The sequence below is a fragment of the Brienomyrus brachyistius genome, chromosome 12, assembly GCF_023856365.1.
Source record: "Brienomyrus brachyistius isolate T26 chromosome 12, BBRACH_0.4, whole genome shotgun sequence".
NCBI lineage: Eukaryota > Metazoa > Chordata > Actinopteri > Osteoglossiformes > Mormyridae > Brienomyrus > Brienomyrus brachyistius.
The window spans coordinates 5,020,696-5,092,784 of NC_064544.1; the positions used below are offsets into that span (position 1 = coordinate 5,020,696).

General features: G+C 45.3%; 3 protein-coding genes across 7 annotated transcripts in view; 1 reads left to right on the top strand and 2 right to left on the bottom strand.

The window, feature by feature from the left end:
* Positions 1–911: 911 nt before the first annotated feature.
* Positions 912–19,732, bottom strand: LOC125705301 (relaxin receptor 1-like). The gene is made up of 18 exons (XM_048971783.1): positions 18,881–19,732; positions 15,923–16,072; positions 13,220–13,303; positions 12,254–12,359; positions 12,096–12,167; positions 11,091–11,162; positions 10,623–10,694; positions 8,365–8,436; positions 8,184–8,252; positions 7,767–7,838; positions 7,471–7,542; positions 7,006–7,077; positions 6,746–6,817; positions 6,426–6,497; positions 5,797–6,026; positions 4,258–4,668; positions 2,352–2,570; positions 912–1,664 (listed from the first exon to the last, which is right to left on the bottom strand). The coding sequence occupies exons 1-18, from the start codon at positions 18,921–18,923 to the stop codon at positions 1,324–1,326; spliced, it is 2,301 nt and encodes a 766-aa protein (XP_048827740.1). The 5' UTR covers positions 18,924–19,732; the 3' UTR covers positions 912–1,323.
* Positions 19,733–25,089: 5,357 nt separating this feature from the next.
* On the top strand, positions 25,090–30,933 carry gask1b (golgi associated kinase 1B). 2 transcript variants are annotated; one of them, XM_048971520.1, is made up of 4 exons: positions 25,090–26,274; positions 28,151–28,365; positions 28,649–28,875; positions 29,205–30,178. In XM_048971520.1, exons 1-4 carry the CDS (start codon positions 25,377–25,379, stop codon positions 29,233–29,235), a joined length of 1,371 nt encoding a protein of 456 aa, XP_048827477.1. In that variant the 5' UTR covers positions 25,090–25,376; the 3' UTR covers positions 29,236–30,178. The 2 variants fall into 2 exon arrangements, with proteins under 2 accessions (XP_048827477.1, XP_048827476.1); XM_048971519.1 differs by having other exon boundaries at positions 25,096–26,274; positions 30,036–30,933.
* Positions 30,934–71,911: 40,978 nt separating this feature from the next.
* gria2b (glutamate receptor, ionotropic, AMPA 2b) overlaps positions 71,912–72,089 on the bottom strand; it is a 33,053-nt gene continuing 32,875 nt past the window's right edge. For all 4 annotated transcript variants that reach the window (XM_048971170.1, XM_048971177.1, XM_048971169.1 and 1 more), the window contains one exon: positions 71,912–72,089. This exon is cut by the window's right edge and continues 1,830 nt beyond it. The gene's annotated coding sequence lies outside the window, so the exon portion shown is untranslated.

Sequence of the window (72,089 nt, forward strand, 5' to 3'; positions counted from 1 at the left end):
ATGTTTCCACCACCTACCTCCCAGATCCACCTGCCAGGCCAGGTGTGCTGCATTTCCAAGGCACACTTTCCATCTGCTTTTGCCTGCAGTAAGACTCCATGAGGAATGCAGTTAATGCAAAATGACATGATGACACGGGAGCCGGAAACGCAAACTCAGCCGCAAGCTGGAAATCCTGCAGGTGAAAAAAATGTCAAAAATCTGCACATTTCATTAACACGCAACATGTGACTCACTACTAATCTAAATGCCACCGACGGATATTTGAGATTCATTCATAGCTCAAATATGTGACAAATAAATATCATCTATAGCAAATAATCCTTAATACAGGCATATAATAATTTATAAATAAGGGCCCAGTAGGACCCTGCATTGTCCTAGTATCTCCCGTGAACTTTGTCCTACTTGCAGGAAGCTAAAGTACCACAGGGGGCGCTGTTTACTGTCCATCTCTCCTTCACCTTTCACACGTGAATACATACAGTGAAGAGGCAATCATTTGATTTAATTACGTTGTTTTTTAATATGCTTCTTACCTCATTTCCATAGACTTGATATCATTTGTAATTATTCTCTTTACACATAACATTTAAATCTTTTCCAGTTATAACAACAAATACAATTGTACATCTCTTTGTCACAAAACACAACTTTTTATAATAAGTTTTTCAGCCAAAAAACTGTAAATTCAGTATTTTCCCAAGTAAAGGCTGAAGGTTTTCTTAAAAAAGAAAAAAAATCGGAAAGATCAATATATGAAAATAATCTGCAAGAATGAAAAGGCATCTGATGCCTGTGATGACCTTAGGGCAGCAGTCTTCCCCAACCCAGTCCTCAGGGACCCACAGACAGTCCATGTTTTTGCTCCCTCCCAGCACCTGGAAGGGAGCAAAAATGCAGATTGTCTGTGGGCCCCCGAGGACTGGGCTCGGAAACGGTGTCTGAAGGTCATCACAGCAGACACTTGGTTTGGGGTCTAACGATCATCACAAGGACAGAAAAAAACGGATCAGGAGAAACTATTCTATTGTGGAGGAATCTGGGGAGAGACTGAAATGTCGCACAAAAAATGCACCTGTAAACATTTGAAAACACTTTAAAAAAATCAGGTGGTCAGAGTCGGACTATATGACTTTATGAACAGCACCAGTGGATTCTTCACAGATGTTTTTAGCATTTCCATCTCTACACGCCACCAAAAGAAAACGCCAACTCCTACACCCTAGCAATAACCCTTGGGACTGAATAGCTGAAACAATCTACCTGTTTTGTATGTACATCGTCTTTAGGAATGGTAGTTATGGACGAGAGTCATTTCCTTCACATGTCAGCTACACCCTCATGCCACTTGAACATATAGACACATGCTCCATTCCTGCTCTTTTCTGGAAGGTGTCGAGGTGCTTCAAAGCTGTCGGTGGGGTTGGCCAGATCCTCGGGAGGAGATGATTGGATCTGGACACCTGCCTGCAGGGGACACATCCCCATCCAGGTGGACGTTTGCTGAGGATGCCGGCTGAACAGAGCCCCCCGCTGTCTGTAGCTACGCCACACCTGAAGGATGGTCTCCTTGAACGGACGCGTGGTCAGCGTGTAGAGTATGGGGTTGAGGGCGCTGTTGATCGGCAAGATGAATATCACCACCCAGGAACTGATCGTACCTGTGGAGAGTTCAGCATCTTTGATATCTGTTCAGAAGTTACTCAGAATGAAAAACCTTTCCAATGCATATTAGTTTATTAAGTCGAAACAGGATCAGGATCAGAATAAGAATCAAGCACAAACATGCACGAGGAATGATTATTAAATCATTAATAAAGGACCCATCTGCAGCAGGAACAGCTCTGCCAGTCTGATACCCGTCTCTGCCAGTCCGATACCTGTCTCTGCCAATCCGATACCTGTCTCTGCCAATCCGATACCCGTCTCTGTCAGTCCGATACCCGTCTCTGCCAGTCCGATACCCGTCTCTGCCAGTCCGATACCCGTCTCTGCCAGTCCGACACCCGTCTCTGCCAGTCCGACACCCGTCCCTGCCAATCCGATACCTGTCTCTGCCAGTCCGACACCCGTCTCTGCCAGTCTGACACCTGTCCACGATCGCTGATCGCTCTTAATGCTGCACTTTCTCCTGATAGCACAGTTGTATTATTAGGTTTTTGCTTCGTTTCATAGATGGTGTGTAGCTCCTGCTCCAATACAGCTTTACACTTGGGCTTCCACTGGAAGCTCGGCCTAGCACAAGTTTTGCCTATTCAGCTCCTCAACGGCACGTCTGTTTGAAATGTGCGATTTGCCTCACTTGCACGTCGCTTTGCACAAAAGTGTTTGCAGTGTAAATCACTTACCTGGTATTTCTACCTGCATCAGAGACAGAATCTTAAGCACGAAGATGGGGATCCAGCAAAGGGAGTCGGTGATGACGATTGAGAAGAACCTCTTAGCGATGGCCACCTCCTTCTTCATGTGGTTACTGTACACTGTGGCCCGTGTTCCTGTTCTTTGTATGTTGTAGAACATGTTTCCGTAGGACAAGACAATGACAAGAAAGGCTAGCAGGTTCAGTCCTGTGGACAGTGAGACCAAAGCATGTTAGGTTTGCCGAATGAAGCATCAATCAGCAAGCTGCAACAACACACCAAACATTCAGCCATCTGTATCATATAGGGTTGATCTTTCTCCTAGCGTGTAGATGTAGCTCCTGCTAATGTGTCAGAAGAAGTAGATAAAATATGCAAAATGGTTAAAAAATTAGGGATGGCATTTGTCAAAATGTAGATGGAAAATAATCCATTAGAAGGGCCAAGCTTTGCCTTCAGGAGATCTTTTAAGTCCTGAAATATATTCAGTGGGACACTGGACCATTCCGGAAGAATAAAAGCCACCAGATCTTTCAGGGACAACGGGCATGTAAATGTTCTCCAAGCTTCTGAACATCCCTTAAAGGTTCAATGACGTTTAAATCTGGTGGTTAGTGAGGTGATGAAAAGCACTGAAACTTTACCTTGGCGTTAGTGAAACTACACAAATGTATCCAGTGTTTTTGGGAACATGTGAGGAGGCAGCGTTTGCCCCATAGGGTGCATCTGGTTCTGTAGAATGTCTCACTTTCTTTCTTTATTATACATGCAGAGCAATTATCGGGATCTAACGACTCCGGAGGGCTGCTGTCCAAAAGCAAACTGCATCCCCCACAGGGTTTAACACTTGCCAAAGTGCTGATTGCCAGGCTTCTTGCATAGCTGAAATATCCAGATATCTACCATTCAACCTAATACTCAATTCAATATTATTTGTATAGCACATTTTCACAGCATTGAATTATGTTAAAGCGCTTTATCCCCTCCCAAAGTCCCCAGTAAGCAAGCCAGCGGCGACAGTGGCAAGAAAAAACCCCCTAACCAGACCCAAAGGGGGAGTCCGTCCTCCAGGGGGCAGCAGAGGAAGCCCTAACCCTAACCAGGCCCAAAGGGGGAGTCCGTCCTCCAGGGGGCAGCAGAGGAAGCCTTAACCCTAACCAGACCCAAAGGGGGAGCCCATCCTCCAGGGGGCAGCAGAGGAAGCCCTAACCCTAACCAGACCCAAAGGGGGAGTCCGTCCTCCAGGGGGCAGCAGAGGAAGCCCTAACCCTAACCAGGCCCAAAGGGGGAGTCCGTCCTCCAGGGGGCAGCAGAGGAAGCCCTAACCCTAACCAGACCCAAATGGGGAGTCCGTCCTCCAGGGGGCAGCAGAGGAAGCCCTAACCCTAACCAGGCCCAAAGGGGGAGTCCGTCCTCCAGGGGGCAGCAGAGGAAGCCCTAACCCTAACCATACCCAAAGGGGGAGCCCATCCTCCAGGGGGCAGCAGAGGAAGCCCTAACCCTAACCAGACCCAAAGGGGGAGTCCGTCCTCCAGGGGGCAGCAGAGGAAGCCCTAACCCTAACCGGACCCAGAGGGGGAGCCCATCCTCCAGGGGGCAGCAGAGGAGGCCCTAACCCTAACCAGACCCAAAGGGGGAGTCCGTCCTCCAGGGGGCAGCAGAGGAAGCCCTAACCCTAACCAGACCCAAAGGGGGAGCCCATCCTCCAGGGGGCAGCAGAGGAAGCCCTAACCCTAACCAGGCCCAAAGGGGGAGTCCATCCTCCAGGGGGCAGCAGAGGAAGCCCTAACCCTAACCTGACCCAAAGGGGGAGCCCATCCTGCAGGGGGCAGCAGAGGAAGCCCTAACCCTCCGCTATTATGCTCACCTGCAGCCCCCCCACCACGGCACTCACCAAGGAAGATGGCAATGGAGTAGACCCGAGCCTCAGTGCTTTCTGGCTGCTCTGAATGCAGGGGAAAGCACACACCGTTAGTGCCGTAGAAGTTCCGGAAGAAGCGCTTGCCCACCAGCGGCGTGAAGGCGATGGCGAAGCCCAGGATCCAGATGAGGACGAGGATGCTCACCGTCCGCCCCCTGCCCGGGGCGAGGTAACGGAAAGGGTAGACGATGCAGACGTGCTTCTCCAGGGTCAGGTAGGTGAGGAGAAGGACAGAGACCTCGGTGGAAAGCATGGCCAGCGAGCCGACCACCTGGCACTGCAGACTGTCCATCCAGGCCTGGGCGTGCCGGTTGTACTCCCCCCGGAACTTAATATCGTATGCACCAATCACGAAGAGGTACACGCCCATCAAGCCATCAGCACCTAGACGGCAAAGCGGACGCGTTCGCAGGATGGCCAACTCTGCCATAGTCTCTCTGTATCAAAACATTACATGGGATTTGCAACAAAAATTCACTATATCTGCCTCTTATGCCTGATTTTGTAAACCAGCATCTTCTTAATTTATTTCTGTCACTCAAATAAAATCTTATAGCCCAGATGTTCTGAAATTGTAGGTTTATCTGGGCCCAGTCGATAATGCACTTTATGCATCAGTATGGTTAATATAAAAAGGCTTGACGTGGTTTGAACTACAAAAATACAATGCAGAACCACCAACCTTCCATCCGTCCGTCTATCCATCCATTTTCCAACCCACTTATCCTACTGGGTTGTGGGGGGGTCCGGAGCCTAACCCGGAAGCAATGGGCATGAGGCAGGGAACAACCCAGTATGGGGGGCCCGCCCATCGCAGGGCACACTCACACACCATTCACTCACACATGCACACCTACGGGCAACTTAGTAACTCCAATTAGCCTCAGCATGTTTTTGGACTGTGGGGGGGGAAACCGGAGTACCCGGAGGAAACCCCACAATGACATGGGGAGAACATGCAAACTCCACACACATGTGACCCAGGGAGAGACTCGAACCCAGGGCCCAGAGGCGTGAGAGAACAGTGCTAACCACTGCACCACCATGCTGCCCCCCCACCAAACTTTGCACACACATAACTCGTCTTCATGTTGAGTTCCCATTGTTGCTATACAGGCTGATGTCTCTATAGAAAGTTATTAATTCGTTCAAGTTCCAGACCTCTGACTTTGAACAAATATCATATCAAAAAGCTTGAGAACCCTGATACAGACCATTGATGATGCAAATAAATGTTATATTTGGAATCAGGAGCATCAGGAATCTTGTCCGGGATATTTTTATATTTGAGCAGCTTAGAATAAAGCATTTATATTATGTTTTGATTTTCTCACATTTGTATATTTCCTTGAATTTTGCATACAATTCTATAAGAGTCTATGTGCAACCAGAAGAACACAATATTGATGAATATAAATGTTATGTGCGTGACCAGATAAAATACTTCATTTTTAGAAAATACGGCAATAAACAAACCAATGAATAAACAAGCCGATGAGCAGGACTACTTACAGCAAAGGGATATGATACAGAGAGCATGTAGCTTATTCTCGGATCGTATGTACGATCGCATGCAGATGACGAAGACGTTTCCGAAGCAGGTGACGCAAGACACGACCCAGACAAACACCCGCAGCACGATGTTGGCCAGCAGGTCTTCGAAGGAGGAGATGCCGTCCGTGTTGGGCTTGCAGCTTCGCACGTGAGCAGCGTAACCACAGTACTGGAACTTCTTAAAGTATCTGAACCGGGGCGGGGGGAGGCAGAGTTTGAGTTTGACTGTTTAAGACTAGACACTTAAATTTCCTCAGGCTATACAGCGCTCAGTGCCTTAAGCAAAGCACAGTACAGCCCCCGGTAATCACAAAATCCACCGGCTTTTAATAATTAAAACCCTAATCAAATATGGAGCCTGATATATTAGCATATTTGATTTATAATTATGCAAAAAGCTTTTAGCAGACAAATTTTAGAAAATAGGTTGTAGAAAAAAAAGATAAAATCAAACATTTATAAGCAGATTTCGGTTAAATTTAATTATTAGTACATTACGATGATATACTGTAGTACTTTATATCTCTTTTTGCATTAATTATATAATTCTGTCACCAAAAGAAGCCAAATATTAAAGAAATGCTCACATGTGAGTCAGACTTTTCAGAGGTTCAAACATCCTTCTCTGTATGTTCCCAATCTCTATTCCTTCTATGCTCCTAGGAATCACGGCGGTACATTTTATTCTGGACTCAATCCCATTAAAGTCAGAAACATCGATTTCAATCACTTATTCATCTGTACAGGAGTTTGACATAAAACTGCCAATATAAAAAGACATCAGTTTACAAAGGAATTTCTGACCAATCAATAAGGGAACATTCACATTTTTTAAAGTTGTTAATTTGATATTTTACTTTATGATCCACCGACCGTTAAAAGATAAGAACAGAAAAGCATGACTTACAGAGATTTCAGCTGCTTCAGGTTAGCAAAGTGGTCCAGTTGTAACTCGACAATGGGGTTGTATGAAATGTTTCTAAACAATATAAGCGCAAAAACTAACCAACAGTTGTAACTCTGCAGGCCATATAAGGGCGTAGTTAGCTAACAGGCATTGGGGGGCAGAGCTACATTTTGAAATCCAATATCTTTGAAATGCACCAGCCTAACAACTGAATTCAATCATTTAGAACTTCATAGAAACATGTTTCTGGAGAGACTTACAGTTGGAGAAGATCAGTGAGACTGACAAACTGCCTTCTAGGGATATTTTCAATTCCGTTGCTGGACAAATCTCTGAGAAAATATGGGAGACAATAAGAATCTCTCTCAAACAACAACCATATCAACATCCCTTTTAAAGAACACAATAGTGTTACATTACCAGCTCTGATTAATCATGTACATGTATAATTGCATTGTATTTATCAGATGGTTTTATCTAAAGCAATGAATATTTCTTGAGAAAGTAGGTCAGATGGTCCCTGGAGCTATTGGGGGTTAAGGGTCTTACTCAAGGGCTCAATGGTGAAATCACTCTGTCGACTCTGGGATTTAAGCTGGCAACCTTCTGACGACAGGCATAGTATGCTAACCCTCCGCGTCTCACACCAGCCCCTGCAGAACCATACTTGTGATTGTAGTAAATACAACAATGGATATAAAGGCACCAAGGAAATGACGACTCACAGTTCCCCAAGCTTCTGCAGTGGTAGGAAGGCTCCTTCGTCTAAATGGGTGATTCTGTTACGTTGCAGGACGCTATGAAACACATATGTCGTCATTTATGAACTGTTCAGCTATCAATCTCAACATTTTATTTTATGGATAGATAATTGACTTAAGCTCAAACCCTCATTACTGTTGTCTGAATGAAACTAATTACTTATAGATTTTCCCAGGCTGATTATTTGTTCCGTTAACATGAGAATAGAGCGAGTCCGTTTTTGTTCGGATCACACTCAAAGTGAGAAGCGCAGACTTACAGCACGGTCAGCATGTGGCAGGAGCGGAGTGACACGTTCCCAACGCTCTCTATACGATTACCTTCCAAATCACTGAAATGCAGAGATTTCATGTGAATTCACATGCCTTGAAATCATAGGATGGGCTTTGCAATCATTTACGTAGCTACCTTCTAATGACGGACAAAATGAAGCTTCATGAACCATTTGCTGTATTTTTGACTACACTAAATGGTGCATTTTGTTCATATTAAGGGCACAGAGCATGCCCAAAAGTAAACCGAGAGCACCATCTAGTGGAGTCAAGAAATACTACATATGGTTCAAGAAGCTTCATTTTTTTCCATCACTACAACTTTCATTGATGTCATGTTGCGTCTGTCCTCTTATACTAGGATAAGGTTCAGGTGTGCAGTAATTTTCAAAAATTTAACTTACAGCCAGTTCAGTCTGGGCATCCCCTGACAGATGTCATCCAGATGTACTAGGGCATTATTCAGCAACACCCTAAAAACACACGAAAAATCTCAAAAAGCAGAACTCATTCACCCCTACTGTTTGTAAACCCGATTTATTATTGAATAATGTATTGCTTCATAAAAACACTGGCAAAACTTACAAAAGGACCAGGGAGTTTAATCCTGCGAAGGCCATGGGTGAAATCTGACTGATTTCGTTGTTTTCCAGTATCCTGTAATGTCAAACACAATGATGAATGACATCACATGGGTGAATTACTGGCTATTCAGTAATAAAAGCCCCGGTTTTTGGCATGAATTTCAGTGCTGCCTCACCAGAGGAGTCCTTTATCAAAGTAATCAGTAATCATTTTCTCATTAATACTCAGGCAGCCCGTTGGACACAAACCAACAATCACGTCAATGTTTACATCTGGGAATATTCATCATGTGGCGGATGCATACTTAAAATGCACACATGTTCTGATGAACACAAAATGGCTCTGAGATCCCTGCAACCCTGAAACTGGGACAGAAATACCCAAATAGGTATTGTGTCTTTAGTTATTTTAGCATTGCAAAGAACACTCCGTGGTGAAATGTAAAGTATGAACTAGCAGCAAGGCTGCATGAACCAAAGAGGGGCACTGACAATATGGTTGTTGGTAAGACTATCAGTGTACTTATGACCAGACACAGAGCATATTTGTGCAAGACAAACGTTAATCAAAGAATCAGACTGAATTTACACATTTCATGTTTTCTGAAAAGAGATTTCTTGAGAACAGCCACAGTTGTACATGAAAAACTAGCTATTTCTGTCCTTAAGAAACTTTCGCTGACCTTGCAAATAAAAAAAAAACATTTATCTTTTGTATATGTGGTTTTTCAGTGACACAAAAAACACTGGACTTCTCTGACAGCCGTTTTTTACCAAACACAATGTTTGTCATATGACCATTTAGAACAAAACTGTCATTTATTTCTTGAATCCACTGGACAATGATGCCTACAAAGACAACTTGAGGATAACTGGTATGATGAAGTAATTGATTTTCTCTAAGGTTCCTTAAATAGCTACACGTGAAGCTGTTGTCCTTAAATGAAAGTGGAAAAAAACCCAGTTTCCTAAATTCTGAGGCCCTTCGATCATTGGCTAATTCATAAAAAGAGCCTTCTTACCACACGTCTTGGTCATAGTCAGACTTAGACAATTCATGAGCCTTGCACTCTGAAAATCTACAATGAAATCCCATAATGCATCACAATCGATGCTAGACAATTCGAAACTGAAGACTGTGCAGCAGCTCAGTAACTTCAAAGAAGGCAGCAACGTGAAAGACAGCTATGGGGAAAGTCTGCAGCTCACAGCTTAAGGGAATCAGAGAGAGAGCAGAGCAGATCCTGAACTCTGGCATGCAGGTGTCTCCCATGGCAGAGGGCCAGGACAGCCCTACGGTGACTCCTTACTGAAGCAACTCCGGCAGCCGTCAATAGCAGCGAAGTGAAGAAGCTTCATTTTGCAAATCGTTGTTGCCCTTCATCTCACTGAATCTCCTCAACCACAACTCCAGTGACATGGAGTAAAGGAACTGTGATGAAATGGTGGTCCAACGGTCTCATGACAGCTGCGGTTCACAGCTACAGTGCCCTGGAACAAGCGGGCACCAATAAGCTATCACTCATGGTTTAAGACACCTGAAGGAGACTCACAGAGAGGCACATGGTGTTTGGTTTGGATTCCCTCACACTAGCAGCCCGGTGAGTGACAAGTGAGCTAACACTGGCTGAACGCGTCCTGATCCAGAAGAACGGAGCACAGGATCTTAAATTAGCTCCGGCAGTAAGATGCCTCTCGCAAGTTGCTAATGAAAACCTGTAAATACACCGGTGCAGTAGCCAGACATAAACGACAGAGTAATAAAAATCGACAAGTCAAATAAGTCAGCCGGGGTGAGCATCAAAGCAAATCTGCATTTGCAGCGGCTTTCAGACCGAAGGCGACATGCGCTGCAGGGTTTGCGCATCCATTCGGAAATAAAAATAGCATTTGCACTCAATGTGTTGCTGTGATTTTGCTGTTGGCCCGGCTCATACAGCCCTGGGAACTCAGACACGAGAGATTGAAGTTTCCTTTCCATTTCGATTCCTCTGCCCGGTTCAGTGCCTTTTTTCGCGTGACAATGTGTCACACTGCGCGACGGTCAAAGCTCAACCTCTTGAGGTCTCCTCCTGGGATGCTCTTTCAGCCGTCCTGAAGGAGTTTAGGTCAGGCGTCCAGGTAACGTGATGTGACACAATCACTCTCCTTTGTAGGCGGCTTGTTCCTTATTCGCTATCTCCCATACGTTTAATAACTATAAACAAAACAATCAATGAGATTAGCAAATATCCACAAGAAATGCTTTGGAGAACTTACAGCCATTCCAACTTGTGAAGGTCCCTGAAAGTGCCTGGCTTGAGAGTAGATATTTTATTGTAACTCAAATACCTGAAGGAAAAGAAAAAGGAATGGATCAAAAATAAAGATTCTTTGAACCAAGAATCAGGATAAGCTAAAAACAAATATCAAGGAAGCTACAGGACGCACTTAACTAATATTCAAGGAGCTCTGGTCTTAGGAGGTGTGTGGTCACCTTGGTAGTGGGCAGTTAAAGCGGCATCACTGAATCATGGGTGTAATTGAAACTGCACATCCAAATGAAAAGAAATCGCTTCCAAGATCTGATACATAAATGGTCTTTTCAATGCCTATCATAATTACGAACTTCAAAATGCATAAACTAGTCAGCCTGTTCTGAGGAGATACTTATCAATTTCAGTTCAACTAAATTCGTTTTATAATGGCTATATTTGCAAGGAGGTAGAATAATGAATGAAGACTCACAGTCTTGTTAGATAATAAAGTCCTCTGAACGCGTCTGGGTGCACGGCTCGAATTCTGTTGTGCTGCAGGTATCTGTATATATGAATGATAACAATATTTCAGCAATATATGTCTGTTTTAGGCAGCTACAATCAAATTCATTTACGTTCACTATGTGTGAAAATCATTCATGATAAAAGCTGCATTTGTCTCCATCAGGCAAACATAAACCTGGTATACAATAAACATTAAGGTTCATGACATTAATCCGACCCCAACAAGCAACCTGAAACATTCCCTAAAAACCATGAAACTAAAAGCCTAAAGATGTGACCCAAAGACATAGTTAAAACAACCTGGAAGAAAATGTAATGAATTTACGGTGTAAAACAAGCTGGTTAGTGCCTTCATATTATTATCTCTAGATTTCCATAGAGAGTCATTATTATTTTATTTACTTGATAATCCCTCCATCCATTCATTTTCCAAACCACTTATCCTACTGGGTCGCGAGCCTAACCCAGAAGCAATGGGCACGAGGCAGGAAACAACCCAGGATGGGGGGCCAGCCCATCGCAGGGCACACTCACACACCATCCACACCTATGGGCAATTTAGCAACTCCAATTAGCCTCAGCATGTTTTGGACTGTGGGGGGAAACCGGAGTACCCGGAGGAAACCCCACGACGACATGGGGAGAACATGCAAACTCCGCACACATGTGACCCAGGCGGAGACTCGAACCCGGGTCCCAGAGGTGTGAGGCAACAGTGCTAACCACTGCACCACCATGCCGCCCCTATTTAAAATAAAGCAACTCATATCTCATACTTTATACCAGGAATTGTCGACCTGTATGTCCCTGGATAAACGTGTCTATGGAAAGTGTGTTGAGTATGGGGTAAACCTACATATACTTTATATACACGATAAAAACTGCATTTTGATCAAAATATCCATCAGAATTCATCATGATCACGACCCCAATACTGCACAAATATATCGGCTCTTTTTTAGGGACTTACAGTTTCTGGAGGTTCAGATATTTTAAGAATATGTCAGCATTCAGCTTCCTCAGTCTGTTGCGCTGAAGGGACCTGAGGACAAGACAGGGCATTATAGTCAGTGCCGTGCCTGTTTAAAGCGCCATCGCCGGAACGCGGCAGGGCAGAGTGAGACTCACAGCATGGTGATGTTCACCGATGCTGATGGGATGGAGAGCAGACGGGCGTCATCGCAGTCCAGTTCCAGGTCTCTGCAGAGACAGGGGCTTGGAACAGCCCCCAGCACTTGGAGACACGGACGAAGGATTTAGACCAAACCAGGCCTATTTTTACTAGCCCATATGATTATGAAAATAAATTAACAATAAAATGTTCAAGTCCCATGAATAATTGCAAATACAATTGCTACTTACAAACTGTCACACAAAGATGAGATTTCTCAGCAAAAGATCATTTTGCTCAGAATGTAGGACATGCAAATAATCATTAAAAATGAGCCTTATTAACAACAACACAGGAACAAACATGGCAAACAGCAGCAAACACAGTGCAACAACAGCTACAGACACACAATGACCAACTGGGGAACAGAGTAAGGCAGTAAGACGCATATAATCAGAGATTAGGGCTGGGAACACCAAGACACAGGTGAGGGTCACAACCATGAAGGACTCAAACACTAGGAGAGGGGCGACTAGCGACACCTGCTGACCAGGCAGGGACTAACGCGGACATATGCTGATAGAGTACAATGAACAAGCTGACAGTGCAACAGATCTACAGAAGAACCCAATCCACCTCATCAGGACATTTACTTTGCTCTCCATGGCTTGATTTCAGTTATTTCCTACACAGAAGGTTCTCAGATCTGTCCTTGTGAGACCTGTGTTTGTATTTTTTTCCGATTTTACTTAATTATTTAAACGATCAACTCACACACCCATCCATTTTCCACCCACTGAGCCCGCACACGGTTAGTTCTTGGGGAACTAAGATAAAAGATTGTACTAATCTAATCTATTAAAGTACTGAAGTTAGCAAAACCTACATAGTCGCCAGTCTGCAGGGTCAGCTCGTCTGTGGAATTTTGTTCACATGCTGTGTGTTACGTGGAGCTAGTCGCAAAAATTTGCAACCATACTTACAGCATTTGATTGACTTGTTACCGGACCTGTTACTAAGGTTTCCAAAATATTTGTCGAATAGATGGGGCCATCCATTGTTATCACCTAAAAAAGTAAATTGTAAATTGAATTCTTATTCATATTACATGCAATATGAAGTACACGCATATATCAAAATAGTATATAGCTACATCTTGCCATGAAAGAACACTAATAATACAACTGAACTGTTTTTCAAGAAGAGTTTAAGATGAAAATTCACCCACACTTGCTCAATAAGGACTTTTGTCCAGGCGCTGCAGTATAAGCACCTGCTGCATTGCGTTTGTACTCATATCGGTTTAATGTTCATCGATATAAGGCCCAATATGCAAGACATTTTCCGCAATAAGAGCTTATTAAGTGGAGCGAATTGCATTCGGTTGGCAGGCGGCAGATTTGTATCCCAGGCGGAGATCAGCACAAAATAGGCTATATTAATTAATTCATTCATTCATTAATTCATTCATTAAAGACGGAATATATATATGCAGCATAAAACGAAGGTGTAGTTAGCTATTAAGATTATGCAATTGGCTACTTATTCCCATAATATGCATATGCTTGGCAAATTGTTTCCATGTTTTAAAATATAATTTCAGAGGGTCATTCAATCCAAGCATCCTGTCACCTTCACAGATGGGAGAATATGCACCCCCCACCCCCCACATATACACACAGCCCATCTACCTTTATTCTATATGATTTCTGTTCTAACATTTTTTAAATTGTTGGTTCTTCAAATGGCAACTTCACTTCTCCTCCATCCATCCATCCATCCATCCATCCATCCATCCAAACGTTTATCCTGGTCAGGACTGGGAGTGCTAAGTCAGACAGATTAGCAGACTAGGCATGGATACACCCCAGTTCATATATAAGAACATAAGAAATTTACAAACGAGAGGAGGCCATTCGGCCCATCAAGCTCGTTTGGGGAGAACTTATAACTAATAGCTCAGAGTTGTTAGAATCTTATCTAGCTGTGATTTAAAGGAACCCAGGGTTTTAGCTTGCGCTACACTAGCAGGAAGACTATTCCACACTCTAACTACACGCTGTGTAAAGAAGTGTGTTCTCAAAATCAGTAAATAGGTAATTGAATATGAGCGTTATATTTTTGTGTTTTCCTCCAGTCTCCAACCTGCGCCGTGTTTTCCGGGCCTGCCTTGGTAGCCCTCCAGACCATATTATTTAAAACCAAGCGATGATGGAAGCCAGATGAAGGCACAGAGCTCCAGATGGGCAAAAACATGGCATTTCATCAGAAATTGGTGATTAGCATTAAATATTTAGACTCTGAAAGGCCCTCCAGCGATGCCCCCAACACTGGTGACCATCGCTGCATCGTAATTCCTTTATGTCGTCCCTCCTGACCGAGACAGCGGGGGACCAGAGCGATCAGACCCGCGGTGCATCAACACCGGGCTTCACAGTCAAAGTGCAACACCTGGGCCAGTGCGGTTGACATTTATGTGTTTTTTTTTTTTCAGGGATCAGAGCTGCTTGTGAAGAACAGCAAATTTTTGGAGAAATCTGCCAATAAATTATCACCTTCTCTCATCTCATTCAACTTACTTCAGATGCAAATGTCTCCTTAGCCGCCGGGATTAGCATTTACGCCATTCCCACTGATTATCTTTGTACGTGTCCATGCCTGGCGGATTTTAAGCAGCCTTCATCATTTCGTATCTCCATGACATTTTGACGTGCACTTTTACGGACACCTGACACGAATCACGTTTGCCTGCTGCGTTTGTGAACATCCAGTTGCACTCGGCACTAAGATGGAGTCTCACTCATTAATCCGACAGCTCCCTATCTATGACTTACAAAGCATTTAGCCCTATTAATATCAGCACAACAGGAAGCGTTTGATAGATGGGGACTTTGATGAGCGTTGGAAGGCACTGCGTCAAATTCCTTTCTCTGCTTCCCTTATGGATCGCTTGCCTTTGTGGTAATTATGCAAATTATGACATTTCTATTACAATAATGATTTTTTAATTGACATCATGCCACTAATGAGTCCTGCGCTCAGGTTCCACCTGTCAAATCACAGCAATTAAGTCATTTTCATGTTACTGACATCAGTTTGCTTTGTAGGAAATCTGATCAGAACCTGAATGTCACTGTGGGGGGTCAGTGCAACACATTTCTGTGGGGGACATGTCTGTTCTTACCCCAGACCCCAAAAAGTCCCGGGTTAAATGTAGAGGTGGGTGTCCTAAAGCGTAACGTTATGTAATGGATGTAGTCGTTCATTTCATGCTGAGCTTTACATTTTATTTATTTAGCCGACTTTTATCGAACATGCATTTTTTATAAAGAAGGCTAATGCAGCAACTGAGGTTAAGGGCCTTGCCTTCCCTGAGATTGGAACTAGCAACCCTCAGATCACAGGTACACGCCCTGATCTACACCTGTATAACCTTCTATAGACCAGTTTTTGAGTATTTTGCATCCTCCCATGCTGATACCCGATTTTCCTTCCGTTCATCTCTGTTACCTTGTTTAACCTGCCCGCACCCCTCTTGTTTAACCCCGCCCCCTAGCATTTTCCCGCAGTTTTTTTGAGCAGAGAGCACCATCTAGTGGGGTAAGAAAATACAGCGAATGGTTCATGAAGCGTCATTTTGTCCATCGACAGTATGATGGATCATGGGGGATCAGCGGGCGTCTCACCACAGTCGTCTTCATCGGCTTGATTGCCGCAGTCGTCCTCCCCGTTGCAGTGCAACAGTTGAGGGAGGCATGTGGATAAGTTCCCACATGGGAAATATCCGAGCTGGCACTCAGACTTGTCTTCAGAGCTGTTATATGTGGCTGATGCGACTGGAAAACAGGGTGGCAAACTAAGCAGGATCTACAGTGTCAACAGGAAAGTTATGCTGAAATACTAAACTAAAGAATTTTCACCCTCTTAGTTACGAAGGATGTGTTTTTGGGGACTTTAATTAAAATCAGCCCAGTACCTCCATTCTTATTCAAATCATATTAATTTAACTCTGGCTTCTGTAACATTTATTCAATGACATCCCAACTCAAATTTCTTTTCCATTTCAAATGGAAATGTAATGGAGGGTTAAGAGAGAAATGCCAAGTTATAAGGAAGTTTAATAAAGATTGACCATGTGACTGAGACTCCTGCCCTGACGCACAGCTGGGTCACAGGATGTTTAATGCATGTACCTTAGAATACGATTCCAATCTTTCTTAAGGGAAAGCCTTTGTGATAGCAAATCACAGTACTGCAAGCTCCTCTTTAAGAGCAGCAATCAGGGCAAATACAATATGAACGAAGTCTGGACTCACCTGACAAAAGTCATTTGTTCTGCAATAAGATAATGACCCTCAGCGCACCTTGAGAATATGTAAGTACTTTGTTATGCTGCGAGCAAGCAAAGAGATTGAGTGCAGTGACAGACAACGTGGCCCCACAATCCCCCAAACTGAGCCCTAGTGAGCTGCTCCGGGATGAGTTGGATCAAAGAGTAACAGCAAGGTGGCCAACTAGTGCCCAGAACGTGTGGAAACTCCTTCCGGCCTGTTAGAGAACCGTTTCAGGTGGCTACATCTGGAAGCTGGCTGAAGGACTGCCGAGAATCGGCAATGATGTCATCGAAACAAAAGGGGAGCTAATTGAAGAGTTTGAAACTGGAGAAAATTTTGAGATGCTGAACACACTTTTTGGTTGTTGCAATATTTGATATGTGTCACTTTGTGGCCAGGAGCCATTTTCATCTATGACGTGAAGAATATAACTAAGATAAATAGAAATGTATTAAAAGCAGGCGTGTCCAGACTTTTGGACTGGTACTGTCATATTTAGCTGATACTAAGGACTCTCTTTCAAGCCCTATATAAAGCACTAACGTGTATTAATAATTGCCTTGAATCACAGCTGGAGAGAGAGTCAAACCCCTGCTTTAATGCTCTTCTCCAGGTGCAGACAATGAAAGCGAGCAACTGGTCTCTTAACGTAATGACATGAAAAACGGATTCGTAAGAAACGCCTACATTTTACACTGATATAAAATAGGATTAATCTCAAAGATTCTGTTGCCAGTGTATTAGAAATGTTTCACTATTGAGTGACACCAGCTTGTTCAGCGCTGGTGTAAGACGACCGCAGTGATGACAGCGATGAAAATCTGATAGCCCACCGACTGCCAGCACAGCGGGTCAGTGCCACTGGCGGATGGCTCTGGCAATAGTACCCCCCCCCCCCAATGACGCTCCCCACTCCCCCCCACCTCTCACTAATTCATGCTTCCCAACTGAACCCAATCTGTAACGTGGTTCAGAGTTGGATTAACAGATCCCCAGCCAAGTAAAGCAGAAGTACTATACTCTCAAATAAAAGGGTAAACATTTGTACCTTTGTTCGTCGTCGGGGCTGTACCCTCAGGGTCTGCCAGTTGTACCCTAGCTGTAGGTAAATGTGCCTTTTAAGGTACAGATATGGACCATTGATGGTGCATTAATGCTGTAAGTCCATTTCTGTGCCTTTAATGATACAATTTACCCTACAATACAATACAGCCCTTTTTCTGAGAGCATACTGACTCTGCTCTATACTGCAGATGGGTTCTTACTGGGACTAGCAGTTCATTTCCGCTGGCTTTCACTGGCGTGAATTAGTCTGGCATGAAGGTAGCAGAAGCAGCCATTACCATAAAAGGAAAGTAAACCTACCGTATCTGAGAAGATCCGGCAGACCAGTTCAACTACCTAAAAATGTCCGGAAACCAGTATCCTTTTTTTTAACCAGTATTTACATTGGTGCATGAGTAACTTTAAAGGGCTTCAAACACCAGTATGAAAACTATACACATATACAACCAGTCAATGGAAAATTCAGATAGCAGAGTAACGTTACAATATTTACCATAAGACGCGTTATGAAGTGTTAAGTTAGTTTACAGACGCAAGTTAAATGTAGTACTTGTACTGTACACACGACACTAATGACAGAACCAATATATCATACATTTTAACTCTAGGGGAGCCCCCCCAGTTTTTCGACGAAACTATACCAGTAGCTTATGAATAATGACCAATATATGAGATTAATTCGTATCAGCTGAGACACTGTGGTACTATTTGCTATTTCCAGCTGGGTTTAAAACGGATCATTGATATTAATTAGAAAACGATAACGAGTCAGACTCCTTAATTCATAAAATATGACTATATTTTGCACTGTGAAGTCTTAAATGCGTGGCATTTTAACTGAAATGTACACATACTCATTAATTATTAAAACGTCATTCAAAACGCAACTTACTTTCCAGGTGCAAATTCCAGTGAGTAGCAATAAAATAAAGCTATGGATCTGAATTTCTGTGAATCGGTCTGCATTACCCGGCAGTAAATGCACAGCCAGGACTGTCGTACTACAACGGCTAAATCAAACTAACAGACAAATTCATCAGCCTTAAAACCCTCGTTAAAAATAAAACCGCTGGAATTTCAACAAGCGCTGCAAAGGATTTGCACATAATAAAGTTAAATGATTTTCAGCTGGAAAACTGCGAGACGGCTTTAGTCCAAGCGCATGTTGAGTACAAATGAGTGGTTAGCGGGATATTTTCCGACTTGGATCAATGCAGGATGAGGTCTTTAATCCAACGCCCTCACCTGTAATCCCAAACAGAATAACTCCTACAAAGGCAGCTTTCATCGTGCCCCGGACCTGCAATGGAAAGTGCTGCTCATGGGCGGTGGTGCTGAAGCTCCTGGTGAAGCTCCTGCAGCCCGCGATCTGCTCCAGGTCGCCGCTGCTCGCCACTAAAGGGGCTAAAGTAAGAAAGTGGACGTGGACACCTGCGGGTCTCTGCAGCCCGATGCGGGGATCCTCAGCGAGAAAGCCGGGGCTGCGATGAAGGTTTTCTCCACCACAGCAAAGTATCTTATTGTATCTCGAAAAGCGAAAGAAATAAGTGGGAAAACGCCGGATTTTATGGGCAGAGAAATCGGGGCGTCTGAGATCATTAGCCGGCTGTCACGCACATGGCATGTAAGAGCCCCCAGTGCATATTAACCAGTGTCGCTTCACACTCCCCCCACCAAAGAAAAAGGAAACAACTTTAAATGATACGAAACCAATATTATTAAGAGGGAGACCATACGCGTAGCACTTAGAGGTTTCCCGGAAAGATTTATTTTCTATAGTAAGGCGCTTGATCTGAATACATCCAAATGAAAAACGCCCCCTGTAAGTGGAAACAAAGAAAAGAGGCCCCTGGATCAAAGTGTCCGGCAAACAACAATATAATAAGACTATATATTAATGTGTAGCTCTTGAGAAATACTTACCGTGCTTCAGAGACGGGAATATTACTCTGGGCTTTGGTTAGCGCAGCGCCCGTCATCCGGCTTCGCTTTGGGTGGAATCTGATAAATTGGTCCATAAAGATAATTGAATAGTTATGCGAGGTTTAGTCTGAAGCTGCGCCATGATAAGCGGAGAATGACAGACCCGAAATGACACGCAGTGACCCACGGTCCACTTCCAAAACACTCACGTACCATCAGAAATATACTGCATTTTTTAATTTGTTGGACATTTCAGCTCCGTGTCACAGGAAAAAAATGTCAGACGTGACAAATGACTGACCAGAGCTTATTGTCTTTGGCTAAAACACACCAGCAATATTATCACTAATGAATCAAAACACCATTTCATCTCTGCTTGGACATTCGGGCTATTTCTGCTTTCCGATCAGCCCGGCTATCGGTTTCACGGCAGCGTATACAGTACATATGGTATGTTATTTGTATTGCATTTAATGTATAACAACATAGAGATATATCCCATAATTATGCACATTTACAAAACGGTGTTTTCTGAAGCATATGTGTAAAAACCGTGTCGGAGTGTTACAGCATGGATGGATGGCGTTTCACCGCCCTCAGTAGCTGCAAGGGCTTCAGCTTTTAGGATTCCCTTGTGAAGACATTATTATCTTTCCGGGTTCCAGATTGAAAACAAGCCGATTTTGAAAGCAATGCTTTGATTGAAGTAGGAATAACGATTAGACCAAACGGAAACATAATTACTTTATGTCAGATCTAGCAGAGATACATTTTCTACAGATAAATCAAACGATTTCCTTTATGATTCTAAGATTTGATTTAGACTTGATTACTTTGAAAGGCCAATAATATTTTATGAAATCGAATTATGTTTATTGTATTGTGTAAAAAAATACTATATAGAGTTCAGACCCTATAAATATGACATTTTTAAGGATCTTGTAAAGGTCACCTGTCCGTTTAAGGACTCCTGCTTAATTTATGTTGGTTTTTCCCCTATTTGACCCTGGTGGCTCAGATACACTATATGGACAAAAGTATAGGAACTTTAATGACGTCCCATTCTTAATCCACAGGCATCAATATAGAGCTGGTCCCCCCTTTGCAGCTATAACAGCTGCCAGTCTTCTGGGGAGGCTTTCCATGAGATATTGGAGTGTGTCTCCTGGAATTTCTGCTGATTCATCTAGCAGAGCTTTTGTGAGGTCAGGCACTGATGTTGGACGTGAAGGCCTGGCTTGCCGTCTCCGTTCTAGTTCATCCCAAAGGTGTTTGATGGGGCTGAGATCAGGGCTCGGTGGGGGCCAGTCAGGTTCTTCCACACCAAACTCACCCAACCATGTCTTTATGGACCTTGGTTTGTGCACTCGGACACAGTCAGGCTGGTACAGAAAAGGGCCTTCCTTCCCCAAACAGTTTCCATAAAGTCTGAAGCATTAAGAGATCCCTTCCCTTGAACTAAGGGGCCCAGCCCAACCCCTGACAAACATCTCCATACCATTATCCCTCCTCCAGCAAACCATACAGTTGGTATAATACAGTTAGACAGGTAACATTCTCCTGGCATCTGCCAAACCCAGACTCATCCATCACTGCCAGACAGAGAAGCGTGATTCATCACTCCATCTTACACCACTCCATCCAACACTTGGCATCGCTCTTGGTGATGTGAGGCTTGCATGCAGCTCCTTGGCCATGGAAGCCCATTCCATGAAGCTCTCAGTGCACAGTTTTTGTGCTGCAGTTGATGCCAGAGGAAGTTTGGAGTAAACGGACCCTTGGCGACTTTGACACACTACGCACCTCAGCACTTGGCGACGTTGACACACTACGCACCTCAGCACTTGGCGACTTTGACACACTACGCACCTCAGCACTTGGCGACGTTGACACACTACGCACCTCAGCACTTGGCGACGTTGACACACTACGCACCTCAGCACTTGGCGACTTTGACACACTATGCACCTCAGCACTTGGCGACGTTGACACACTACGCACCTCAGCACTTGGCGACGTTGACACACTACGCACCTCAGCACTTGGCGACTTTGACACACTACGCACCTCAGCACTTGGCGACGTTTGACACACTACGCACCTCAGCACTTGGCGACGTTGACACACTACGCACCTCAGCACTTGGCGACGTTGACACACTACGCACCTCAGCACTTGGCGACGTTGACACACTACGCACCTCAGTACTTGGCGACGTTGACACACTACGCACCTCAGCACTTGGCGACTTTGACACACTACGCACCTCAGCACTTGGCGACGTTTGACACACTACGCACCTCAGCACTTGGCGACGTTTGACACACTACGCACCTCAGCACTTGGCGACGTTTGACACACTACGCACCTCAGCACTTGGCGACGTTGACACACTACGCACCTCAGCACTTGGCGACTCACTCTGCCACTTCATGCCTGAAATTTTGTTGTTCCTAAACACTTCCACTTTGCAATAATACCACTTTCAGTTCACTGTGGAATACTCGCTCGCTCAGCTCCGCCCTGTCCGACAGTCTCCACCACACCCCCGGAGTCACACGTTTCTTTCACATTGTGCAGGTGGCATCGCTCAGTACCACTGGCTGCAGCTCCGTTATCTAACGGAGCAGCCAGACTTCGGCTCTGAACTCCTGGACCTCAGACAAGCTCAGCCTGCTCAGGACTCATTCTGTGGGGCCGTGCTGCACAGCAGTAAAGTCTGCTTTAATCAGGGGATTCCATACGCCACTCAGCCACAAATCTATAACAACTGTTCTGTATAGAGTGCCAGGAAATACCCATCCAGCCATTCTCCAGAACTGCTTCTCTTTGTTGCATACAAACACATGTAGTGTAGGGGAATGAGTCTCGCCAAAGCCCATAGAGTGTGATGGTGTGTGTGTGTGTGTGTGTGTGTGAGTGGATATACCTATCCTTATGGGGACACAATGTTCCCATAACGTGATAAATATCAGTTTTTTTCCCTTATGGGGACCGGTTTCCTGGTCCCCATAAGGGAAAACTGTATTTTATAAAAATCGGTGACTTCTATGAAAAAACTAAAAATGCAAAAACTTTGTATTTTGCTTGGTTACTTATGGTTAAGGTTAGGGCAGGGTGGGGGTTAAGGTTGTCATAGTTAGCGTTAGCATTTTTCCCATAAGGATAGGTATACCTTACATCTGTGTGTGTGTGTGTGTGTGTGTGTGTGTGTGTGTGTGTGTGTGTGTGTGTGTGTGTGTGTGTGTGTGTGTGTGTTAGTCCTGTACTGGGTAAGTGGTTGGATGGATGGGTGACTGATTAGTTTAAATGTATTAATTCCACATTATTTTGTGAAATTATCTACTGCTGATATTATGTTTCATTAAAATTTGCCAGGCATAGCATGGTTGGAAAGAACTAAAAAAAATGTAGGTCCCTACATACATGTATTCTCATAAAATAAAAAATACAAAATACGTCTGGTAAACACAAAATCGCAAATTACGTTCAATATCGCCATCTTGTGGATGAAGAATATCCCCTGGGGTGGATTAGCGCCGGTACTTTAACACAACAGCGTCACACCAGCAAGAAGGTCTTACTGCCAGTCTCACAGCGATAAAAACAGCTTCCCAGAAACTGGACAGAACGAGACGTTTTATACGTTTTCCACAATTAACCTAACAGCCAGAGAATGTTGTTATCAAAAATTAAGGGATTACGATCTACGAATAAGATATATGCATTGTACCCGCACATTATTTATAGGTCGATAAATTATATAATTTCGTGTAGAGCCCCCGTTTTGGATAACGGGGGTATTTTAAAGGAGACGCTCCTGTACTTCCCGTGCCTCGTAAACTGATCTCCGGAACATTAGTGAGACCGTCTTAGCTAACTTAGTTGAAACACTACACAACTACTGCTAAATGAGAAAAGTTACTGTACTGCCAAAGTAGCATTATATTAATCTGGACTGTATAGACATACAGAGAACCCAGCAAGCTCTGTAGTTAGTGTTGAAAAATGCACCAGTATACACAAGCGATAAAAAATTCAGACACTCAGGTCTGAACAGCAGCAGCGGGGCTGAGATTTTGTTCTAGAATTTCTACCCTGATTCTAAGTACCATGTTGTACATTAATACAAATCCTACTTGTAACTGAATTCCCTTTCTAAGCTTTAACATTTATGAAAGTATATTAAAAACTGGTGCATTCACAGAGGGTGTCTTACTCACAAAACAGGCACCAGAACTATGTGGATGAAATAACAACCGCTAATGACCGCTAACCCGCATTTTTTTCATAACAAACAGCAAATGTTTCTTTTCAGCATTACATTAACTCCAGACGATTCCATATGAATAATTACGGTATATTCTTGCGATTTATTTTAATTCCACTTTTGAAACTGAATCGGAGCATTACTAGTCATTGAATAAACCTATTTCAACAAAACCAGATATATTTTCAGCAGCAAGTGATCTTGCATTCCATTTTTTTCCTTCTGGGACGGCCCAAATAGGAAATCTTGACAAGATATGTGACTTTTTTTCTGATGCATGCCTGGACATCCTGACTGGATATGGGGGCTTAATGTCTAATGTGAAGGGCCACTGTTTTCAGCTTCCTGTTTTCGCCTTAAAATTCCTGTGGGTCGTATTTTCCGCTGCTATGCCGAGTGGGAATGCGGTATTTTGGGCAGCGACTGCCAGAGCACCACGTTTCCCTTTTACTGTGCTGATTATGGTAGAAACACCACCGACGATAACGTTTCTGTCCAGTTAATCAGGCAACAAATTCAGCGCCGATCACGGACAGCAGGGGTCGCAAATGTAAAGTGTAATCACACAGGTCGGTGATCCAGCACTTTTAATGATTTACAACGCGGACTGACAAGCGCAAACACGTAGCCGGCGTCAAACACAGGCTAAGTTCAGAGACCAGTCCAGGGCAACATCAATGCAAAGTTCTGATCAGGTTCAGCAAACAGGGTTAGGAAAAACATTCACGGCAAACGATTAACAGCACAGCAAGTCGACAGTGGCAGTACCTTGCAAACGGCCCCATTTAGAGAAGGTCATAGGGTTAATTAAAGAATGAGAAACTGGCATGTCTATGTCTTCAGGTTAAATGATCTGAGGGGCGTGGCCACAGAGACCGCTGACGTCAAAAGGGCGATCGGCTGTAATTTCAAAATCACTCCAATAAAAGTTTGCTTGTAAGCTATTGTAACACTTTGTCTAATTACAAATACAATGTTATTATTATTATTATTATTATTATTATTATTATTAATGACACTAATCTGCACGTATCTGCTGTAATAGTCTATTAATAGAACACAATCGCTTTTTATGCGTTTATAGTTTATTAGCTGCAGTTTTGTATATGTTGCTAGACGAAAATGCTGTAACCTATCTATCATAATGCTACATTAATCTTAAATAGAAATATCTAATGGAATTGCTGAACAATTGACTTTAGAAAGTACTGCTTATTAAAATGAAAGCGCAGCAGAACATTTAGGCTGTATGTGACGTTTCATTCATGATACTGTAGTTTGCGAAATGGGTCACAGAGGCTGTATTACGTTCGGTTAGTGAAACTGGGGGAGCCGATTTCACACATATGGTTTGCGCTCATTCTGCCTGGATAACAAAGACTCGCTTCTTTTTCTCTGTGATGAAGTAACAGGGTATCTGCTTTAGCCCAGTATCGCCGGTGGGCTTTTCCAGCTCCTCCTTAATCACGACAGTCACCAGCATGAGAAATGTCACTATAACGTAGCCGTGGAAAAACTCCCCATGCTGGAATACAAATTAAAGTAGAAATGCGGTCTATTCGGCCTGGGGAAATAAAAGACGTTTTACTGGCGTGTCCCCGCCTGTACTTATTCAGGTTATCGAAGTGTGTAAGGAAGGCGTCTACTTGGAAGACCACCTTCCTCATTGTCGTCGCATGCTTCATTTACTTGTTTTTCGTTGTTTCCCGACTGGGAGAAGTTGCGTCCCGGGATAAACTTAAGTACCGGAGGAAGACGGTAGACGGCGAGTTGGAGGCGGATCTGCGGGAGACGGCGGACTTTCGGGCGGCGCAGAATGCGCACTTTCCCGGCGTCACCCCGACACCCAACGTGCTCTATATCACACTCAGAACCAAGCGTCGTAAGCCGCCACTTCTCAGGGCCACAGTGCGGCCAAAACCAAGGAAGAAAGTGGCTGTGATTGACAACCACATCCAGCACGATGCGCTCAACGCATTTGACAAAACCAAAGGTAAATGGAAACCAAGAACCGCCCCGGACAACGAGATACATATTATACCGGGAACAAACATCCACTATACACTGAAGAACATTGGACATGGAGACAGTCCTAAGGGGCCGCAGTATAGCTATATCAGGATATACAGCGAGAGAGCGCCGCCTTGGTTCAGTAGGGAAGACATCCAGGCGCTGCGCTTCCTCGCCGACACCAACATCATCCGCATGAAGGAGGTTTCATCCGCCGCTTATGGGCGCTTGGTGCTGTTTGAAGGCGCCACAGGTGGCACTTTAAGGTCCCCAGATAAAGTTGTGGGGATCCGCGGCGGTCCCGGCTGCCAAGGGCGCTGTGGGTTGCTCAGAAGAGCCGAGGATATGAGCGAGGTGTTCGCCTTTCACTTAGACCGGATCCTGGGTCTGAACCGGAGCATCCCGACTGTCTGCCGGAAGATCGGCGTCTCTACAGGTATTTTAATCAAAGCGACAATGGCTGGGTTTAAAATGTCGCATAGCTGGCCGCTGCCACTTCATTAACTTTAACATGTAAAGAAGCATCACACACGTTACCTCAGATACACGGAGCCCATGAACGTTAACCCGTGACCTGCATAGAAATACGATAAACTAAAAAAGTCGAGGGTTTTCTACAAGAATATTTAAACAATAGATATTGTTGTACCTGCTAAACTGTACAGAGAGTTAGACAGATCCGAGAGAAAATGATCATTATCCATCTTCTGAAACCACGTATCCCATTCAGGCTCACGGGGGTCTGGACCCTAGCCCAGAAGAGGGGGGGGATGACACGGGGAGAACATGCAAACTCCACACACATGGAGCCCTGGCAGAGACTCAAACTCTGGTCTCAGAGGCGTGAGGTGACAGTGCCCCCTATAATAATAATAATATAATAGTTATTATTGTTATTATAATAATAATTATTAGTATTATGATTTGTATGTTGTAGAAGATTATAATATAATGTCCATTGGCCTGGAATAATCCCGCCAGGGCAGTGACGTCACCCCTGGTGGGAATCTGCCCACTGAGCCCATCCTGTATCTTAATGGGAGCACTGGGGGCTTTTCTTGTTGACATTACTCCCCACTCGAGATCTTCTTAAAACCGTTATTAGCATGAAACCTGAAGCGGAGCTCACGATGGGTATTGGAGGTGTGGGCGTAAAATACGGTGGGGAATCACTGGGATCCATCTTTGATGGCTTCTCTAAATTGGGAACTCTTTTTCAGGCGGCCAATCATACCTTTACAAATCGTGTTGTTTATCCATTATTTACGGAGCTGTGAATCTGATCTGTGGTCAGTCTGACGCTTTGTGTCCCGTCTCCTGTACACATGTGTCACGCGTATAATCTGATCTGTGGTCAGACTGACACTTTGTGTCCCGTCTCCTGTACACATGTGTCACGCGTATAATCTGATCTGTGGTCAGACTGACACTTTGTGTCCCGTCTCCTGTACACACGTGTCACGCGTATAATCTGATCTGTGGTCAGACTGACACTTTGTGTCCCGTCTCCTGTACACATGTGTCACGCGTATAATCTGATCTGTGGTCAGACTGACACTTTGTGTCCCGTCTCCTGTACACACGTGTCACGTGTATAATCTGATCTGTGGTCAGACTGACGCTTTGTGTCCCGTCTCCTGTACACACGTGTCACGTGTATAATCTGATCTGTGGTCAGACTGACGCTTTGTGTCCCGTCTCCTGTACACACGTGTCACGTGTATAATCTGATCTGTGGTCAGACTGACGCTTTGTGTCCCGTCTCCTGTACACACGTGTCACGTGTATAATCTGATCTGTGGTCAGACTGACGCTTTGTCTCCTGTACATATGTGTCACGTGTATGATCTGATCCTCTACGGCAGGGGTGCAGATCCGGCCCGCGAGACAGTTTTATGCGGCCCTCTAATCTGGCCTGCAGATCGATCCTGTGTTTTCCGCTGAGAATAAAACACAATGTAATTCAGCACCTCGCCGGCTCTCAGAGCGTCCCACCCCCAGGGGTGGCACTGTGGCTGCTTTAGGGGGGCTGTCTCAGAGCTCCATTATTTTTGCTCGCTGAAACATAACAGTAGATAACTTTGTACGTCTGGCTGAGAGCTGCAGACCTTCTCGCCCCCAGCTTGAGCTGCAGACCTTCTCGCCCCCAGCTTGAGCTGCAGACCTTCTCGCCCCCAGCTTGAGCTGCAGACCTTCTCGCCAGTGACCAGCAGCTTATTCCAGTTTGAGAGTCCTGCTCTAGACGCCCCTCTTGTTGCTTTTGATTTTGCACGTCTCTTATTTTAACTCATGATGCGTGCGGCCGGTTGCAGACGGTGACCAAAGCCCCGCCGTGCTGTGGGACTCCTCGCTGGCCCCCACAGACGGCGAGTCCCACTCGTCTATCAAGCTTACCTGGGGGGCGTATCAGCGCTCACTCAAGCAGAAGTGCTGGCAGAGGGGGGTCACGCCCAGAGCGGGCTGGGGGTGCCCCAGCATCCATCACCACGAATGGAGCAAACTCGCCCTTTTCGACTTCCTGTTACAGGTGAGCTCGGAGCCTGCAAGGCGAACGTGATCCGAAGAGAAATGGCAACGTGGGAAAAATGAAATGTTAAAAGAACCTGATAATGATGCTTTTCCTCCTGCCTCAATACGCAACGACTTTGCATTTGTGGGACCTTATGTGAAAGTTATAATCTGAATATCTCAAAGTTTACTGCTTCACATTCAGACTGTGTGGCTCAGTGGGTATTTTCTGGGATTGCCTGACCCTGCTTAGTTTGGATAAAAGCTGAAGAAAATGTGAAAAATAATCTCTTTATCACTAGATCTATAACCGGCTGGACAGAAACTGCTGCGGGTTCAAACCGCACCAGGGGGATCGGTGCGTGCGGCTCGGTCGTCACCTGCAGTGTGCTGAGCAGGACAGCATCCGCTTGGCGCACATCGTCCACAGAATGCACGACCCCAGGCATTTAGTCTTCATCGACAACGAAGGATATTTTGACCGAAACGAAGACAATCTGGATTTTAAGCTATTGGACGGAATAACAGAGTGAGTAGAAATTCTGACATAACCGACAGCATTAAGGGATTGGGTGAGCACACTTCTGTCTCTGACCTGTGGGAGGAGCCTCTCGCATCTCCATGCACATGCTCAGTCAGGTCATGGTGGGATGTTTTCAAATGAGAATCGGATACATGGGCATTAGGTCCCCAGCAATGTGATAAAAACCTGTTATTTTGACGTTGTGGGGACCATTTTTCAGGCAATCAAAAAGCGGAAGAAGCCATAGAAATGAATCAAAAGTCCCCACGAAGGTTTAATTACAAACCTGTGTGTGTGTGTGTGTGTGTGTGTAGCTTTGACTCTTTCTTCAACAGAACCATTGTTCACGTGTCCCTGTGTGCATGAGAATGCAGCATCATGACCAGCAGTATCACGCCAGAGCTGCCAGCAAGATCCGAGCTGCATCCAAGAATCTTACAAATGTTCCCCATGTGATAAATAAATCAAGGCCTAGCGGAGTGTGGGAAAAGGATTATGGGAATTTGGATTGTTAGCTAGAATGTTCCCTGCCTCAGCCGCTAACATGTCCAGCTGTCTTAATCAAGGCCACATGTGCTTTAGATTTGATTCGGAGTTTCTTATTTTACCGCCACAACAACTTTCATTATTTTACATATTTTAGCACAAAGACATGCATGTGAACTGTATTCTCTATTAATTCTCATGTTTTCCACTGTGTGCTAATGAATGAAAACCTTTAAAAATACATTTACTTGTGCAGAGATCATTTCTGAGCTGTTCAACAGCTTTAAATCACATTTTCAGACATCAGCTATACCGGAAAGACTTCCTGCCTGACATTAATGATCTATAGAACAAAACGCTAATCAGAAATAGTTCTGAGTTAGCGCCAGAGATTAATATTTCACTTTTATTAATATTTTGAAAGGGGGATATTAAGGAAAGTTTATATATTCGTATTTAAAATATATAACAGTACACCACACTTAATATACTATACACTTGGTAAGGCTAAATATTTATAAATTACTATGAAACCACAAAATGTCCATGTATTGCTTTCTGTTAGTTTCTTCGTAGCCTGCGTGTGTTTGGGCTGTAGGAACGGTCAGGAAGCACATGCTGTCAGTGTCATTTTGTTAAATGTGAGTGACGGTTCACTGTGAGACACCATTCCTGGTCAGGTTACCGGAGCGGGCCGTGAGCGTGCTGCGGGGCCAGCGTCTACGCCAGAGGCTGCTCCAGTCTCTGTTCCTGGATCAGCGGTACTGGGAGAGCCAGGGAGGCCGGCACGGCATCGAGAAGCTCATCGACGTGATCGAGAGACGGGCCGAGATCCTCCTGACGTACATCAACGCACACGGGATCAAAGTGGTGGCCATGGATGAGTGACCCGAGCTGGGATGCGAACCAATGTCCTTCTGATGTAGCTAAACGAATGACCGGAAATGAAAGTCTCAGTCCTTCAGCACAATACTGCAGCAGACTTGCGGGGTGTAACAATGGCACCATGTGAGGTTTCAGTTTCACGAGCAAACAGAGCCAGGTGCTCTGACTCACTGTTTTTTGGAGACAAATGCTTGTAGCAGACTGCCTTCCGACACGCTAGCAGTCCATCGGTGCCTCTGTAAAGACCCACTGGATCTTGTCCATGACTCTGAGGGGACACAGTGACAAGGGCAACCCTCCCTCACAACCCTAACCCAACCATTTAATAACAAATATGCATGCATACATACAGACGCATACACAGCAAACTACAGATCTGATGGCTGCGATGACTGTGCAACAGAAAAATATATGTTTATATTTCACTTGTATATATGATGTCAGTATTTATTATAGGAGTAAAGATGAAAACACTGTAATCAGGATCATTAGTATGACTGAGAGTTTATAGGAAGGATAAAACATGCATTCAGTAATAAGGCCAGCAGTATTTTTTTAAGCCTGGACCATGAATGTTGCCGTGATCCTGTACTAAGGAGATGGTGATAGTGTTTGTGGATGGATGGATGGATGATTGTTTTGTGCTGGCATATTTTTCATTGTTTCAAAATAAAACTTTGCAAATATGGTTAATGAGTATCTGTCATCATGTTTTTGTACAGTATATGTTTCAGAAGTTTTGTAATTGTCGTTAGATTCATGCAGGCGTCAAAAAAATCGCTGTGAAGGAAACGACCCCAAATCCTTCCAGAGGTTTTGTACTGAATGTTTTATTGGACGTTTTTAGCAGAACAGATCAGGAAAAAATGGGTGGTTTTCATTCTTCACTGGTGGGAAAATGGCAGCCCTGTTTGTGTAGCTCAGGATTGAGGCCGGCAAGCAGCAGGAAGTGTTTCGGAAGGAGCCTTGTGGGTCGGGAGCAGAGAGCTTCGCTATGACATGAGTGTGAGCGAGAGGCGTGAGTGTTACTACCGACATGAGCCTGCTGCTGCGACGCTTCACCCCGAAAGAGGGCAACTTTATTTCTGAGCTGAGTCTGATCATTCCGCACAGCCACACACACACACACACACACGCACACACGCACGCGCGCATATGCACACAAACACACACACACTGGACACCGGCGGCTCAGTTACCCAGTGTGAGTGTTCCCAGTGTGAGCGTTCCCAGTATGAGTGTTCCCAGTATGAGTGTTCCCAGTATGAGTGTTCCCAGTGTGATGCTCCTTCACCAACCACTTGAGCACAGGGCTCTTTTTACAAAGACTATGCACACTTAGCAGCATTCACACCCACGCTGCACAATCCGGCCAACGGGCCCTTTTCACAAATACAGCTCCACCATTGCAGATGAAAATCGGCAGATCATCAAATACTGGCAAACACGTCCAGCCGGGCGGCTGAGGGGCAGCTTTGGAGAACGCAGCTGGGCAGATGGACGGGGCAGCCGCAGCTGTGCAGATGGACGGGGCAGCCGCAGCTGTGCAGATGGACGGGGCAGCCGCAGCTGTGCAGATGGACGGGGCAGCCGCAGCTGTGCAGATGGACGGGGCAGTCGCAGCTGGGCAGATGGATGGGGCAGTCGCAGCTGGGCAGATGGATGGGGCAGTCGCAGCTGTGCAGATGGCTGGGGTAGTCGCAGCTGGGCCGGATCGAGCATGCGTTCACCGAGCCAGCACCCGTTCAGTCAGCCCAGCCCAGTACAAACCTTCCTACTGGGCACATTTTTCCAGCCCTACCCTTCTCTGAGTAAGACCAACAACACTCTCCCCCTGGAAGCCGCGTCTCTTCCATCAGAAGCGAAACGTCCTTTAATGTCTCACTCATGAACTCGGAACAACTCAGATTTACATGGGCCCTAATGCTTTAAAGACAAGGGTTAATGTTTGCTTCAGCTATAAGGAGAAAAAGCCATTTGGAACAGAAAAGTCACTATGGAATAATATACATCAATAAAATCTGGAGAATCATATTAATCAAGGTAATTTTCTCTCTGCTATATATCATCCACCTTTACTAACTTTCTTAACTTAATGAAATTCTTAATAGAGTGCAGTATTACTGAGTAGCGTAGCTGAAACTTGTTTATCCAAATTAACATACTTCTAGTTTATACAGCTGAGTGTTTCAGCGAAGCAGGCCTGGTTATGTTCCGGCTTGCAGATACGACACAAAGTCCTCTTCTCAGACCGTGAAGCGAGCTGCGGGACCCAGCTGGTGCCTGTCAGCAACGCGTCACCTGCCACGTGTTCCTGCAAGAGAAGGAGGATCACGCCACGGAATAAGGGCGTGCAAAGCAGGTCAAAGCAGAAGGGTTAGGGTTCTCAGGCCAGAGGTTGCGCAAAGCTGTCCCCTAAACGTAAAAATAAATGAGCAGATGGGATTCGTGCTGTAAATCACAAAATAAATACAACAGAGCTGCTGCAGGCAAGACTGAACAGCACATTTACGGCTCCCGCACTGTAAGGAAGAGCAGCAGTCCCACGTTCTGCCAAAGCACCCCCCCCCCACCTAAATGGAGATAAATGGACTCTAGACATAACAAGATGTATTCATGTTGGTGGGGAGTCTAGAAAAGGAAACCCCCACTTATTTTTGAAAAAAAAAAGAGCAACAAATTCATTCTTAGGTAGCTAAGGAATGAAAACAGCAATTATTAAGCCATTCCACATACCTTCATTCTCGGCTCTTTATCTGGTTTGAGGATCTGTCGTTTTTAACAGTCAGGTGTTTATCTTCTAACAGAAAGGCCCATAATCAGCCCCGGGAGGCGACGCCAGGAACCACATCCAGCATTTCTGTTGTGTTTCACAACGTCGGAGAGATCGCTCTCAAATGAGTTGAGACAGCTGTCCTGTTTAAGGCATTCATCTACGAGAGTGAACTCTCAGGACGGAGCCGACGCCAGCTCTGAGAGTCCACATAGGATAATTAATTAAATACGAGCATATTTTCATGGCCTGGATGCAGCAAGCCACTTAAAATATAATATTTCTTACCATCAGAAAAGCTAAACAAAGGCATATCCCTTAATGAATATAACCACGTGACTGACAGAGATCATGTCGAGGATTTGTTTATCAGACTGGAGGACCGGTTGGAATATATGAGTCAGATCTCGCGATGCGGACCCTCGAGAGGATCCCACGTGTTTCTCTGTGGTCTCAAACTGCTCGAAATGGGAGTGGATCACCTTGCTTGCTGAGCCTGGAATGTAATTCAGCTGCTAAAATAAGCCCTGTCCGTGATTATTAGAAGTAACAGCGCAGGAAAAATGGGCCGGAGCTACTGGCCATTGGTCGGGACACGCGGTGAAGTCTAAACTCCGCAGATCTCAACCGGGCGTCCATAAATACGGGGCATGTGAGCGTTTACGCCGCCCAAAGGCATGACAAGCACGAGCCTGAGGATATATGGGCCACTCATGTCAGAGCCATAAATAGTCCCTCCAATGACAGGAGAGAAGAGTGCCCAAATTAGAGATGATGCTGACAGGGAACAAAGAGCAGTTCGGTCCAGCTCTGCTGTTGTTGCTCAAGAAAGCAGTCTAGGCCCTTTGGGGAGCTGAAATAAAATGTGTTTCTGCTTTACATTTGTTTTGTGTTTTTAGTTACTGAGGAGCACACAGATTTCAGTTAAATATTCAATAAAGCCTATAAATATCGCACATTAATGCAGGATGAAGCTCATTCCACTGCCTTCTTTCAGTAAGTAATACGTGCCTGGAACACTGGGAGAAACTCTGTATGCTTCCTTTAACAGATTTTATGTTTTTACGCCATATTACACCACGTTACTCTGACATTATACTCCCTGATGAAGACAGTGCATCATGGTTATTCTTAAATTAAATTTTATTGCCACGAAACGTAGCGCAAGAATATTCTCACCATTTTCTAGTTTATGCACAAACCATCAAAAATACTTATTCGTTTCTAAAATGTTTTGAATCATAAAATATAAATCGAACCAAAGCGTATGTGCCAACTCCCCTTTCCGGATGGTTCCTGTATGCAGGCTTCATTTAATTTTTCCAGGATGTTTAAAAAAATAAGTTATTTCTGAGGACAGAGATTCCAGTTGATTCCCTGTTGGTCTCATGCAGCTACGCAGTTTCGAGTCACATGGGATCCCTGGTATTTTGATTATACTCATATTCTTATTGTATTTAATTTCATATATTTATTTACTGAAAACAGGGGGTTATCTTATAATAAGATTAACTGCTTTGGTACCTAATAAACACAACTCAGCGTATTGGTTTTATAATGTAAAAGGCATTTAGATTTGAAGGCAACATTGGGTGGGAATTGTAGAATTTATTTAGATTTTTGTTTAACTTAAACATTATACAGAAAAGTGCTTGCCAACATTTCACTCACACACTGGTAGATTTTGATAAACAACTAGCGCTGTCTTAGCACGTCTTCAAATACCATGAATCTGTCCTGTATCTCTGTTGTTATACTCTGAGTGCTTAAGCTGGTGCCATCTAAGGAGGTTTCTGTCATGAATATCGGCTGAAATGACGTAGAGAAAGCAGGGCATCCTGCGGCAGCAGGAGCCGGAAAGCAGAGGGTTAAACTCACATTTTAGTTTGATTGTCGGCCTCCCACTGGAACACTGAGAGTGTTAAAGGCGTACTGAGATTCCAAAGTCTAAGCAGTGATCTTGTGGTGGGCAGGGTCATCTGTGGACAGGGCTGTGCCCCCTCAGCCTTCTGAACGTAACGGGTCACAGAGACAAACTCATCATGAGATCTTCATCTGCTACTGGCTGCCTGGCGCGTAACGGAGGAACAGGACAGGTTATTTCTGCTCTCGGGGTCCGTTCAGGAGATTTATAGTTAGCCTCTTTCGTTCAGGGCCCGAGGCCCTAAGTAACGCTTAATAGGGCAACCGAGGGCCACTAAGTAACACAGTTATAGGGCAACCGAGGGCCACTAAGTAACACAGTTATAGGGCAACCGAGGGCCACTAAGTAACACAGTTATAGGGCAACCGAAGGCCACTAAGTAACACAGTTATAGGGCAACCAAGGGCCACTAAGTAACGCAGTTATAGGGCAACCAAGGGCCACTAAGTAACGCAGTTATAGGGCAACCGAGGGCCACTAAGTAACGCAGTTATAGGGCAACCAAGGGCCACTAAGTAACGCAGTTATAGGGCAACCGAGGGCCACTAAGTAACGCAGTTATAGGGCAACCAAGGGCCACTAAGTAACGCACTTATAGGGCAACAAAGGGCCACTATAAATGAATTAAAACATAAAGATAATGTCATATGATTCACCTCATTTTAGTAGCTACATGGTACGACCTGACGAGGTGTTACGATTTGTTTGATTGGCTGTTATGATGTGTGGCTGATTTTATGAGTTTTAAATGTCAGACTTATTTGTTGTCAAATGTCTTATGTGTTAAATATTTATATTTATTTTGATTGTTAATTCGTGTCTTACTACAGCGGCTTCGAGAGGCTTTGAACACAAGCATTTCACTCACATGTATTGTACCTGGGTACTGGGGACAAGGGGGGTGACAATAAAAGTGATTTGATTTGATTTCATTTCATTTGAAATGTTCCTGCAGGAGGTTGTGGGAGGGAGGATTTTGGGCCCTGTTTTGTGGGACCGGTGTTGGTCACTGCATTTTACGCCCAGTTTGGGTTAGGGTTAGGGTTAGGGTTAGGGTTAGGCAGCTGTCTATTTCTTGACTTGGGGAATCACTGTTAGATTAAATCGCCTTTTTTGACTTAGTTTACGGACATAAACATGAATTATGACTTCATATTCTTCATAAAACATGGACACTGAGAAAATGAATCATGTTCTGTACTTTCCCACGGCACAGATGAAAGGCTGGAATTGCTGTACAAAGGATGTTTAATGATTTGCCGCCAAAACAGTAATTAAATGATTTCATTTATTCAACAACCAGCTAACTTAAACTGCTTCCTGTAAGTTCAATACACCCATACCGAAATGAGTTAACAGTTTCATACTATTTATACTTTGTGGGTAAAATTCTGTTAGGTGTCAGACCTGACTGGCCGTCTGTGAAAGCTGGGATTTCCCCCAGTGGACCGATGAGTTTGTAGGCCACAAAGATTCATCACTGGGGACACACCTCACCATCCTGTCATGGGTGGGGGGGGGGGGGGATTGGGGTCTCGTAATGCCCCCACTGTCACTGATACACGATTCATTTTCTGCACCATTTTGTTGGATTTACCCGTTGAGGGTAAAATGACCTGTCACTGGGGCTGCGCCCTTGGGGGTCTGTGACATGTAACCTAGCTGTAGGTCATTCTACCTTTTGAGGTACAGAAATGGACTTTGAGGAACATTTTTGTATCACTGGGGGAACATGAATGTCTGCACCATGGCAGAAGCCTTTTCTGCAGTTCTGTATCTGCAATATAATTTACATATTTCTGACGTAAAGGAAACATACACATACAGGAAGTTACCTTCCTCTCCAAGAACCCGTAAAAACCCAGCTTATTGAAAAAAAAAATCTTCCCGGTCACACCCAGCTGCTGATGGGCCTGAACGGACAAAAATGCAGAACCACTTTTTAATCACAGTCCAGGTCTGGGGTCAGCCATATATGGGTGTGACTTCATTAGCAAAACATCCGCAGAGTGTCCAGCAGCAGACGGACTTTCCCGCTGATGAACGGCCTTTTCCCTCCAGGATAAACAGGAATGACTGGTCAGCCAAAACAGGCAATTGGTCAAGAGGAAATGAATAAGCCCAGGACAGACCGAGACGCCATTCCAAGACATATTCGTAATGGAAACAAAGGACAGGGGAACGACAGAGCAGGAGTGTCTGTAACGAGCGAGCCGGACACCCCAGACACAAACCCTAACAGTACCGTAACCCTTCTGCAATCAGAAATAAGCTCGTTTTACCTCAACAGTCAATGAGGGCTGTACGCTCAGCATTAACATCAGCACTGACATGCAGCTGGTGCTCCCTCTAGTGGAATTTACAGGACATTTTCCACCTTGATCTGTATAATTGTGACATCTTTACAATAATGCAGTCTAACCACATGCGCTAATATTATTGCGGTTCGTTTGCAGTTCGTTTGCATCATAGAACGAAGATCAATGCATATAATAAGTGTTTACATCTATTCAGCTTCCATACTGCCAATCTAGAACAGTCGTTATCATACATGCATTCATACGTGGCATACATAGCAAATTCATTATGAAATACATTTATTTTTTCATATAACAATTGTATGTAAGTATTCCAAATAAAATTATTGTTTGTGTTTCATGCATTTCATTCTATGACTAACAACCTAACCTATATGCTATCCAGCTGGGGTGTTTTTAGCCATTTCTTAAATATTACAGCTAAATGAAACATCTTGCAGATATTGAGCTTTAAAAAGCAAACACGTCCGTTTCCTGCCCTCCTGTCAAGCGCGCGTCTTCTTAGCAACGTGGGAGCGTTTCCATGGTAACCGCAGAGACGTGGCGGCTGAGATCGCGGCGACATCTCCAGAGTGCAAGATTCAAGATTTTGTTTGTCACATGCAGAGTTATACTGGAGCAACTTGCAGTGAAATGAAAATATGTCTGGTTCCTGCAGAAAGGGGAGTACATAAAATAAAGTAAAACGGGGTATGAATAGAAAATTAATAAAAGGCTATGTTTAAAAATAGTATATAAATACAGTGTGTAAGATTATATGCGTTATATACAGCGTACATGGTGGGTAGTGCGCTCCGTTGGCCGCTGCTCCAATAAAGAGCCGCATTGAATAGGGACGGAAAAACGTTAATGAACCGTGGAAGTCCGAGCAAAATTTTTACTGCGATGTAATTCTGTTGTGATGATTCTATGAATATCTATCAAAAGAGAACTTAACTGATCGATCAAAATGACTAAGTAAGCCTGATGTGGAACAATGGGCTAATAACATAAAGGTCAATGCTGTGGATATTGCGTCCGATCTGACCTCGACATAAGACTGTGGCCACAGAAAAAAAGCAGAGATCGAAATACCACTTTCGCGTCATACATCCGGCCTTTGGAGCTGAACCCTGCTTTAGGATCGGCTGTGCGTGCGCAGTCTTTGCATGTTCTCCCTGCGTTCTGTATGCTTCCTTATGCCGACAGGTAAATTAATGTTTGTGCCCTGTGATCAGGGGCTTCTGGGGAGAGGGGGGTGTGCATATCCCCCTGATTTACCGGCAAACAGCATACTATCATTAGTATAGCACTTCCTGACAAAGATCTTTGTGATAACATGTTCGCCAAAAGCAAATCTAAGGGCACTTGTATGTATGCATTTCTAAGCAGAGGTAGCGAAGCGCCTTTCCTGTTCTAAGAGACTTTTAACCTCCTTAAAATTACACTCTGTCTCTACCCACATTCCCGTGCGTGCCAAGAGAAAGTTCAGCCGAATGAAACTGAGCGGCATTTCTAAGCACGCCCTTGGCAAAGGCAGTGCCGTTCTGGGTGGAGTTGGTAAAACAAGGGGGTATTTTGTTTGGCAGGAAAATTCTCCCGGCACGGTGATGTCACTTCCGGGACATTGGAACTTCCCTCAGCTGGGGACTTAATAGTTAATTAATCCTTTTGGCCATGAAGCTGAGTTGGCGGTGGTGATGCAGACCTGGTTTTTGGTTGGTGCTGTGTCTGTTGCAGAAGAACACCAGTGGCAAAGCATCCTTGGTAAAGGCGGGGAAGGGTCATTTCAGGTCATCTCTACATTCTCCCTGCTATTCCCAGCTCTGCCCTGAAGCAGTGCTTAAAGCTGAGGAACGCAGCCGCCAAGGTCCTGACAGGGCCAATGTCACGTTATCAGGAACATTCCGTCCTTTCAAATTCTGTATTGTCTGTCGGCTCCAGTGTCGGGAGAATAGAGAGTCTGCATGTTTCCAATCTGTCTTTCATGGGGGTCAAGTCAAGGTGCTCCAAGATGAAAGCCTGTTAGCGAAGCACACCCGGCGATGCCCTGACTCCATTTCCTCACAATCAAACACTCATAAATGAACCGAAATAAAACGGGGGGGCTGTAAATACCCCCCGACCCACACACACACATACACACACACACACACACACAGAGTGCAGTGGGTAGGCTGAAAAAGTGCTTCACTTTTAAAATCAAAACATGTTGAAGAGTAGGAGCAAATAATAATAATAAAGATCACAGGTGATATTGTGTGATATTAAGCCAGAACTCGCAGCTGTATTGCTTTAAGTAGAACAGAAATCCAGTGATAGGACGGCACGCGGAAACATAATCGGATACATTTGCAGCAATTAACCACCGAGTTAGAAAGAATCCCATTTTATTAGCATAGCACGCGGCTTGCATATTTATCACAGCTCTCGCGCAGGATAACCTGCCACTTCCGCAAGGTAACCATTGACACCACAGGAGGAGATAGAAACGAGAAAATAACTTGAGACAGAGAAACATTCATGGCTAAATCACACCAAATCGTGTCAGGTTTAAGTCCTTCAAACAGGAGGGAGAGGCACCATCAATCACTTTCCAGTGTCATCGTGTCATTTATTTACTGGATTATCCCGATCCCGGCAATTCCATCAGCCAGCATCAGGCCACACTGTTACTGTTACTGGCGGGTCTCCTGTGCTCCAGAAAACTGGATTTAAGCACAGACTGGGGAGCTCGGATAGGAAATTGGCCAGTTCGTCCTAGAAACAACTTGCTCTTTACCTGTTTTAAAACTGCTGAAGCTGTAAGTTGTTCATTTACCTGCTTTGTACACATGGGCATTGTTCCGCGAAATGCCCCACTACTCTCCAGACTGCATACAGTAAATGTCTTTCCCACGACCTTCAGTGACAAACCTACTACAAATACTAAGGCAAATTGTTCAGTCCATGGTTCACAGTTGGACAATTTCCTTCCACATGATTGTTTTATACATATGGAACTTTCCGATAATGCGTATCTGTACGATGATTTTCAATTCCGCCACGTGAGGGCAGTATTGTTCCATCTTTCTTGCGTTTTACCCATAATCTGCTTTCCATGCTACCTCAGCAGAGACCTCTGCAATTATATGCCTGTTGTCAGCGATAACCTGATTTACATGCACAAAAATGTAAATATAAGCGAACGTAAAGCGGAACTAAGATATCGTGCCGATGAGAATGGCCCGTACGTTATTCAGGGCCCCAGACATTTGCACAAAATTAAAAATACATTGTGCGTCTAGAATTATGAATTAGTATGTGGGTAGGCTATATGTATCGACTAATAAAACAAGTTCAGCCACCTTATATTGTTCATAACACTGTAAAAGTTTTTAAAGCATCTGTGGTTGAAATACACAGTAAGGGGGCAGGAGCAGATGGAGTCCTTGGTTGCGAAGTGTCCTACAGTCCGTGCACTTCCTGCAGGTCCTGCACGATCACCACGGCAGAGAGAGCGAATTCTCTGCAAATTAGCGAGCCGTGTTATGGCCGTGAAGATGGAAACGCTGCGGGTCGCATTAAAATTTAATTTTTCTGGATGCTGCTTAATGTGATCCCACTCCGTTAATGCGCAACCCAGAAGCTCCTCTTTTGCAGGAAATCCGTCTCAGGAACGGGACCTCCAGCGGAGATGTCTCGAAAAGCTGCTGTGGCGAAGTTTAGCGAAAGGTTACAATGGTAAATAGCTATGCAAGAAAAACAAAGCGAAACATAAATAAATGCATATGCAAGCTAATGAGAGGATGGATGGATGGATGGATGGATGGATGGATGGATGGAAAATCAAGCTGAAGTACTGTATAGATTAGTAGTTTCACAAACATCATTGGACTTTATGTCCCACACCTGTGTTAACACACACACATACACACACGCACGCACACACACAAATGTAGGGTATACCTATCCTTATGGGGTCCGCTAATTCACTTCTATGGGAAAAATGCTAACGCTAACTATGACAACCTTAACCCCCACCCTGCCCTAACCATAACCATACGTAACCAAGCAAAGAGTTTTTGCATTTTTAGTTTTTTCATAGCAGTCGCCAATTTTTATAAAATAGAGTTTTCCCTTTGGATACTAGGAAACCAGTCCCCATAAGGGGAAAAAACGGATATTTATCACGTTATGGGGACATTGTGTCCCCATAAGGATAGGTATACCCGCTCACACACACACACGCACACACGTGCACACACACACACACACACACGTGTTTATTATTCACCTAAAAGTTCTTTCGTCAAAGATATTAAAAAGTACAGGCTCCCATTTGTAGCCATAGAAGATGCCCCTTTAGAGGCCATTAAAGCAGACAGTTAAGAGCATTCCCCACCTCACACTTTCCCACGTACGGGTGATACCTCATCATGGCGCAGATATCGTACCTCAGCGGCGGCGATCACAGCTCTTTAAAGCCACACATGAAGTCACAGTCGCACTTTGGCTGTTAGTGCCATTAAACTCAGCAGGATGGTGGTCTCCCTGGGGCCGGGCTGGGGGCTGGATGCTGTTGTTTGACAAGGAGCAATAGCTCCCGGGTGCCCAAGGGCCACACAAATCAAGCCCCCAGAGGTGGGTGTGGATTGAGCCTTGCTCTTCATGCATGATGCTGATTAATATCCTTTCCTGCTGACCCAATTCTGCAGGGAGGCAGGAGCTGAGAATGGAGTGCAAATTTGGTCCTGAGGCTTGGCTAATACAGCTAGCGCATGCTAACCTCAGTGACCTACAGAAATCCCATCCGCGGGTGACTCCTGGCCAGGAATTCCCATTTCTCCTGCCTGCCAGGCTCTGTTATCTGTGGGATGCCACCACAAGCATTTTTTCCTGACCTTATTTTTAATGGGACTTGGTGAAAACCCTTCAAAAATGTATTTTGGCCCGCAGCTAAATGCTACTGTGGCTGCTTTGTGTGACTTAGAGCCTTTCGCAGGGCTGCTGCCGTAGGTCACAGAAATCTCATTTGGAACATGCACTTAGATGCTGGGCAGCAGCCCGTTTGGTAAAGATTAGAAGAAGTAATTTTGCTGAACCGCTTTTCAAACAGCGAGTAAACACACATGACAACAAGGGGCGGGGTGGCTCGATGAGGGATTTCCCAGACAATGGCGAGGGTTTTGGGACCTTGGCCGTCATCAGATTGAGTTTGTTTACTGGCTCTCCCAGTGAGAAGACTTTGGACTGAACTGCTGCCTCTTCTTTGTTCCAAATCCCAAGGAGGGCAGCATGTGAGGAGACTTCACAGTGAAACACGGTGGTGCAGTGACCGGTCATGGGAGGTTGAGGATACAGTGCTTTACAATGGGAGATGTTTGCCTGAAGGAGGCCCATGTCAGTCTGGAGAGCGAGAGTAAAGTGAGCCTGGAACTTTGATTCCTTCCACTTGTCTCCTGTTTTCTATGTTATGTATAAATAACTGATTTCAGCCCCAAATCACTGAACAGGAGACTCAACTCACCCAGGGGCAGATTCGCCCATGTGGGGGCCCTCGGTTGACCTGGCTAGGAGGGTCCCCAGCAGAGCCATCTGAGACATTTACTGAGAATGAAAGAAAGTTAAAGATGATGTAAAACCTGTAATCTGCTTAATAGCATGGGGTGCAGGTGGTAAAAATTACGGATTCGGGTGTGGGGATGGCAGTAAAAATCACTGAGCCAGGGGTGGTGCAGGAGGTAAAAATCATCGCAAAGCGTTGGTGCAGGCAGTGAAAATTACTGAGCCAGGGGTGGGGATGGCAGTAAAAATAACTGAGCTGGGGGTGGTGCAGGCAGTAAAAATTACTGAGCCAGGGGTGGTGCAGGAGGTAAAAATCACCGAGCCAGGGGTGGTGCAGGAGGTAAAAAACATCGTGAACGGGTGGTGCAGGCAGTAAAAATTACTGAGCCAGGGGTGGTGCTGGAGGTAAAAATCACCGAGTTGGGTGGTGGTGCTGGCAGTAAAAATCACAGAGTTGGGTGATGGTGCTGGCAGTAAAAATCACAGAGTTGGGTGGTGGTGCTGGGGGTAAAAATCACAGAGTTGGGTGATGGTGCTGGGGGTAAAAATCACCGAGCTGGGTGGTGGTGCTGGTGGTAAAAATCACCGAGTTGGGTGATGGTGCTGGCAGAAAAAATCACCAAGTTCGGTGGTGGTGTTGGTGGTAAAAATCACCAAGCTGGGTGGTGGTGCTGGGAGTAAAAATCATGGAGTTGGGTGGTGGTGCTGGAGGTAAAAATCACCGAGTTGGGTGGTGGTGCTGGGAGTAAAAATCATGGAGTTGGGTGGTGGTGTTGGTGGTAAAAATCACCAAGCTGGGTGGTGGTGCTGGGAGTAAAAATCATGGAGTTGGGTGGTGGTGTTGGTGGTAAAAATCACCAAGCTGGGTGGTGGTGCTGGGAGTAAAAATCATGGAGTTGGGTGGTGGTGCTGGGAGTAAAAATCACCGTGTTGGGTGGTGGTGCTGGGGGTAAAAATCACCAAGCTGGGTGGTGGTGCTGGGAGTAAAAATTACCAAGCCGGGTGGTGGTGCTGGCAGTGAAATTCGCCAAGGTGAATGCTGGTGGTAAAACCTGCTGAGGAGCCCCCAGCTACACCCAAGGACAGCCTGTACATGCATCCACCCCTGACTCATTTCCTCGTCTGCTTGCTCGGAAAGGGCAGTTTTCTCTTCATATTTGCTTAGCCTGTGCCTGAGTGCTGGCACCCCCAAGCCCATGTCCCCCAGGAAGTCCAGCTCCGCATCACGTGGTTCTGTTCATGTCCGTAACCAGCAGCTGCTTCACGAAGCTCTAAGATAGTGTGGCTCTGTTAGATGGACGAGTCTGTCCATTTCCTCTCCTTTGAAATAACACAATATAAAGAATAATGCCACTGCATTCAACATCCCTCCATTTAACGTCAGTGTGTGCAACATCACTGCGTCTCTCAAAGGCAAAAGCAAGAAGTCAGGGGCGATGGTGTACGGCAGAGTTTGATATTGTGAGGGACACAGCAAAAGAATACAGAAGGAAAGGTCTGTTGATAGTGGGGACGAATTATGTGGAAATGAAGTATTACGATGGATGTATTTGTCGACAAAGACAGCAGCAAATGCCCTGGAGCTGCCAGGCTGGTGGAGGGGCAGCTGAGGCACGGTCGTCCGCCGCCCTGGGGCCTTCGCTTCTGCAGAAACAGGCTGGGCATCGCGGCGATGCCGCTCGGAAACACAGTTATCAAACTCCACTGATGGGATTACAGAAATCATTATTGTATGGAAGACAGAGCAGGGAGCCGTCACTCTCCCTATCGATCCATCTATCTAAATGAAATGTTTCTGCCGTTGCCATGGTTTAAATAGATAATAATTTAAATAGAGGAGCTAATGGAGAACATGCCTGCTCGCTACGCTCTGATAAGATGCTAAACAGTTTGTTTGGCGGCCTTGCCAGCTGCTTCCTTGAGGTACCCAGTCCAGAAACTTCCTACAGTCAGACGTAGATTGGCCTGTTTTGAAAATAGCCTTATGTTGCACGTTCACAGAAAATCCATTGCCTTCAAGGTTCGTATTCCAAACGCACAACACATACATTCTTCAGTTGGTGCTATTTTAAATTATACATCAAAAACTGCAGTTTCAATGCAGAACGTCTCTCCCGGAAGTATCTTTGAACAACAGTACAGCGCTGCGTAGCGTTTTTCGTTATCTTTGTGTAAATTTGACACTAAATAACCTGCATGAACGTCTGTCCTTTTAAGACGAGTCCTCCTATCCTCACCCACTGCTCTCTAGGTTTAAGGTTAACAAACGTGGCAGGAAAAGCCTCATAACTTCATGTGCTTTATCATGAATTCAGGGGGAATTCTGGGAATTCTTAGTGAAAGGCCAGAATATGTCAAAGGAAACATCGTGCTGCGTGGCGCAGCGGGTCAAACATGCAGATAAATCGATGGTGTTCTACACGCTGATGGGCCCCTGGGTCGGAGCCCCATGTTTGCTCAGAGCGTCACACCAGAGGCAATTAGTGAAATAATTTATTCACTAGGGATGCCGTGTGGTTCAGTAATGTTACCGCTGGGCTCCTGAGCAGGACCCTTAGCCCCCACACTCCCCCAGGACGGGCGGACCCTGTTTTCACAATTGCCTGTCGCTTTGGATAAAAGCATCAACTTAGTATTAAAAAAATATATATGTAAATGTGAACAGAAAAGTCCTAATGAAACGAACAGAAAGCCAAGCTATAGAGAGTGCAGGGGGGTGGGGGTCTCCCAGGAGCCGGCAGCCTCCAGTGGGAGATGTGGCTGGATGGGAGTAAGAATCGGAGGACACTCGGCCCCCCCCAGGACGGGAGACCCTGAGCCGCTGAAGTGCATCGTGTTGTACGGGCAGAACGGAACAAGGACGACGTGTTTGAAAAGGTTCATATGTTCTAAAGGTTGTTTTTATTCATTGCAATATGACACAGTAAAGCCTAATTTATTAGCCTTTTTACTACAGGACATACTGTACATCTGGTAGGATTTGGGGTTTTGGGTGCTGTCCCCAGTGCCGGTCAAAGCCCATGTGGTGCCCTAGGCCAGCTTCACCGCCGACGCCCCCTGTCTGAGACAAAGTGAAATCGGCTGGCTAAGTCAGCGCCCCCTCAGAAGATGGTGCCCTAGGCCAGCTTCACCGCCGGCGCCCCCTGTCTGAGACAGAGTGAAATCGGCCAGCTAAGTCAGCGCCCACTCAGAAGATGGTGCCCTAGGCCAGCCTCACCATCGGTGCCCCCTGTCTGAGATAAAGTGAAATCAGCTGGCTAAGTCAGCGCCCACTCAGAAGATGGTGCCCTAGTTGGCTGCCTATGTCACCTAATGGGTTGACCAGTACTGGTTGGCACAGTGGCACAGGGTGCAAACACTGCAGTCACATGTCACCATGGTCACGATATGAAGTCCTCACGCACACAGAGCACGGTCACACCTACAGAAAGTGTCCCTGCTTATTCCTGATGATCCACGACATTCCTGGCGTCTGATGTGTCCCTCAGAGGGCCGGAAGATGCCAGGTGTTCTGTGTCGGGCTGCTGCACGGCCATGTTTGAACAGCCCAAGTCAAGCGAGTGTGAGAGTCACGCGAACTTCTGTGTGCTCAAATGTCAGCAGCTCACTGCAGCTCCCTCTTGAAAGGTTACCTTACACTCTCGGAGTGCGTCTAACACTCTGGGCGGCCAGGCGGCACGAAGGCAGAGCCACACACAGCAAATTCACTCTTACAGCAAAGGGTCGCTTTAGTGCTTTTAGTATAATGATGCTGCTATTTTGCACCCTGCTTTTGAGCATTTTTTTGTACTTTTATCTTTTATTCATCCTTTGTTTTATAATACTACCCCTTCCTAATTGTACTTAATTAAATTAAATTAAATTTAATTTAATTTTATTTATCAGTAACACTTTACTTGAGGGGGCTCAAATAATGTAGTAGCACACTCTTAGTTAATGTATTAATTAACCAGTAACTAAGTGTTTGTTATGTACTGATCCCATGTTCGTCAATCAGTAATCAATCATGACGGTTCATGTATTTCATGTGGGAAGTATATTAGCTCCCGATTTGTTCTTGAGTAGTAACTGAGTAACTAAGTTATTTGTATCCCCTCAGGTAAAGTGTCACCGATTAATCTACGTGCTCCTTTCTTGCACAGTCACAGCAGCCAGGATTTCCTTTCACCATGAGTTGTATCAGTGTAACTGTACAAACCTTGAATCTTTGGTGCACGAACGGTCAGAAAACGTTAGTAAAATGTCTTCCTGTGTTGTCTGCCTGACTATGCTGATTACCTGCTGGGAAGGAAGCATCTCATGGTCTCCTCGGTCTGTAAGAGGTGCCTAAGATGCCGGAACAGAAGCCAGAAATGTGGCAGACTGGCCTGAAATTCCCCAGTCCTGTCGCTGGCCGTGAGTCCGATGGGGGGGACTCAAGCCCAAACAGTGGTGAGTCTGTTACTCATTTGACAGAAACAATACAGAGGAAGTAAGAATGTAGAGTCCAAGGAAAATCTATATATACGTCCAATAATGGCTGAAGAAAGGCTTGGAAACGCATCAGTCATAAATGTACGCCTGTGTCACATAAAGCAGAGCCTTATACACGCTGCATTAGTGTCATAAAATGTGTAACAGCACCTTTCAAGCACATCTCACTAGCCAGAAGCCTTCATTGCCTATTCTGTTCATTTAAAGATAATTAATATATAGTATATATGAGTGTCACAAATGCACGTGACCCTTTTGTTTAACAAATTCCCCTGCGTTTGAGTGTCATGGCCCAATCTCAGCAGTGCAAACAGACAGCGGACGGCAGATTCACTGACGCCATGGGAGGTATTCAGCCGATGAGATGCATTCTCTCTGTAATGGCGAAAAAAAAGCATATGATGTATGTAAGACTGAGCTACATTTGTGCTGCTAAGGGCACATCTTTGTGTCGCCATAACAACGGCGCTGAGGTTTATTTATAGTTGGCGATGATGCAGTTTCCTAGACCACGCACACGGGGACCACTGAAATCTAGGTGATAATTCTTTTGAGAGACAGAGAATTGACACCAGATCGGATTAATCAGGAACTGGGGCAGTCCCCAGAGTATTCTGTACTTCTGGGTTTCGGTTCACACCGTCGCCCACTGCGTGGTTTTTCGCAGCAATGCATGTAATTGCACTTTTGTTCTCAGTATGTGTGTGTGTGTGTCGTCTACGTGCAACATCAAATCACGACTTTCATTCTTCAATCTCGTATTTTACATAATCAAAACCTGAAAAACTACATTGGTCCTCGGTGGACGAGCAGAATCATCTGAAGACCTAGCCTTCTGGTCTACTATTTATTTATTGTAATTAGACATGATTGTCAGAGGAGACCGATCTGAATCTAACAGTCCTGTCCTACATTTTTGTTTTAGTTTTCATAGTCCCAGAAGATTGGTTTCCCACCGTCATCCGTGGAAGTATTTTGGATGTCAGAGCATGCAAATATCTGATATTGGCAACAATTAATCACACCCTTCAGAATCCATGTGTTTGACCCATATATTGATAATCTATGCAAGGCTAAGATAGATAGATGGATGGATGGATGGATGGATGGATGTTCAGCTTTCTTACCCTAATCTCAGGACAGACGTTGATGTCTGATTCTGTTCCCTGGCACATGTCCCCGAGTCTAAAACTCTCTGGGCTGGTGACACACTCTTAATGTCCTGTGTGACAGATAAGATGCGCGTGACACATCATTAACGGGATGGGGGGGCGTCACTTGCCAGGCTCTGCGTTCCGGGTCTTCCTCACGGCCAGGTTACACAAACTGACAGGTCTGATGAGACCAAAGTGGAGAATCACAGGCAAATGGAGACGCTAAGCATCCCCAGCCATCCCCTCTGTCTTCCTGCAGACCCCTCATGCCATAAACCACGTATTTATCCAACGAACACCCATTTCCGGAACTCCTTTGTTGTAGCAGTGTGATGTTTTGAAAGGCCAGTGGTGAATGTTGCACTTTTTATCAGCTTCAAAAGCAGTCTGAGCCCGGAACGGGTATATTTAGATGTGAGGGCGGCTGCCCTGACCGCACTCTGGGGTTCTGTCCTAGAATCTGGGAAAAGATGAAAAAAAGGCAGAAAATATAGCTGAATCTTTTTTGGGACGCTAAAGAAGTAGTTTTCTGAAGAGCATCAAGCCATAGATCTTAGGTTTAAACAAAAATCTAAGTGTTCCGCAAATATCCGGACAAGAGCGACGTTTTGCCTAAATTTAGCTATGAAATTCCACCCCGAGGAGACTAGTCATCAAGATCCTTCATCTCCTCCCACGCCTGAGCATACGGCCCTCGCCTGTTCACACTGGGGAGTTTTCATTTATCCCTATTTGCAGGGTACGTCTGTCTTTAAGCCTACCAGGTTATTAGAGTAAGCCCTACACAGCAAACAGGTGGGGGCTCGCCAGAAGACCAATGGTTAATATTTGGACAGACAAATTGGCTTTGTTTTATCCGCAGTGGGATTCATCTTTGACGGATGGCTGCCGCCACTGATCCCAGTTTACATTGCAGATGCTGCCGCACTTTCGAAATTGGGGGGGGGAGGGTTAATCGCCTGGATGGGTTTGATGGCCGCGCTGAGGGTCCGATTGCTTGTCCCGCTTCATTTGCCTGGATGCACTCATAAATGGCTCCATCGGGGAGCCCTGCCCCGGAAACAGGAGCGAGTAAGCGTGAACCATAAGGGAGAGAGGACACCGAGATCGATTCCATAGCTGTGTGTGTGTGTCTGTGTGTGTGGGGAGAGGAGGGTTTGTTAACATGACACAGCGAGTCGGTCTGGTCCTGGTCGCTGTCAGAACCCAACAAACAAGCCGAAATCGGCCCACAGAATCGCGTCACATTCCTTCGGCTCGTCCTGCGGGTTCATCCCCAGCGGCGAGCCTTTTCCTGTGCCTGCGCTCCTGCATCCCTAACGCCATTTCCTTTCTCATTTCCTTTCCGGGACACAATATTTTCGGTGGGATTTCGGCGTGTTGGAATTAGGGATGAGCGTGCATCGGGACCACAGCAACGGCACTGCAACGTCATGCGGAAGGATCGGCATGGAAACAGGAAGTCCTACAATTGTTTTCACGGCAATGAATATTGGATCTGAATTAGGGTGCAATAATATTTGTTCTGACAGATGCCACACTATCATATTTCAAAGCCATCATGATTTTGAAGCACTATTTTCCTTCTCAAATATATACAGGTTAATCCAAGGTTGAACTGCACTCGTACTAATTTATGGTGCTCATGTTAATCATCCCTGGCTAATTCTGCACAAGCGGAGCTTCGCTGGCACGAAGTGGGCACCCCGGCTTCTCCGGCAGGACCACGGACGTCGAGGAGCTCGGTTGGTGGCGGGGGGCACAGTGAGAAGTCGCTTATTCCCAGTCGCACGTCACGCCTCTTTGAAAATCAGCTGTCACTCTGCTCAGTGAAAATCCGGCATATTCCGTCACTCCACCGTCTCTAGGTCACCTACATATTTCTATACACAGTACCGGCCAAAACCCGTGTGCTGCCCTACGGCAGCTTCACCGCTGGCGCCCCCTGTCTGACACAAAGTGAAACTAGCCTGCTAAGTTGGAGCCCCTGCAAAGATGGCGCCCTAAGCAACCGCCTATGTCACTTAACGCATCAATTGCCTTGGTTATAATGTATTTATGTTACCTGAACGCTATATATCATAATCAAACTGTAGAGAGGTTTATTTCTTTATAACAGCTAAGGCGTTTTAATGAACTAGATACCAGAGAGAGCTGCGTATAATTAAGAGCAATGCCAGGAACACCTTGCTAGGATCACCTCTGCTGGCCTGACATCTTACCACAGTCCCTGGATGCTCTTAATGTTGCAATTTCTGCTGATTTATATAGTTCCCTTATTAGGTTCTTGCTTTGTTTGGTAGATGTTCTGCAGCTCCTGCTCCAATCCTGCTGACACCTGGGCATTGAGAAGAAGCTCCACCTACTAGCACTTACGCCTGGCCGACTCCCTGACAGCAGGTATGTCTGTAGTTTGCTATTTGCCTCACTTGTGCATCGTTTTGGAGAAAAACGTCTCCTAGATAAGAGTGTAAATGAATGTAAGAGACAGGCTCTGTGGGGGGGGGGGGGGGGGGGTCGTCGTAACAGACTGTTAATGCTAAGGCAGTGGTTCTGAAAAAGGTCCACTTTGCATGTATCAGGACACTAAGTTAACTGACAATGGCGGACGTGCTGAACAAGCGAGCTCTGTTACTGCGGCAGCTTTCACCCCCGCGAAGGATTTTGAGAACCTTCTCGGCTTGGGATGGATATCATTGGGCTTCGGCTGACTTTTTAGGTCTAGTTACCTGACCTTTAGACGTAATTTCACATGCATTTCATGGAGAATATTCCAGAATATGGATGACTGAAGTTCATAACCCGAATTTTTAAAGGTTTAGATGATTTTTCCATCCATCCAAAGGAATCAAACCAGCTCCATCTTGAAGGAATGAAGAGCCTGTGAGCTCCGCAGCCTTTGCCACTGTCTCCATGGCCACCGGTCCCACTCCCCATGGACCCCTCTGTTCGGGTCAGAACATTCCAAAGGAGGGAATCCATCGTCCCGCCCCTGACAGCCAGGGTTTACACCTTCCTCCCCATGTCAAGCTAAGACCTACAAGTTAATGTTATCAGCAATTATCAGCCACACAGATAATTAGCCAAACAGGGCTTAGATCCAGTTAATTATAACAGTAGCAGTTAATACTGAATAATATCCATGCAATGTGTGGATATAGGGTGATATTTTAAGGAAACGTCACGGATTCTTCAACGCAGCACTACAGCGGAGACCTTTAAGCTTTTTTAAACTTTTTTGGGACGACATGAGGTGCTCCTGGTCTTCACTCATCTTCTGCAAAGCCTGGTAGACATCAGACGCAGAGTCTGGAGGAGCTAAGGGCAGCTAATACACAGCTACCACTCATGGCCCTGTCTTACCACATTGTTCACGCTACTGCCTGTCCTCACAACTTCGGGATGTGGAAGTTAAAAAGGAAAGAGCTGCTTTAGATGCTGTGGCAGCGCAGCTTATTATAACAGCAGAAACTCCACCGTTGTGATGGAGACGTGATATATTGTGTCTCCTCAGTGAGAGAGGCGGGTCTCACGCATGTAATCACTCCTCAGCCTGACCTGCTCCATTGTCAGTGCAACAAAGACAAAGCTGGGATCATCTGTATGGGATTTCTGACCTTTAGGAGAAATTTACTGCTTTTAATTTTAATTTGTTTATGACACAGTTTAAATATGAAGCATAAAAGTGTCTTGAAAAAGTATCGAGCCCTCTTCAAATCATCAGATTTGCCTGAATTACAAATCATACAGACACACAGTCTTCCTGTCAGTATTTTTATTGCAAACTCATAGTTTCACATTTTCAAAGTGGAAATCAATTATTTGTCAGCAAATTATCCGTCACAAATCTTCAGCCCATTCTCCTGTGCATGAGCACAATGGCAATAAACTTGATGTTGACAATAGAAAATAAAAAATGGAAAAATGCAGTTTGCATTAATAATTTTTGTATCTTAAAGGGGGTCTGAAGGTCGCCATATTTGGATGAATGACCCCTGGTCAGACGACGACTCCGCCTGTCTTATTTATTTGGAGAAAAGGCACCAGCGGAAAACATGGCAGACCAGCGGCTACATCAGCATCACGCAGTCAGATCCTGGCCTCTCTCTGCACGTCAGGAAGAGCAGAGTCTCTGACGTGATTACTCAGCTGGTGAGGGGGGGGCGAACACTCTTGCCCGTTGCCGGGGGGGGGGGGGGGGGGGCGGTACGTGCCCTCTCAGTCAGACGACAACAGAGATTAGAGCACCGACTGTCTGACAGGGGAAGAAAAAGATAAAGTTTTGCACGTGTCTGGGAAGGTGAGGAAAGTTTCCACAGAGCCACCGGAATTTGCCCCCCAGAACGAGGAGATACCGAATCGCGCAGAGATTAAAAGTAGAGGCGCGCACAGTATGGGTGGCAGGACAGGAGCGGACACCGCCGTGCGCCACCTGTCGCTGCAGTCTGTTCACGCTTCCTCCTGTGTGACGGAGAGCTTCTCCTTGGCACATCGGCGACGTGCCGCTGGCTGCTGTGTTGCTAGGCAGCCGACCAAGGTGCCGCTACGCCAGGGGCCGGCCCGCGTCCCTCGCCACCGACGGCTTCCGATTCTGACTTGGAGCGCAGCTGTAGTTTCTGAGCTGGTAACCAGTGTATCTTCATTAGGTCAATAAACAAAAAAGAGAGGTAATGTGGTAAGGAGCGACAGTGACGACAAGGGTGAAATAATCCAGTTATCCAGTTATTTTACAGGCACGCAGAGTGGAGGATCGTATCCCTGGCAGATCCTTCAAAAAGGGCAATGGGAAGCTCATCTTTGGTGAATCAGACGTTGGAAATAAGCGAACGAAAGTTCAGAGACATTTGGAGCCAGACCAGTGAACCCGGATCTGCTGGCATTTTCTCGCTCGACACTGTATTTGCACTCTTGCCTGCTGTTATGCATGTATATTGCACAAACCCTATTTATACTAATATTCATTTTTCTACCTAAAGTTATCCATCGTTTTTAGTGTTTGTGTTAAGCGTAATGGCGCTAAACATTGCGAATCCTTGAATCGGAAGGCAAACGGAGGAGCTGGAAGCCTGCAGTGGATGGAGCCGCCCAGGACTACTGGGTGAAGTGCATCTCAGAGGCTTACAGAAAGCCAGGCGATTTCCCTTTGTCTCAGACAGGGGGCGCCGGCGGTGAAGCTGGCCTAGGGCGCCATCTTCTGAGGGGGTGCTGACTTAGCCAGCCGATTTCACTCTGTCTCAGACAGGGGGCGCCGGCGGTGACGCTGGCCTAGGGCACCAGATGGGCTTCAGCACCGCATCAAAAAGTTGATCAAAAGTTGAGTTGAATAGACTTAGTTTGAACTGAGTCTTACCACGATCTAGCGGACTTGAGCAGTAATGGGGTTGCACAAAATATGGAAGCTACTGAGTACATTTTCACCAGCAATCTGCTGAGTTTTAAAAATTAATGCTTTATGAAGGAGTCGAATGTCAACATGATTAAGAAAGACAAAAATAAACTGCATGTACAGTAATAGCCCACAGGGTGACCGTGACCTTCTTTTAGCCCAAACACACTGGTGTAAAGCGCCTGAATGGGGGGACATTCTATAGAGATCGGTGCCCTATTTTCGCCCTCGGATTTGGAAAGAGCAGTTAGAAAATGGCCATCTGGTAATAAAACATAAGAAGAGCGGTCATGTGAGGGCTGTCTGCTGGCTGTCTCTGCTGTCCATCCACAGTCGCTATGAACTGCTGACCCGATTTCCATCACGGTGTCAGTTTACCCAGTAAATGTGTCCTTATTGACACCCCAGTCTCCCACCACAGGCCTTGCCTCTCTGACTGTCATGTTCCCCAGTCCACCGGACAATCAGCACGTTGGAATTCTGCTTTTTAAGATTCCCGCTAAGTTAATGCCAGAGCCGTCTCTAATGAGCGTGAGAGGACACGTTCCAAGTGGCTGGTGAGTTCTGGTCCGTTAACACGGTTAGCAAGATGGGCGTTTTAACAATGAAATAAAACACCGAAATAAAAACATGAACCGAAATAAAACACTGAATAACATAAACACACATTTTCTCCATGCGCTGTTTTCATTCATGGAAACACGAGCCCCGCCCTGCGACTGGTGTCGGATAAACACGCATATTAGCGGCGTGTCCATCAATAAATGATGCGCTCGCCTGCAGAGACACGCTGTAGGTGCCGCTGCTGCGTAGCTGCGAGCTGAGTGGGGCCCACTGGGGGGGGGGGGGGTCGCTGTGTGCTGGCACACCATCCCCGTGAGGCGTATCAAACGCCCTGGCAGACACCTTTCCGGTGCCGCCTGCTTTAATCCCGTCGGCAGGCAAAAGGTCACGGCTTGTAGGGACTTTAAAGGAAATCCTTCCCCTGCAAGAGGTGACATCACTGAGGTCGGTTTTGGAGGACTGCCCAAGCTTCCAGTGTCAGGTTTTAAAATAACAGCCCACTGCCGCCGGTCCAGTGCTTCATAAATACAACGTGCATCCGAATATGAGCTGCTGAGCTTGAGTGATGTGGGTGGTTTGGCCCTTAATTACCCCTAGAGGATGCTGGTCAACCGTCAAACATCATCAGTCATGTTTAGCGGAAACGAGCAAACAGTGACAAAGAAACCGAGGTCAGCGCTTTAATCTCAGCACATCAGCCTCATGCCGACTTTAGAAGCTTGTTGTTTACCGAAGGTCAATGAAGAGCCGCGGCCTCCACAGAGGTCCTTAGTGGAAAGAAAATACTGAAATGCAAAGAAAAAGTAAACAATTAGTATACAAATATCCAACTGTGAGTGGCTGTAGGGGGCTCTGAGGTACGGTAATTTATTTGGGGGGAGCTCTCATGTTACCATAGCAGTTAATAACCAGCTGTGTGCCTGCGAGTGCCCCAGGTAATGAGGCACAGCTGACTGGGCTAAATGTGGTCAGTGCCAGGACGGGGAGGGGCGGGGGGGGGGGGGGTCACTGCAGTTTCTGGGGTGTTAGGTTTTCTTTCAGCAGGGTACGGGACAGGTGTGGGCCATTATGTAGGTTACAGCGTTTATGTTGTTCCTGATTCTCTTAAAGGGGACCTGATTATGTCAAATGTTTGGTTATTTTGGCTTATAAAACCCCCTGCATGGGATCTTCGATGGAACAAGGCCGGAAATCTATACAGTGCAGCTCCCAAAACAGATTCCGCTTGGTTTATGGACGTTTCCTCACATGGGAAGCAGCAGTCACAAACCCCCGAGGTTGTAAAATGCTTGTGAAAATTCGTTGCCGAACATCAGCGTCTTGGTATTCCTGCCGAAGCCCAAGCGAGTTACCTAGCGCGTGCTGAGAGTGTGCCGGGCTCCAGAGTGCGCCTCAGTAATCTCCCTCGCGGTGTAAAAGGGACAAAGAAACTGCTTGTACCAGTGGCACTTACATGACTATATGTGAAGCAAAATTTGGGGTGCTTATTAAAGAAGGGTTAGGGTTAGGGTTAGGGTAAGGACAAGAAGGATATGCCATTGAACCTTTGAATTATTATTATTATTATTATTATTATTGTTATTATTATTATTATTATTATTGTAGTATGAGTATCTGAGTGAAATATTTGCTGAGTAACACATTCCTTGCCAGCCCTGGGCTCAGCTTAGATCCTTCACCGTCCACCTGTCTGGCTGGATGGAGAAGCAGAGACAATAAAGGGCCTGAATTTGTGCAAATGACAGGCTGCTGCGTGCACCACGAGGGGTCTGTTGCTGGCATGCGGAGGAGGTGCAGGAGGAGGTGTGGGAGGAGGTGTGGGAGGAGCTACGGGAGGAGGTGAAAGAGCACACAGGCTTGTTTAATGAGGTGGACGTGTCTATTAGCGGCAGATGGCCGCGCAGCACGGGCCGGGTCAGGGGATTTCGCACATTCCGATCGGTTAGTCCTTAAATTTCCTGTCGGCTCCGGTCCATTTATCATCCGTGTCTCGCCAGCAGACTGATAATGGCGCTTAGGGATGCCGGCAATCTCACAACCAGAAGAGACTTTGTTTGCTGTTTCCGCGCCCGTGAGCTCAGGTACTTGGGAACTTGTCTTTTTCCAGACTCCGTCACGCTCTCTTAGGAGCAGCGACACACACATACTGAGGTGGGGGCCAAACAGAGGGACAGCTGTCCTCCAGCACCCCGCAACATTTGTTTGGGGGGAGTTAGGGCCTTTTTGCAATGCCAAACATGGGCTTTGAACCAGCGACCTTCTGATGGCCAGCGCAGAGGCCTCACCAGCTAAGCCCCACGTGCCCCCCCCCCATCCTTGTGTGATTTTCTTCTGCCCTCCTCGTTCCCCTTTTCATGCATTTCACTCTGCCCCGGATACAAAGGCCTCTTTCTCGACCTGCCGCTTTTCAATGAGGCTATTTTTTAATCTTTTTTTTTTTCTTTCCAAAACCCCAGTTTCACACCTGACCTACAATTTCCTCTGCAGTCCACAGTCGAGCGGCACCTCCTTTCATCGGGCACGTTATTCACGTGCAGGAACTGACCTCTTCACGTCAGCACAAGGGCAAATGCACCCCCAACCCTCCCTGAGCAATACAGGGCGATTCAGAGGAGAACATTCACAAAGAAGCTGCCCTGCGGACATGATGTATTACCTTCAAAGGCTGGAGTGAGGAGGAGTTTTACCGTGGTCATTATTCACGTGCTACCTCAGGCTCAGAGGAAAAGGACACGTTTGTGTCTGTACCGACTCTATCAGTCCAGCGCTTCCAATCTTGAAGGGTTATGAGTTTGACTCCTCACCGTACGCGGTGGTGAATGTAGACGTTCAGCTACTGATCGCAAACATCATGTAGCACTCTGTAATATACTGAGAATATCGATTTTACGCATGTTACGCTTCGCACAGCATTCGCCGGCATTTACTTTGGATGTGGGCGCTCTGGTCACACACCTCCGGGGTCCTGGGGTCAGATCTTCCCCTGTGGCTGGCTGTATACTGCCTCTGCTAATTGCCACCTCTGAATTAGTGCGTAATGAGTGTAGCCCTGTGACGGTCTGGAATCCCATCCAGCGAATCCACTGCCTTATGCTCTCTGGCACCTGATACACATTTATGTATGATGGATAGATGGAATGTGTCTTGGACGAAACAAACCATTTACGTAATTATCAACAATCGAGGCCTTTGACGTGAAAGATTAAGAAGAACAGAATAGCAGCTTCGCTTTGCGCTTCCCTTACTGTCTTCCCTGTTCAGCATGGCAGACGCTTGCGGCATTTTAACAACGATATCTTTAAGAGCAGCTTAAATCGACCTGCTTTGTTTGCCTTAAATCGGAGCCGCGATCGAGTCAGATTAATGGTTCGAGCGGTTTCGCTAATCTCACACCCCCTCAGAGTTCTGCCGTGTGCTGCCTGCTAATGACCCGTCATCTCTGTTCCAGGTTTTGCCTGTACTCTGTCGAGTGACTTACAGGGGCACCGGGAGGTTGAGAAGTCCATATAAATGACGGGATGTGTGGCAAAACCCGATATTGATGCAAATAAAAAGGATTGTATACAGAGCTTATTGGAATGTACTTACTGAGCACTCACACTGAAGGCCAGGTAATCTTTATTCAGATTAGGAAAGGACTCATTCAGCCGAGTACTCAGTACCAACAGCTTTCGACTTACGTAAATCGAAACTTACTCCAAAAATACATAGACATACACAGAGTTCACAGAAGTACTAATGCAAAAAAACATTGTTCACTTATGCCTCTGTGGCTCATGCGCAGAAAAATTACAGGTTAGTCTATTTATCCATCTATCCATTCAGCTTTCCAGTGCAGAGTCAGGTGGGGGGCGAGAGCCAATCCCAGGTAGTATATGGTACAGGGCTGGGGTACGCCCTGGAGAGGATGCCGGTCCATCACAGGGCACTGGGCTGGGGTACACCCTGGACAGGATGCCGGTCCATCGCAGGGCACTGGGCTGGGGTACACCCTGGACAGGATGCCGGTCCATCGCAGGGCACTGGGCTGGGGTACACCCTGGATGGGATGTCGGTCCATCACAGGGCACGGGGCTGGGGTACAACCTGGACGGGATGTTGATCCATCATGGGGCACGGGGCTGGGGTACACCCTGGATGGGATGCCGGTCCATCGCAGGGCACAGGGCTGGGGGTCACCCTGGACAGGATGCCAATCCATCACAGGGCACGGGGCTGGGGTACACCCTGGATGGGATGTCGGTCCATCACAGGGCACGGGGCTGGGGTACACCCTGGACAGGATGTCCACCCCATGGGCAATTCAGAATCATACCCCACATTTGCTTTTACTTAAGGAAGCATGAGGACAGGATAGGGTACGATCACCTGAGTACAGCTCCCCCCCCCCATGATGGACAGTGACTCCCCTTCCCTCACCAAATTATCACAAAAGGGACATTAAAGCCTGTCTGCTTTTTTGAAGCCGGCTGCCAAGAGAGAAAAAAATGAGGCAGGAGAGAGAAATCTAGCAAGCGTGAAAATGATTGGCTCTCGGTTATTAAGTCAGACGCACAAGGCGGCGTTTAGCTGCCTGCCCCTGTGACCTGACAGCTTGGACACTGGGGCTAATCAGTTAACCATTCTCAGCAGGAAACCCTTCACCCCTGGTGAAGGATTTAACTCCCAACTGAATTTAAAAAGTTTTCTGCTTGGGGAGGGGGGAGGGGAGAATTCATTTCGAACATTTAAATTTGTTATATTTTTTTGAAAATCAGAAGGTAGGCTTTCAAAATTAAGTCATCGTGAAATGCTTGTTTGCGAGGGGCTTCGAGACCACATGTGCAACTCACGGAGCAGAAAATGGTATGACAGAACCTCCATCTTCTGTGTGTGTGTCACGACTCGGGAAGGAGAGAGGTGAAGGCAGCCAGTGGGGAAAAACTAAGGGGCTTTATTCCAACAAAACACGATACAAAAGGGCAAAATGAAACAGACCACGAGGGGTCAAAATCAGGCTGAGAGAGCAGGGGAGGGGCACAGGGTAACCGGAGGGGTAGCGCGCAGGCAGGCAGGCAGGCAGGCAGGCAGGCAGGCAGGCAGGCAGGCAGGCAGGCAGGCTCACACACGCAACAATACAATGACCGGACTGGGGAGCTCAGGATAAGGAGGCACTATATACAGCACAGATGAGGGAGCAGACGAGAGGCACCTGGGATCATCCACACGAGGACTGAAATGAGAGGCAGGGTTAAACGAGGAACAGGTGTGGCTCATTAGCACCACACCACAGCGAACATGACAGTATGGTTGCGTCCTACACAGCACGCTGCGTGTTCCCACCTCCTCCATTTAGATATCGATGAAAATGAGGAAGTAGCCCGAAGTTTTCTAAAGCTACTTGAGACCTAATATTCAACATAAAATGGGAAGCTGAATACAGCACAATCCAGCAGCCATTCAGCACACAGCACTCTTTTTACTGTGTCCTTACTCCAGGAAATATACCTTAAGTGTTATTAGTAAACCACTGGTAAAGAATGATTTGGTTTTGCCTCATAAAAACTGTGCTTTGAAGATCAGCTATCAATGCATATTGCCTTTTAAAAATTGTAATAGCTAACAGCATTATGTTGTGCAGTGCATGTAAATCTATCTAGTTGCATCCAATCCTCCTGTAAATCATCCTAAATACAGCCAGTAATGAAGTTACGTTTGTAATATGCTGTTTGTCTCACTTGTGTGTCGCTTTGGGCAATTGCCACCTCTAAATTATAAAACAAAAAATTAAATTAAATATAAATTTAGTCCCTGTAAAATCCGTCCATGTTTTCAACAAACACCAACTTCTGTGGATTACAGAGGTGTCAAGTCTAACGTTTTACCAGGTATTTTGTCTTTTGTCTGTCTCATGGCCATGAGATGTAAATCTCAGCGATTGTTATGCATTTAAACCAAAGAGAAAAGGTCACTTCAGCATCACAAGTGACCAACTGCGAAGGCTTATCTGAAAACACATAAAAATACAGGCTATCCTGCATTCACTTCCAGGTGAGAAACCCCTGCCCACGGTAAACAAAATGTACTGTGGGAGACCCCTGCCCCCCGGTCAGCAAAATGTACTGTGAGAGACCCCTGCCCACGGTCAAGAAAATGTGCTGTGGGAGACCCCTGCCCCCCCGGTCAGCAAAATGTACTGTGAGAGACCCCTGCCCCCCCGGTCAGCAAAATGTACTGTGAGAGACCCCTGCCCACGGTCAACAAAATGTACCATGGGGCCCTGGGGGAGGGGGCGCGAAATCTTCCCAGGTTACACGTCGTTCCAAATGCAGGTGAGTGATGGAGCATTAGTACAGCAAGACCTTCCAAGTACTCAAATTAACGTTCAAATTCTGGAGGACGAGCAAACAAAAGCCCAATGCGGCACCTGTTTGATGGTCTGGGGAAAGAAGTCTGCCTGGCCTAAGAGAGCCAATGTTGTATGAGAGGACATTGTCCAATCATCCAGGAGCATCATGCAGATCAGCGGAGCTATGATACTCCAGCTGCGATGCCGTTTATACCTCTGCATGCGCTTTGATATGCCGGCTGATCCTTCACAGCACAGACACCCTGCTGATGCTCCGGTGATAAGTGGAAGATCAGAGTGTGTTATTGTGTGCGGAATGTCTATTAAGATATAGTGGTTATCTTTCGCCTGTGCTTCACTGACTGCCTACATGGGATTCTACTAAACATCAGGGATGCAGAATTTATTAGAAATATTCTTTAACTGCACATATCACCTACGGAATAATAACATGCTACTAATTACTAGCTGTAGCTCAAAGATCTGAAGGTTAAAAAGGTATATTTACAGATTTACCATAATTAACGAGTAGCATGAAATGGATGTAATGTTTAGCATTCAACAGCGGGGTAAGAGTCGCTTCTGTCGCCGGATATCAGCCTAAAAGAGGCTCAAGTGACGATTATCGGCAGGATGTGCAAGACTTTCGACACCCAGAGAAGTGATAAAATTTCTGTTAGAGCGCTTGTAGCATGACAGAAGGGCACAGAATGACACACAGTGCAGATCTGATGTGTGCACAGTGACACAGGCACTGCTGACATCAGCAGGACTAAGTTATTCGCCCAGTAAACTGTGGCTTACCATTAACACTCCCAGTAAACTGTGGCTTACCATTAACACTCCCAGTGTGAAGATAACCCAACTGTTTTTGTGGCGCTTGGATCCATCAGCCATCCTGGGTGAAAATGGAGTCCGTTGGTGGACATAAATGTTCACACTATGGAAATATTCTCTTCCATGAGATTTTGATACCTTTCTTCTTAGCCCATCCAGTCATACTCTTGAACGACTCACGCCGCCCCAGGAAAAACAGAACAGTTAAATTTACGATTTGACAAAATTTACCGCATAGATTATCCTTGCCCCCCCCCCCCCCCCCCATAGATTTATTTATATAGCTCCTTTCTCACACTCAAGGACGCTTTACAATGCAAACAATGATACAGAAAACAATACAAACGCAGCAGTAACTATAACAACAGAACAACAAGAGGAATGTTACGTAGTAGCAGTTACATTATAGCATACAGTCTTCAGCTGAATCTGAATCTCAGACTGAATCTCTCGCAGACTGTGAAGAAGTGTGTCCCATAGTGTAGGTGCAGTCACACAGAACGCCCTGCCACCCACAGAGGAGGTCCTGCAAACAGCTTCAGCAAACCCTTGAAAGCAGTGGGGAGACCAAACCAAGGGACCCTCCTCCCCCACTGCGGAGAGACTCCTGCCGTAGGTTTAGGTAAACGAAGAGTAATGACTCATACCGTATACCGCATCCCCTCTCTCTGATTATATTCAGTTCAAATGAAATAGTAGAAATTACAAATTAATTCAGATTCATCAGTCATTAGGCTACTTAATTGTTTAAAGGCTAGAAAACTAGACTAGCGATTACTAAAGAATTTTATCATCAATTAATCATTAAAGGAACATGATAAAGGGATATGAATGAAAATGACTTTTATGAGGTACAGTAATATGAGACATTATTACTGGTACAAACCAACCTACAAACGTATCTCTGAAGGGCTGATAGAATGAGATGTGGCAGAAGATCGAAAAAGCAAGCAGCAGCACAATCATTTACGCCACGTACTACAGGATCCCCAGAACAGACATTTGAAAAGCCGTCCACTCGCGCCTCAGGCCAGGTTCAGTAATTCCTAAGGGCAGCAGCCTCCTTTGCACACGCTGAATATCGCATTTATCTTTACGCACACTGACATGATCACCCCGTTATTATCCAAGGCCTCCTCAAATTTGGTCCTGGTAGCGGGGGAGGGGGGGGGGGGGCGCTAGAAATTTTTGGCCCCAGGAACGCATATCATATCGGGCCCTCAATTGGGTCTGGAAAATTTCGAGGAGGGTTCATTTTGTCATTTTGATTTCTGCCTATGTTTCTGGTCGGGATCAAACAAATATGGGTGGGGGGGGGGTTCATAATTGTATTTTTACTATGTGGCTGCATGTCTGGCCCCAACCCAGACCAAGTCAATTATGTTCCATATTTTTTAGGGCCCCCCGTCACTGAAGGATTCTGGGCATCATCCTAATACCCCCCTGCTTTACACCACCCTGGCAGGCATGGCCAGTATGATGTTTCAGTCTATCAAAACACTCAAGCACTCATTCTGAAGATATTATTTGGACCCATTCAGGCATCTTCCTAGACAGCCGATTTGCCAGTGACACAGACAGGCACTGAGAGAGGCACACGTGAGGTGGCACACCGGGGTCCTAACTTCTTTTTATTTAATAAGCTACGCTAGAGATCACTGGGATATTTGGGGTAGAATCTGATTTTCTTTCCTAATTATGTGTATAGCTTAAGCTTGGATATGACTATAGGTCCAATCTGAGCACGACTCATCAATGACTGATGTAATGTGGGTGATTTATGGAGGGTATTAGTGATGAAATCACACTATTTTATATTGTACACATAGTGTCCTCAAACAGACCCAAGCCGTTTCTCTGCACCACAGCAACAAAGTGAAGTTCTTTGTCTGGAGATGGACGGCTGCCTTTATGCTAAAGGTTTTTTTTTTTTTACAGCAAACCGTAATTATCCGCCTTTCGATATCGTTTAGGATCTTTATGTTTGGTATTAAATACTGACAAATCAATAAGAGCGAAATCTATTTTCATTCATGTCACCAAAATGTCACACAAAAGAAAATTCTTCGATTTAATCACTGTAATATTGCCACAGTCTCGTTCCATTAAACAATAAACTGACAGCGGTGGAATGGATCACTTCACACCGGTCTGCTAATTCTTCTTGGTATGTAACCCCTTGCTTTTTAGAGGAACCTCTTAATAAGCATTTCATTCTGAGCCCTGCAGACCTTCTCTGATAACAGCCTGTGTTCCTACAGCTCACAGCGCTGCTTTGTGCTGTAATCAGTTGGCCGACGTTGTCTCCGTATTCAGAAAGAAAATATTGGAGCCCATTTGCAGGTCATTCCCAAGGAGCCACAGGTTACTCCCAGATCGATACTGACTCCCCTCCTGTTGTCGTGCTCATTCTCACCCACCATGCCGTTAAGGAGCTTGCAGCCTCCTACTGGGAGCTGAGGTCAGCCTGAGTGATCAAGAGATACACAAATATTATTAAGGGAAAACCTTTAAGTCTGTGGATGTGAACATCTGCAGAAGCAATAGGGCCTAAATGTAACTAATAAACCGATATATTTTTCTTAAATGATTTCTGTGATTGTTCATTTGGTCTTGTGCCAAAGCTGACATTTTAAACTCGAAAATAAATGTCCCATCTATATAGAACCAGCACACTACAAATACAAACACATAAGGAAAAGCAGGTACGGAAGATGGATGGGTGGATGGATGGATGATCCTGACCAGTACTTTCATTATGTAAAAAAGTACATGATTTAAAAAATATCTTGTCCTGACAGAGTAAATCGGAGTGAAACATTACATGTCTAAATGCTTTGGAGATTATATTCATATGCAGCATCTTTCTGCTCATATACAGTAATGGCTTTATTCTGTGTACCTCTGTAGTCATTAAAATCTTGACAAATCCTCCCTCCCAGAAAATATGACAGAAGCTAACTGACCATATCTCACCGCCTTCACTGTGCTGCAGGGTCAGGATCAGCGTTATTGCGCAGGCACTGGAAACAGCACTTAGCTGTCCTTAGCTGTCCGTCCCTGCTAAACAAACATAGCAGCTCACAGAGAAATTGCCAGAAAAATGCACCTCAGAAAACGGTCCACAGACCCCAGCATAACACTGACATTTTAAAGTATTCTGCTACGCCAATTAACTAGTCACAAGCACACTCCGTATTTAAAGAAACTGACATTAACTGCCCTCTAGCTGATTCATTAGTTATTTTTTAATTGGTATTTGGTCCTTGCGATATTTCAGCTTCCCGCACTAAATTCCAGGCAGCTCACTGGGCACTGTGTAACGGGCCTCCATCTCGCTAGATCCTGCACCAGCCCGTTATGCTAATTGCATAGCAGATTTGTCTCAGCAGCATATTAATAATTGATTAATTGCCCGATATAAGATAGTGCAGATCTGGTTTGCTAGCCTCCATTAATTTTAAATTAATCACTACCGGTACCACATGGAACAAAGCCGGTCTGGAAAGGTGACGCTGATGTGATGTGAACAGAAACGACAGATGTGATGTGGATGTGATGTGGTCTAACAGAAGGACCCAGTATGGATGGGTGCTCAGCTCCACAGAGAGGACTCTGAATCAGACCCACATTAATACATATTGACACATATTCCGTTATTTCCAGCCACACTGTTTACCGCCTCTCAAACCACTCATCCTGTGGGCCCCCCCAAACCTAGAGGGCCCCTTGTTGGCCACAAATAGTCACCACATTTAAGTATTAAATAAACACAGTAAATGCTAAATAATCCTTAATCCCTAAGCATGTCCTGTTCACCAGCTACGATCTTCTTACTCTACTCAGTACGTATTGAGTTTGTGAAACATCCGAGAAGATCGGGGGGCCCGACTTTCTGAGACGGGCCCCTGAGACTGCTAACCCGCCCCTGGCTGTGTCCTTGGGACACCCTGTAGCACTACACTGTTCTCCTCTGCGATGCTCATTCGCTATGTCCTGCCCTTCCAGTCCCCTCCTCCACACATCAAGCTTTTTGAGAATGTCCTCGTTCCTACTGTTACCCTTCAGTGATCAATAAAGACTTTGTTTTTCTAACCTGCAAGACGCTTCTTATGTGGGCTAAGTGTTGACAAAACATAGCGACCATTACAGCCCGAAAGGCACAAGGCGGCTCAGACATAAACACGTATATCTGAGACACACACTTCACTGCAAACACGGGAAACGGCCGCACGGTTTGCCTGCTACAGCTTCCATGTGCTACAGTGTCTGCAAAAGCAACTGGAAAATTCAAATTGTTGCCCAATATTGATGTAAGAGATAAAAGGGAACGGAAGATGCGACGCAGAACAAAGGACTGGGGATCGAAGGACCCAGAGAAGCAGCAGGTAATTCCTGAGGTGACGCTGGAAGGAAGACGGTGCCGAACACCACGGGTCTTCAGATCAGCCCTCTGTGGCACTTCAGGGGGATTAATGCTCCGTCTTCAACGCTGTCATGCGCTTCCTGCCGCTAATGTCGTACTGCGACTCCATGAGCTCCGTTATTTCTATACATGGCTTAGATGGCAATAAACTTCACTTGACTTTAGCTTTAGCTGTTAGCATTACGCATATAAATTAGCATTAGCACATATAAATACTCCAGAAGGCAGAGCAAATAAGCATGAAAAACGCCGAGTGATTCTTCAAGTAAAATAATGCTGACTGATATTCTATATTTATTTCTATAAAACATGTAATAAGCACATTCAACCCAGAATGTGCCAAAGGGACTCTGTATGGCCTGCCCCCCCCCCCCCCCCCGGGACCCTCACCCAGGTAAGGTAGCTGGATGGATGGATGGATGGATGGATGGATGCATGCATGGATGGATGGATGGATGGATGATTGGATGGATAGATGGATGGATATTAAAAGCCAGTTATTATGGATGAGAAAGATACTTTCACTTATAAGTGAAAAACATTGTGACTGGAGACGCTACTCCGGTTTCTTTGTTCCATAAAGACCAAGGAAAAAATTGATTTAATTAAACCTCATTTAAGCATCATTAGCATCTCAGGCTTCATTTGGCCACTGCGACGCCATCAATACCGTCTCTAAACTCGCTAAGACCGTTACCTTGGCGACATCTGAAAAGCTGGACTTGGATCATACACAAGTTTGATGTGACTGTGGAGCTTTTCCCGGTTCTGCTTTCTTTGTTTCTCTAGGAGACGGTCCAAACATCTGCACATGTGGCTGTGATGTTCCGTGTCTTCAGGCTTTTAGAATTATTTACATCCCCCTGTTAAGAGCCCCTAAGTCTGCTTCCATGCCAAATTCCAGCCCCCACCAGTCGGCGGTTTACTGTGTTTCTTTTGTCTGTGTTTTACTGTCCATGTCTTAGAATGTGATGTTCATGTTCTCCATGCTTCTGTGTTCATGTTCTCTTTATTACTTTCTCATTCGCACTACGACAGACAGGAACAATATTTCGCCTGACTTTGCACTTCATATATGGGCAGAGGTGGAAAGTTCTGGTTCTGAAGGTACAAATCCAGACCAAGATTTTGTTTCATACAACCAGTTGATTATAAAGAGTCTCAGAGAACTCAACTGGCTGGTAGAAATACATTTCTTGGTCTGGTTTTTTACTTTCTGAACCTGAACTTTCCATCTCTGCATATGTGAAGTTCATAATGAAGGTACCTTGACTTATTAGGCAATAAGGACTCACATAATATTTTATTAGAAATACATAGCAACCTTACACACTGCAGAGCACACTGACACACTGCAGAGCACACTGACACACTGCAGAGCAACCTTACACACTGCAGAGCAACCTTATACACTGCAGAGCACACTGACACACTGCAGAGCAACCTTACACACTGCAGAGCACACTGACATACTGCAGAGTGACCTTACACACTGCAGAGCAACCTTACACACTGCAGGGCACACTGACACACTGCAAAGCAACCTGACACACCGCAGAGCACACTGACACACTGCCTAAGCCTGGTCACAGACCATTCCCCTAAACCATTTAATTCATAGACTCACAGAAAACTCAAAAACATACACTATTTTAAACTCATCCGTATTTCCCAGGCCTGTTATTTCATTGTAACTAGATTCTGCACCTTAAAAAGTTAAAGCTCTCATTTTGAAATCAGTGTCACCTTAGTGAAACTGTATTATATGCACAGCATTCCCAGTAGACTGTCTGTTGTGACACACCATCCCAGTAGCTGATTGAAGTTTCCATGGCAACTAAAATATTCTAGCATGCTCCAATAAGAGGGTTCAGATCATTTAATTCATTTCCTCTTTAGTAAAGACATGATCCTTGATATTGTGTCATATCTTTCTATTTCCAAATAACCATTACTGCCACTCAGTGCGTTTTATTGTAACGCATTAAGGAAGTAAATTAAAATGCAATTTGTACAGTGCTTTTCATATTCTTTGGAAAGTTATTTTTTGCTCCCTTCAACTGCTGTATTGTTCCACTTGTACATCATGATATGCATCTATTTTGTTACGACATGTAAGGGAAGCTGGGTTGGGAAAGACAGCATTTGTTGTCAGCATAAATGATCGCATGTCATTTTCAGGTCAGCACATGGTAGATGAACAGGTACGATGCATTTTGGATGTAATAAACTCAGCTTGCGTCATTCTATTCTAGCTACTCAGTGCTGACGTCTCGTTTTGGTAGCAGATCATTGTTTGTATTTACTTTAGAATGCTGGTGTGCTGCTTTTCAGACTGTAACTGTGAGTTCTCAGGTCTGCAGTGAGGTGGAATGAGCAGGCAGGACAGATATTAACAAGAAGAGAACGACAGAGGAGAGAGTCACACACGTCACCTTAGCACGTCCCTTACAAGCACGTCGGGAAGATGCTGTCAGCTGTTTTTTTTCTTTTCACTTGCATGTGCAGTGACCAGACACCGAGCATCTCCTGCATGGTGCTTCCAGCACAGACCATCTACCCGACTTTAACATCCCGTAATTAACCTCTGGCTGAAATGGGGAATGTCCGTCTCAGGAAGTGCTCGATCGGCACATGGCCTGAATGCGGGATTATCTTCGAGGCCCCAGGCCGGTCTCTGCGTGCACGATAATCTTTGCCGGGTGTGACATTCATTAACACTCACAGACCGAAAACGACCCCCGCCCAGGTGGCAGATCTCATTTCTGGTGGGTCAAACAGCATGCAAACTCACGCTACATGTGTAATCGGCAATCATACCGAGTCATGGAACCAAAAATACTCCTGCAAGTTTTGCATAAGGTACTTCGCCTTGATTTTCTCCCTCAAACAATCCCCACCGATCACCTACATTCATCCTCAGTTATCTGGAGTATGTGCATGTGTGTGTGTGTATTATAATATCATTTTTATTCTTTGTGCAAAAAATGTATCACCAAAAAGAATGTCAACAACAAAAACCAGAAGAGCATTAATGACACAATTTACTGCACTCAGAAGTTTTTGAACAGTGTCTCACAACACTGACCTTCCTTTTCAGCTTCTCAGTACCAGCAGCGTGGAGCAGCTGATGAAAAAAGGCCCAGATGTTAACCTCTGCCACTGAGATTCCTTATGCGCCTTGGCGGGTAATAAGCAGCGGCGTCTTGGGACAAACAAAGCCAAGCCATGCGGAAATCAAAGTACCCCGACATCCTCTTGCTCTGGACTGGGTCACGGAAGGGCTTGGAGCCTGTCCCAGTCCGGTCCAGCCAAATAGCCTGACTGCATGTTCCTGACCCGAGAGAGGAAAGCGGCGCAGCAGGACGAGACCAGTGCTACCCGGGGAGAACTCTACACACACAGAGGCGGGAATCGAACCCCCAACCCTGGAGGTCTCATGTTATAGCGCCACCTACTGGGCCACTGTGAAAATACATGCAGCGTTAATTCTAAAGCAGAAGGTTTAAATTAAATGATCCCAGAGCGGGTGTATGACAGAGGACACTACTGCTAAACCCCCCAATAATTCAAATAATTAAGTACTTTCCTTGTTCAGGAGGACATTAATTAGTCAGATCATATGGCTGGTTGCTGTTTTTGCCTTGGTTATAGAAGCCCCTGGACAGGTGTCCATGAAAGCAGCGATTTAGCACCATGGTCATAAGCTTTAAAATCACATTCAGTGGAAGTGTTAAAGTGCACGAATGTCCAGCCTCATCAATGTCAACACACAAGTAAATCATTTAAATAAATATGAATACCTGAATGAAACAGTTCAGAACTATAAGAATCTTTAAAAAATAATAATTTGAATGTCGGCTGCTAACCATGACTACCCTATCCATCCATCCATCCATCCATCCATCCATCCATCTTGCAAATACTCATCACCAAACAACAAGGAATTTATTTTATTTACAGGTTTCATCAGAGCTGAAGCTGTGTACCTCGAAGGATGGTTGTGCATCAGTTTTTTTTTGATGGCAAAAAGAGGCTAGCAGCAGTGTGAGAGGCAGGATGATGGATCGCTGTAGAGATCTGAGACGGTTCACTTGACAATCTCAAGGGTCAAGCAAGTAACTGCTATGAATGCAAGCAGACAGCCTACGGAGAATATTTAATCATATCATCAGCATATTCGCACCTCAGGTCAAGGAAATGACGTGAAGGTGATTTTTTTGAACAGCTGAACTCGTACAATCTCTGTGTTTGACACAGCGGCACAGACAGGATGAAGCAGGCATGACGTGAACTGAAATTCTCCTCCAGCCGACGTATGATTAGCAAAACAGCACAGAATGAAATGTCACCACTGACAGCGGCATCAGTCAGTAAAAAAAAATCGGCATTAGCGTAGGACATTGGCATCGGAGTTTAGGAAGCAAACATTACTTTTCTCAGCCTGAAGAGAAGAATCCTTTCATGAAGTCCATTCTCGTGAATGCACAATAATTATTTTAATTTTGCTTTTATGCAGAAAGAAGAGGCACATCAGCATTTTAACCCAACAGCTGAGAAGGTAACAGGAAGCATTTTGCAGAAATGTTCTCAGTGAAATGTGCTTGGGGAATTCACTCTACCTCTTGGCTCCTCAGTAGCATGTGGAGTGTTAAACAATTAACAGGACTTTGAAACACCCCAAGTCTAAATGAAAATGCTTTTACAGATATTTCCAAGACTTCAGGGCAACTTACAACAATTTGTCCACATACAGACTGCCCAGGAAACAACACAGGGTCTCCGAGCGTTAATCCCCCCAAAAGCTGCCAGCTCCCATTTGTATGAAACCATTTCTTCTGGTAGAAGAATCGTTACATCATCCAATTATTCATATACTGCTGTTCGGAGTAAACTTATCATCTGTACCTCGTAGCAGGAGATCAACAATCAGGAAAAGAAAACTCAAAAGAGAAGAGGTTCTATTGCAATATTTGGACTCACATAATATTTTATTAGAAATACATAGAAAAAAGCAGAATCACAGAGCAACGGAATGTATCGCTGGATCATTTAGCCACAAAATTGTGCATGTACTGCAGATGAGGGCTTCCGTTGTCTTAAAGTGATGTGATTATCTCTCGGTAGACAAGGTTCTCACCCCGGAGGTGAGTCAGATACACGCCAGGAAACATCTTATTCTACACAGAAAGAGAAGCTTGGCAAAGGCAGAACAAACAGTTCGATGAATCGGCCAATGGAAGGCAGAGGGCGGCACGGCTGCAGTGTCAATCTACATTTAGACGAAAATGTAGCTGTTTGTAGCTGTGGTTGATTTAATTAGGGACAGCAGCAGCTGATTGGATGGGAGCAGCAGCAAGTGAAAATGCGGGAAAATTAGTCTAGAATTAGTTACAATTTTTTTGCATTTTGGCATTTTTGTTACAGATGATTATTTTGTGGCGTTCAGCTGTTTTTGTTGTAATTACATACGAGTTAAAGGTTTGCCGAGGAAAACTCACAGCCACAATCTCATACAAATACACTAAACATCATATTTTACACTAAAAGACATATTCGAGTCAATCTGTTCATATAAATAACGTGGCTATATCGATAAAAGTCTGGGTTCACCTCTTAACATTGATTCCAGTATAATTATAGCTTCTATCTTACCTTAACTGATTATAGATTTTAGTTTTATCTTAATTGAACTACTGGAGGCACAAATGGCTTAAAATCCATTTTTGCATCTGGAGAACGTTTGGTATGCATGTCGTCAATGACAAACACCAAAATCACCTCAATCAGCATGTATGTATGTGCAGATCAATGTACTTATCCGGTTGATTTTAATATACTCTGTTAAAATGTAAGTGAGATTACAGTGTGTTTCGGGTGTTTAGCAATAGCCAGGAAATGAAAAAGGTGGCATGCAAATTAAGTACAAAACAGGGATGATGAAAAATAAAGAACATAATAGTGATATTTTCATTGTTTTATTCAGAAAGACTCCCCAAAAATAAACCACACGTATCACAGATTTCATTTACAATATTTCAGGAATTGCTCTGAATTTCAGTCAAACACCTGTTTGTAATTCATAACGAGACAGTAAACGCTAAAATTAGCACGTTTACGCCACCCTTCGTATATCTGCA

Bases quoted from the DNA above. Each gene is read 5' to 3' on its own strand.
- LOC125705301 (XM_048971783.1), bottom strand. From the start codon at position 18,923: ATGAAAGCTGCCTTTGTAGGAGTTATTCTGTTTGGGATTACAG. The intron at 7,839-8,183 runs GTAAGTTAAATT...TCTGCATTTCAG, and splicing joins ATGCCCAGACTGAACTGGCT to TGATTTGGAAGGTAATCGTA. The intron at 1,665-2,351 runs GTAAGTGATTTA...AACTCTCCACAG, and splicing joins GATGCAGGTAGAAATACCAG to GTACGATCAGTTCCTGGGTG.
- gask1b (XM_048971519.1), top strand. From the start codon at position 25,377: ATGCGGTCTATTCGGCCTGGGGAAATAAAAGACGTTTTACTGGCGTGT. The intron at 26,275-28,150 runs GTATTTTAATCA...GGCCGGTTGCAG, and splicing joins GAAGATCGGCGTCTCTACAG to ACGGTGACCAAAGCCCCGCC. The intron at 28,366-28,648 runs GTGAGCTCGGAG...CTTTATCACTAG, and splicing joins TTTTCGACTTCCTGTTACAG to ATCTATAACCGGCTGGACAG.